The sequence below is a fragment of the Nelumbo lutea genome, chromosome 2 (assembly GCF_056320005.1).
Source record: "Nelumbo lutea isolate HS-2025 chromosome 2, American lotus-T2T, whole genome shotgun sequence".
NCBI lineage: Eukaryota > Viridiplantae > Streptophyta > Magnoliopsida > Proteales > Nelumbonaceae > Nelumbo > Nelumbo lutea.
The window spans coordinates 47,426,607-47,498,695 of NC_142685.1; the positions used below are offsets into that span (position 1 = coordinate 47,426,607).

The following is a 72,089-nucleotide window of genomic DNA, read 5'->3' on the forward strand; positions in this document are numbered from 1 at the left end:
TTTCTAGAACAAAAACAATCCATGTTGTCCAACACCCCCTGACACTACGGTCGTTTAGCGTTATAACATTTAAATTATTGGCGGTGGTGGGTTCTGGAATCAGAGATCCAACAAAGTCATTGCTTTATTAGATATTAGGATGAATTTCAAAATACGTACCTTTGTGGATCCCTACATTAAGAGCCAATACAAACCATCGTTGTGGTTGGAACATTAGTTATTTTGCTTGTTTGGTCATTATAGTATGTTTTTTTTTTTTTTAACTTTATATAAATATAATCGCTTTGAGGGAGAAACCGCAGCAAACATTTTTTTCTTTATTTTTTTGTGTAGAATTTCACTAAAACAAAATCAAGGATCGTTTCTTTGTATTCTGATTTGTCTTTTGTTTTGTTTTAATTTGTATTTTGGATTTTAATCTCATAAGAGATTAAATCCAATGGGTTTGATTGGTCAATTATATGAAAAATTGCATTTGCACACTTGATTGAAAAAATCAGTTTTTCTTTTAAAACCTAGTTTTGAACTTGTCCCACATTGGAAAATTATAGGTTTTGTTTTCAGTATTTCAATAAGAGCTGATTTACACTCTTTAGAATTAGTAGAGGAGAGTATGGGGATTCGATACCATGCAACACGCATGCATGTGTGTGCGTGCGTGTGTGCAGCTCAATGAGGCGCACTTTGCTCGCACATGCGTGCCTACATTGGAAAATTATAGGTTTTGTTTTCAGTATTTCAATAAGAACTGATTTACACTCTTTAGAATTAGTAGAGGAGAGTATGGGGATTCGATACCATGCAACACGCATGCATGTGTGTGCAGCTCAATGAGGCGCACTTTGCTCGCACATGCGTGGCTCGCGATAGGCAACTTTGGTTTTGGTGCGTTGCTGACTGTTGATCACCGTTGATGAGATCAACGGTCATGATTCGATCGGGTGTGGTCAAGAGACATAATTCAAAGTTAACAGTCACAATTTTCAAGGTGCCTTCTCTAAACTAGCACCTACCTTTTCCTCATACATCTTCACAAATTAATTAAGGAACATGAATCAGACTCCAAATCACACAATTTCAAAATTCTCTCTCTCTCTCTCTCTCTCTCTCTCTCTCTCTCGTCTCACAGAAGATTTCTTTGGAGACTCTTCAACTTTGCTAGTTGCAGATTCTTGCTCAAGGCTCTATTGTATACAGGGAACAAATTTGCCTATAACCCAACAGCAAACCCAGTAAAACTGGGTGGGGGCAAATAACGTTCTAAAGATAGTGTATTCAAACGCGCCTCAGAGCTTCTCCTCCAAAGTTATAGTGATCCCATCTTCCCCAACAATTTTAGAACGTTATTCTGCAATGGAGGTGAAAGCAATCATGACTTCGATCAAGATGATGAACCAAGATCTTGTTCGACTATACCAGTTTGATGGAGCAAATTTCGGCCTATGGCAAGACAAGATGATCTTCTTTCAGACCACACTGAAGCTATACTATCTGTTGGACTCGAATCAGCAATCACTTCCTGAACCCACTAACAAAGACTCAGATAAACTGAAGAAGGAAAGAGCGAAACGAGAAGATGACTCACTTCTGTGTCGAGGACACATACTGAATGCTTTATCAGACTGGCTCTACAACTTCTATAAGGAACTTACATCTCCAAAAGAAATCTGGAAGGCCCTGGAATTCAAATACAATGTGCAAGAAGCAAGTACGAATAAGTATCTTATTGCAAAATACTTTGACTTCACTATGAACGACCATAAACGACCATAAACCTATACTGGAGCAAGTTCACGAACTGTAGGTGATAGTCAACAAAATTCGATCCCTTAACATCATCCTTCCTGAATCTTTCCAAGTGGGAGCAATCATTGCCAAACTTCCACCCTCTTGGTAGGATTACAGGAAAAAGTTTCTGCACAAGGCCGAATAACTTACCTTGGAGCAAATTCAGCAACACCTTCGTATTGAAGAAGAGTCTCGAATTAGAGACAGTAGGGATAAGACCCTGACCGGTATGCTGAACTCTAAGGTCAATTTTGTGGAAAACAGATCGAGAAGACTAACATTGTATTACAAGTAAAGAAGAAGGATGAGAACTTCAAGAAGAGCAACAATAAGAAAGGATCTTGCTATGTTTGTGGAAAGAAGGGGCATTATGCCCGAGTCTGCTGACATCGGAAAGGCGAAACCAAGTCTGCAAACATGGTAGAAGACAATCTCGTGGCCATGATTACTGAAGTCAACATGGCAGAATCATCTTCTGGATGGTGGTTTGATTCAGGCGCCATAGTCCATATTTGCAAGGACAAGTCCTTGTTCAAGACATATGAAGAAGTGACTAATGGCCAGTAAGTACAAATGGGAAACCAAACATGTGCCGAAGTTGTGGGAAGAGGTAGCGTAGAGTTGAACTTCACCTCCAGAAAGACATTGTCTCTCTTGAATGTTCTCCATGTTCCTCACATTGGAAAGAACTTTTTCTCAGTAAATCTTATTTGTAAGAGGGGATTCAAAGTTGTCTTTGAATCCGACAAACTAATCCTATCCAAGAATGGAATATTTGTTGGAAAGGGATATGATTGTAATGGTATTTTCAAATTAAGTATTAATGAAGGAAAAATTTCTACTTATATTGTTGATTCTTTCTCTTTATGGTATGATAGATTAGTACATTTGAATTTTAAATCCATATAGAACACGAGCAAACTAGGTATAGTTGCTTACAGTAATGAATCAACTGAAAAATGTGAAATATGTGTAAAATCTAAAATGGCTAAAAAACATTTCCCTAGTGTTGAGAGAAATTCTCAACTTCTAGAACTAATCCATTCTGACATCTCTGAACTCAATGGTGTATTAACTAGAGGAAGTAAGATATACTTTATAACATTTATAGATGACTTTTCTAGGTACACTTATGTCTACCTTATGAGAATTAAGGACAAAGCCTTTGACATGTTTAGACTGTATAAGACTGAAGTTGAAAATCGACTAGAAAAGAAAATTAAAATCCTTAGAAATGATAGGGGTTTTGAATACTTTAAAAATGAGTTTAATTCTTTCTGTGAAGAATTTGGAATAACACATCAGTGCTATGCTCCCTATACCCCTCAACAGAATGGTCTGGCTGAAAGGAAAAATAGAACACTTATAGAAATAATAAACTGCATGTTGTTAAAAGTTGATGCACCCTTAAATTACAATCAAATTTGTTATTTGAAATTACTGTAATTATAGTAATTTTGAAATAAAGAAATTCCAATAATAATTATTAGTGTAATAATTACATTTTGTTTCAAAATAATTGTATTACACTAATAAACCTTATTGGAATTTTATTGTAATAATTCAATTACAATAATTATTGTAATGAAATTTTTATTTCTACTTACATACTTGTTTTTCATGTTAACTTTATTACAAAAATAATTATCTTTGAAATTTTAGTGTAAATTTTTATTTTACGGAAATTTATAACAATAATTATTATTGGAAATTTATTGCTGATAGTAATTACAGTAATAATAATCATTGGAATTTACATTTTCAGAAATATATTAATGTAATTTTATTAGTGTAATAATAATTATTAATTTACATTAATTATTATAGTAAAAATTGTTATTTTCAAAATACTGTAATTACAGTAATTTTGAAATAACTGTAATTCCAACAATAATAATTATTAGTGTAGTTAAAATAATTATTAAACTAATAATTATTATTGGAGTTTTGGTGTAGTAATTAAATAGAGTAATCATTATAATAAACATTTTATTATAGTTACAATTTTTTAAAATTAATTTTATTACACTAACAATTAAATTGTGTTATTTTCCAGAAAAATTACTAGAAATCAATGAATTTACAAAGTTTTCTACCAATAATTTCTTTATAAATGTCATTTAAAATTAATTAAAATTTATAAAATTGAAAAATAAAGTCAACAATTATAGCTCCAGGAAAGGGTTGATGGAGTTTGCAAATTGGCAAACAAAATATCATAATTTTGGAAAATTTTGGAGATGAAAATAAAAAATATATTAATTTAATTTTGGAAAATTTTTTTATAATGTAGTAAATAATTATTGAAAATTATTGAAATATTTTGGAAATTTGGGAAATTTTATTACATTTGATAGATTTTGGAAAATTATTTAAAAATTCTGTGATTTTCATTTTAAATTATTAAAGAAAAATTAGTATTGGTAACCAATAATTGCACGAATTATTTCTGTTATTAATATAAATTAGTATGATATTGGAAAAATTTAGAAAAGGAAATTATTAATTAAGTGACATTGAAAAATAAAAGATTAATTAGTGTAATTTTGTAAATAATATATTTAAAAAGAAAATAAATTATTTAGTATATTTAAAAAATCAATAATTTAAGATATATACTTTTATAAATTTACCAGCGGCCGACATTCAATATATCCTTTTGATCATTTTTACCAGAAAATTAGAAATTGGGTTTTCCTGTACATCGTACGGGTCCCTACTAGTTTCAGTAAAAACTAGAAAATTGAATGTTGGTGTTAGTGTATTCCTATTTCCCAAATCCCAACCAAAACAAGAAATCAAGTGATTTTGCATATTGAATCGGTATTAAGAAGGTTTCAGCTAAAACCCTGTGGGGTGGGGATTCATATTTATGAATTTTTGGTTTATGCTGTATTGTAAGCGAGCAAATCCCTACTTTGCCGTACCAATCCGCCATAACCTGACAAATCCAGATATGTATTTGGTTGAGGGATATGAACGAACACCTTTTGGCTTGGGCTGAGTATGGCCCTCAAACTGCAGACAAATCCCCCCATGAGGTGCAAGGAAGTAATACAGAGTGGATTCTGGCCCAACCCATGTTATCCATCCATTTCACTTTGGGTTCGACTATGATGCCGAACAGACATGATTTTCCCACTTTGAAGTTGAAAGTGGGTTGAAGAGAATTATGGGAAGAGGTTGATGCATCGGAATGGTCGTTATCACAATATCAGTTAGGCTTCTGAGTTGAATATGTATGATCTCGTTGACGAGTTAATAAAATATAACATGTCATGTTTTGTCAGCTTTAGTGGGGCCCTGTGTGATGCACCAACATTATCAAGAAAAATTGAAGTAAAAGGAACTATATAACATATCAGATAGGTGTATCTTTACTTCATTGATATAAGTTATATAAATAGTTTGATAATTTTAAAGTTTTAGGTGAAATGGATGATGTGGTAGGTTCTTCTCAATTTTCAAAAAAAAAAAAAAAAAGAAAAAAAGTTTTGATCAAATAAAACTTTACTTATCAAGAGAATATATAGATACTGAGAAGTGAGAACCATGATTTGGTTTAGTTCATTGAATCTCAAATAAGTTGTAATGAGAGCACCAAATTTCCTATGTTGTATTGATTAATTATTAGATTCACCTAAGTTACCAAACTTATGAAATTGGTTTATCTAAAATTGCGCAAATTATTTCCCATATAACCAGAATACAACAATTAAATTACAAAATTACCAGCATTTATTTACCAAAAAATAAAATTTTTATGAAAATTAATATACCAAATTACCAAAGTTAATATAATAAAATGAATGGCAAGTTTAATTTTCCATATAACAAAATTAACCACCAAAATTAACAAAATAAATGTACAAAAATTACCAAAATTATTTCACTTTTGGAAATTAATAATTCACCAAAATTAAAAAAACTAAAATTAATAAATTAATAATTTCCCATAATTACCAAAATTATTCATTATTTTTGGTTAATTGTTAATTTACCAAAATAAATCAAAATTTGCAGTTAAATATTATGTCATTTTCTTGACCCAAAATATTGCTACAGTGTTCGCCCAACAATGAGACCACAAATAACGTCTCAGACCCTCAATATCAAGGGCTCGCATCTTGTTAAACCTCTTGTTCATGGGAAGCGTGGCAAACACACCATTTTATTGAATTAATGGGGATTTAATGGGATTGTTCCGTTAACAATAGTCCATCCAATTGAACCGGCCCGGCCACTATATCACAAAAAACAATAAAACCCAAACATTTGAAATCTCCTCCACACTCTCTCTGAGTATGCTGTGACCAGACCACGGATGATTACATGACATTTGGTGTTAAAAATCAACCGACGACCGGGAACCAAAGACCAGCGGTAAGTTCTCTTCTTCACTTTCTGTTCCCTTTTTCTTTAAATTTGGCTTGAAAATTAGATTGCAAGGCTCATAGAATGTTATTTTTCGAGTACAACATTAAAATTATTATTACTTTATTTATTAATAATATCTAATATTCTAATTAGGCGTATTCACTAGTCGGGTTGGATTGGTTTGAGTCATTTTTTTCAATTGACCTAACCTAATTGGTTTACTTATTGACTAAACTGAAACCGATGGACCCTGAAGCAAAACTGACCCAAACATAAAAGACTGGTTTTGGTCAATTAATTTTTTTATGCAAAACTGATTTTTTTATGCAAAACTGATTTTTTTATCAATATATATTTAAATTTATACAAAATTGAATTGAATATTATACCATTGTATTATATTTGTATTGGTTTTGTGTTTTTAATTTTTATCATAAATAACCTTTTTTTTTTCAAAATTCAAACAAAACACAAATAAAATATAATAATATTTAATATAAATAAAATAGGAATTAATTAATAAATCGGTTTGATTCTTGATCGATTTGACAATTTAAACACCCTTAATCTGTACGGTTAACGTCGCCATCTGGTCTGGTGAGCGAACGAGGCGCCAGGTGTGAGGAGCAGATCCGGTCATAGCGGCCGAGTGGCCGAGTGAGTGGGGACTGGGGACTTATCAGACATGTTTCGGCAACCCAATAAACAATTCAAGGTGACCCTCAGTTTCACTTAACAGTTAACACCTTTTTCTTTGAAGTTTAAACCTTGGAGCATTAATACATGAACAAACCGCAATCACCTATTTTCTGACTTTGCCAGGTACTACTATAAAGGAAGCGCAGCTGCTACCAGCCAGAACATTCATGGATTATATTGGGATATGGTTGGTATCCTTTGGAGAGCACTCTCATCATATCAGCCCGTGGGCTGTGGCCGGCCCCACATTTATTTGGAGCTTTCCTCGGCGACGTTAACCGTACAGACTAAGGGTGTTCCCCACGTCAGCTGGGGCCCGCCCCAACCATGTTGCCATGTCGAAGATCCCCGGATTATTTAGAATTTTACTGGTCTACATATATGTCCTATACATTACTTGTTGCGATAAATGAGTAGGCTGTACGTGGACCATGGCATGCGCATGCGCCACACGGCCTACACCCCACACCCCAAACCTAGTGAAGATTAAGGAAGGGTGTGCCGTTCGGGTATGAGATCGATCCACCCAACCGGAGCCCATTTCTTCCTTGGCCGGACTCAGCCAACGATCCTCTGATGATGATTGATGATGCGTCCTCCCTCCGACCCACCCCCACCACCACCCCCAGTTCAAATAGCTAGAAAGTTAGCATTAACAGTGAGTGGGATTAGGATGAGATCAGCTGTGATCTGGGTTGGTGAGCAGATGGTGACAGCCCCATTTGCCAATGTTGGTAGTACGTACTAGTAACTAGTTGTGTATGACTCACTCTGTATGTGGTGGGGGAGAGAACTTTCAGCTTTTCTATTTTGTGTTGTGCTGTTATCACGAGAAACAGATATTGAATGACCCCCAAACTGAAAGCTTGATAGTTTTTGTGATGGCTCTACAAATTTACTCTCAATACTATATACGCTCTACAATGGCAGTACGCAATGTGGATGGCAAATTAAAAGAAAACACACCTGTCTCACTCAACAGCAGTCGACTTAATTTACTTCATCCTAGAGAGAGAGAGAGAGAGAAAGGATCATTGAAAATCATCTCCCTTTTCATTCTGCTGCTGGTGTTCTTGAGTACACAAAGAACTGTGGCCTTGAAGAAGGGTCTGAGACCTCATTGCATCTGAAATAGGAAAACCGGGGAGAGCTGCAGCTGGGAGGAGGGGTACAGGTACAGCACGACTGGTGGCGGCGATGTAGCGAGCCAGACGTGCTCTAACAATGGCGAGGTCATGTTGGAGCTGAAGCATTTGGGCTTGTAGGAGAGCGATGGCACCTATGCAACCGTAGACAGGGTCCCTGAGCCTCACCTCTGCCTCGTAAGCCAACGAATTGACGGTGTCCTCTCGATGCTCCTCCGGGACCTCTGCAAGTATCTTGCTGACGTTGCTTGCTCCGAAAACCTTGTGGACTCTTGCAAACTTGCGCGCTTCGTGAGCCCGGAAATAAGGCGCAAATATACAATTAGGGCTGCATCTCCTCTTCAGCGATTTGCAGGCTGCACAGGATGAGCTTGAACGGCATTCCTGACCTCCCTTCATCATCATTTCCTTCCTTACAGTTAAACTCTTCCTCCCATTCACACTGCTTTGCTTTTCCTTTGCCATTTCACTTGAAATACCTCACTAGTAAGGTCGAATAATCACCTCCTATCAATCTGGCCTATTAGCTCAGTTGGTTAAAGCGTCGTGCTAATAACGCGAAGGTCGCAGGTTCGAAACCTGCATGCGCCATGTTTAAATTTTGTCTTTTTCCACCGATTACAACACTGAAATTAAAATTGCATAAAATTAAGCAATTTTGAAAAAAAGGAAAACAAATGAACAATCCAATGCACGAGAAGAGCTAAAAAGAGTTATAAATTTGGAGAATAGAAATTCCGTATCCGCTGAAAGAAAACATTTGCAGGGAAGCAGGGACATTTGATGGAGAAAAAGACAAGAAGCTGCAGAATAAGTCAATAATGGAAGGTCCACAGTTAAATTCTGTATAAGCATAACACAACAACAACAACAGTTGTAAAGACGACATGATCGTGGGCGTGGCTAACTTGTATTTTAATGCTTGCCGGCTTTCGAGCCTGCAGGGTAAGGGTTTCCTGCCGCGTGAGTGAGGGTTGAGGTTTGAGACCTTGAGGCCTTGAGGCCTTGAGGGAGGGCTGCCATGCCAATTTCTTAAAGGCATCCCAACTGAATGACATTGATATGACCTTCCCCTCTCCCCCTCTCCCCCTCTCCCCTTCCCTTTCTCCCCGATTAACTCTAGCTACCTATATTTGTAATTGTTGTCGCCTTATCGGTTCTCCAGCTTTAGTATCTTTCCCTTGGAACAAGTGCCCTTTTTGTTTTTCTGCTAATAAAAATTAATCATGTGGACGATGCCTGTTGACCTGGACCAGGTGTCAAAAATTGAAGCAACAAAATTCTTTCCTATTTTTCTTTTAACATTTATTTAATAAAAAATAAAACACCACAAAAAAAATTGTCATTTCAACCATCACTGGGAAAAGAAATGGAAGATAAAGTTGCAAGATATGCAGTTGGAGGAGAGAAAGGGGGGAGTCAATGGGTGTCGTTTACTAAAATCCAAAGAATTCAAAATAAGATCTTGTGAAAAAAAAATATGATTTTGCAGTATAAATACTAATCATCAACAGTTTTTTTTTTTTTTTTTTTTTCTGTTTTACACTGTTTGTCAGCACCGCTACCCGCGGGCACTTGCACAAAGAATAAAGTGATACAACGTTTCAACTCGATTCAAGGAGAATAGTGTTCGATACGTTTGGTTTGAATGCATTTCTCGGGACTTCATGGTGCTTAGGTGCACTATTCATAACCAGAATCTTCAAAACCACATGCATTGCTTATGAGGATTTTGGCATAAATATAAATATTCCATACAAAATTTAACCAATAGCTTGATTACCAAGGAGATAGAATTAGCCACGTTTCAGGAATGACCACCTCTGAGGTTAGATGCAAGTTTCTTCTTCTTTTCTTTGTTTCACAATAAGTATTAAGAATAAGTAAACCAGTGTTTTCAACATGCAGTTGAACTGGTCGATTGAACCATTAAAGCTATCATTCAATCAAGATTCTGAAGCCAGTTTTAGTACATCTAGAAAATTGGACAAATTTTGTTTACTTCGTCAAAAATCATTTGACTTAGGCAAGTGACCATTCATCCATTCGACCCACCATTGATTGTATGTAAATTTTGAGAGGCCATAATTTTACATTCTAAATGTTTAATTGGGGTGATTTTTTTTTCTTTATTTTAGGTAATTTTTTCTAAATCTTTGTACCCTTGTAAACTTCAAAAAAACTTTTTTTTTTTTACTTCAAATCTTAATTTTTAATATTTTTTATAAAAAAAATAATTATTAAATTAAAAAACATAAATTAGATATATAATATTTAATTTTTAAGATGTTGTAGTAAATTAGGAGAAGTTGTTCATTACTCTCCTCAAGACTTAGGAAAAGCAGCGTAGTTACACTCTAGCCCATAGGGAGGGAGAACATTTTATGCGATTGTGTGCATGCGGGCCCAATGAAATATGAATGAGATACCTTGAATTTATTACAAATTTTGGCATGCACATGAGAGATTTCTAGATTGTGATAAAGGCAAGGTTGCACGGCAACACAAGGCTTGTCGCAACATAACAACTAAGGCCATGTTTGGTTCAAATTCTCATTCTTTCACATTTTTACATAAGATGAAATTCTAAAATGGAAAATAATGGATAAAAATAGGCAGATTGAGAAAATATTACTATGAACCAAACACTTTTTTTTTTTTTTTTCTAAAAATGAATTCTTTTCAGACTAGCAAGTGTTCTACATTACTTATTTTCATTCTTTAAAAAAAATAAGAAGTGTCAATATACACAAACCACCAACCTAGGTTTCCAATAACAATATTTATCAATTGGCATAGATGTTTTGTAAATGTACTTTCATGAAAGTGCTTTTATCATAAACATGTTTTTATAAAAGTACTTCCGTAAAAGTTCTTCCATAAAAGTGTTTTTATAAAAGTACTTTCGTAAAGGTGATTTTATAAAAGTGCTTTCGTAAAAGTACTTCCATAAAAGTATTTTCGTAAAAGTACTTCCATAAAAGTATTTTCGTAAAAGTACTTCCAAAGTAAAAGTACTTTTGTAAAAATACTTTTATAAAAGACTTGTAAAAATGCTTTCATAAAAGTACTTTCATAAAAGGGATTTTATAAAAGTACTTCTATAAAAGTGCTTTTGTAAAAGTACTTCCATAAAAGTTTTTTTATAAAAGTATTTTCATAAAATGCTTTTGTAAAAATACTTCCATAAAAGTGCTTTCATAAAAGTGCTTTCATGTAAAAATAGTTTTATAAAATTGCTTTCATAAAAGTAATTTTGTAAAAGTGCTTTCGAAAAGTAAATATCTATGACAACCATTTTATAGGAAGAGTTTCTTCAAATAATAAAATGATCAAGATGGGACATGATTATTTTTCATATTGCAGGCTATTTAATTTTTGTGTTATGAAACTGATTTTTCATTCTAAAAAGAATGTAGTCCTTGGCAAGAACTTTATAACCTAACACTCAAAGGCTATTCATTCTTTCCCATTCTTGCCTAGAATGAGAAATGTTATCAAACGCCATTAAAATTATCATCTACCTTTCCATCTGATGATCCGACCAACCATTTCTTGAGCAGTTGAGCCCCAACTGGATCAAATGCGGAAAAAGTATCTAACTATATGATCCCAATATATGTTTTTGTTGCAAACAGAGATGCAAATCAGATTGGCCCGAGTCAGTATTTTACTCTGCTTCAACCTCATCAACCTTGGCTTCATGTTGCATCCATTCAAATTTTGACAACAGCACAATCAAGTACACTCAAATTGCGCCCTTAATGGATAAATTCCTTTTACAATTTATATTGTAAACATTTTCCTCGGTGGGAACTACCCAATGGGTCCTGGTCGACTGAATATCCAATATATAACAAGTTATGAATTCCGCAGACCGCAATTACAATTTACAAGTCCTGTGGTCCCAGACTAAGACTACCCCGCTACAAAGTATCACTTGGTTGCTTTCTGGAAAAGTAATTTCTTTATTACAACTTGGGCCGGCTTGAGCTTTTCTGAGTAGGGTTATGTTTGGTAAGGGTTTAACAAGTGAATGCATATTTCCTCAAATGGAAGGATGGAAACATTGTTTGAATGCAAAGATAGTTGAAGAAGACAAATTTACTTTCATGTCAGAACAAAGAGGTATTCCTAATTTCCTATCAAACACCTGCAAAACCGAACCAATTTACACTTTTACCAAATACATCAAGAATTGCAAAAATTCAGTGATTCAGCGTTAAAGAACATCTAGGTCAAAATTCATAATGGACAAAGCCATTGCAGCAGATTAATTTGATGTATTTATTTGGACAGAAGAGTATTAATCTATTACGACTCCAAAATTCAAATTGTCAAAAGCATTAGAATCGAGGTTTTAAAAACCAACCTGGAACCGGAACCATTTTATCAACTGGTTTCTAGATTGATGGTTCAACCGTTCAGTTTGAATGAATGACCTGTTATAATTTAAAAAATTAAATAAAAAATGACAAAAAACCATTGAACAAGTCAAATGAGTCAATGGTTCAACCACCTGTGTCAACAGGTCGCTGATCAAATCAATGATTTTTTACCAAATACTAGGTTAAGGGTGAAACAGAACCAATTGCCTGGATGATTCTTGAGCTGAACATTGTGACAGTCTGAGTCAACAGTGGTTCGAAAACACAGTACGGAACTATGCAAAGTTTCATATGGATGTCAAGAAGCAAGTTCTTTGAAAGCTCCCAGTTGCCATCTTTCCATGTGATGGTTACTTCTAAGTTTTAACGTGTAAAACCCTCTCCGCGGTTACTTAATGCAAAACCCTCTCCCCCCAGATTCCTGGTCTGCTCATCACAAAGCATGCCTCACGACCTCACAGCATATCCTGGCCGCATATCAAGACATTTTCTGTACTTATCAGCGTGAGGCATGATCTGTGAGGAGTAGATCCCAATTCCTTCCCCCCCCCCCCCCCCCCCCCCAACACTGGTGGAAATGGGATCTATTCTTCACACATGGGCACCTCACACGCACATCCACTGTGCATTGGAAACATCTTCCGTGAATAATAACTTATAAGTACAGGAGATATTCCTTGATAGAATGTGCATGTGAGGTTGGTGTGAAACCCCTGAATGAGGAGCAGATCTGGTCTCACCCTGGTGGCAATGGGATTCAGATATTTTCTACCGTGAAAAGAACTTGTACCTGAACCACAACCTTGGTTAAAAAGAGATAAAAAAGGTTACTAACAAATATTCTCAATTATAAATATATTATGGTGCAGATTTTAAGTCATTAAATTTATGATAGTTTTAATTTGATTCATTTTCAAATGAATTAATTATTCATTATTTGTAAAAGCCATAACTAATGTTGGTCCATATTATCTGGTCCTTGCGAGGGGTGGACTGGATATGGTCCTAATCTTGGGCCTTTTTTTTGGCATAAAGTGGCTCCTCTTAAATTCAAACCCTTGTGCTCACGCTTGACGGTCCAAGATTTTACATTACACCAAATAATTATTTAATATATGTGTTCAGCTTAATAAGATTAGCTACATGTCAAGACCAAGAAATTTTTTTTTTCCTTTTCGGTATTAGTACACAATACAGGGCGAACTCTAGATGGGGACAGAGAAGGGTGCAGGTGAGTTCCGCTCAGGCTGGGGACTTACCAATTTCATTCCATTTTACCTACAAAAGATTGCATTGTTCTTGGTGTCTTCCCTGCTTATATGTGGAAATTTCAAAATTCACTTAATAAAAAGGAAAAAAAAAAGAAAGAAACCAATAGGGTCTTCGTTTAGAAACATGTTTGGAGTGTTCGACAACATCATCAGTTTTGTTTTTGAAAGCAAAAACAACTTTCATATCAGCAAGAACAATACGATTTTGCTGATAATGACACTTATTTTTATTTTCAAAAACAAAATCAACCATATTGCCGAATACCTCGGAATTGTATCCTACAGAGATTAATCTTCAATTAGGTATTTATCTACAAAGATAAGATAATTGAAGTCACGATTCATGAGTTTTTCCATTCAAAGGAGAATGATGTAACCACTTCATGAAATTCCTTTTGTTTATTTATCAATGATAATTTTTAGGAGTATTTGGTTAATCTAGAATTTTACTCAAGAATTAAATGAATGGCTCAAATTAATCGTGTAGATATTAGTTAAGGTCTGCAGGGTCTTGATTTTAGGCATATAGATGTCATGAAGGCATTATAAACATTTTTCATGAGCATTACTTTTTTATTATCATTATTAAACATTTTCCTTATGTTTTTTTAGTTACTCTGACTCTATAAACTATTAAGAAAATTTTGATTAGTACCTCCAATTTAGACCATCCAACTAAGCATTAGTGATTGATGATGCATAAAACAGTCCAATACATTTCCATCCTACAGCTACCATGTATTAAACTTCTCCCTTGTTCAATAGACATAGTTTTTTCTTTCTTTCTAATTCCTTTATTCAATTGAACTTTTCCTAGGGCTGAGACTTCCATGTAGATTCCATTATTACTAAAATATCCTCACCAAGTTTCTAAACTTCAAATAGGATTCAACATATTTCTAAGTCTATCAAAGTATTTACCCCAGAAAGCTTTATTGAATTTGTTGGTCCTTAATTTATCAAGGTCCCTGCATGTGAAGTTTCTCAGAAGACGTATGGTATACATTAGAAAAAAAAAAATGCTTACAGTACAAAGGAGATGGGGAGGCAGTATACCTCCTTTACATCCAACTGTCTACCAGATAAGGAGTAGCTTATTGTTTCCTAAAAAGTATTCAGGGTTGTCAAGGCTACGCCTGATGAAACCATTGTTTTTGTCATTGTTCATGGACATGTAAATGGGCATTGGAATTCAATGTTTGTCTAAGAGTTTGATTCAGAAAGATGAAAAGAGATGGACTCACTAACCCACCAGTACAAAGGTATAAAAAGCCCACTACCCAATGTTGGTCCCGGCAATCTTGGATCATGGGAGGGGTGGACTGGATACAGACCTAACCTTTGTCCTTTTTACAGAAAGTGGCTGTTCCTAAACTCAAATTCTCATGGTTAACCACCCAAGATTTTACCATTACATCAAGCAATGGCCTCTGTCTATGGAACATATTCTTGAATTTCAACAGTCCAAAAGTTGCTCAAGACATGAAAAAAATTGCTCCATTTAACAATGTTAATCACTAATCAAAGAAGAGCCACAATTTGGACTTTTTGTTGATACACTACTTTGAACTACATTAGAAATAACCAGTTATTAAAATACAATAGTGCGACTGCCTTCTATAGAAGTTGGTATTAGCAACATAGGCATCAGAAAACAAGGCTTCCAACCAATAGAGAAGTCAAGGGAACCGTGAGGTTATCATCAAGCTCAGAACTAATTGGAAGTGACTCTACTATTGCAGTGAGTGAAGAGACAATAAGGAATCCAAAAGTCATTCCCCAACTTTCTTGAAGTAACCCAAACAGGGAAAAGTAGTGCATATAACTGTACAGAAGTTTATCAGAAACAAGCCACACATCACTCAACTACCAATTTGATAATGAATAGAAAGCAATCTGGAGAAAATGAGAAAAATTAGAAAGATGACAGAAAATTACCCGATAGAAGTTATGACACCAGCAGATGCCATTGCAATGCTCCCAGCAAATGATTTGTCCCTGTTATATGGAAGCTTCTGTCTTCCAAACTGCCTCCCTACTATGTCAGCTACACCTGCAAGCAATATAACTGTTGATGCTATGTTGTATCTAAACTAGAAGTTCATTAGCTTGAGAGACTTCAAATGAAGTCAACCTAGACTCAGCATTTTCAAATTTGTATCTTTTATGTTTAGTGTATATTGAATAGAAGATATGGCTAGGTGTTTTGGTTTTTGACTTACTACTAGCATGGTTAATGAGTACCAGAAATGTTTGTCAAGTTGTTTCTAAGATATAGAATACTTAATGGATTGAGGTGTAATGAACATTTTGACAAAGAACTAATAAACATTTTTCTCCTGGCATTAGTTTCCAATTTGTTTTGTGGTTCTGTTTGTGGGCATTCTAGCACCTATAGAGTAAGGGTGTCAATGGACCGGTTTTGGACTGGACCCCACCCAGTCCAAAATCAATTTGGACGGATTGGACGGACCAAAAAGACATAGTTGATTGGACCAATCCGGTCCAAAATATATATTAGATTCAATTGGACCTGGTCCATCCATAATAAATTTATATTGGATTTGATTGGATTAAGCCAATATCTGGTCCATTGATATTAGATAAGAATATAGGTGTCAATGGACCGGGTTTGGGTTGAAACCAGTTTAAATTAAAATGAATTTGAACAAATTAGACGGTCTGAACATTGAATTGGATTAGTCCAAAATGGTCCAAATTATTCATTGCACTGGATTGGACCTGGTCCATTTGTAATGGACTCACATTGGACTGGATTAGGTTGGACCAAATCCAGTCCAATTGACACCCTTGCTATAGAGCATTGGTCTTTTCTAAGCTTAAAAAGTACCCCTCCACCTATCAACACAGCAGGGTCTTAAATCTCTGCTTCATTAGTCTTTCTTGATTCTTTCATAGGTTATAGTGCGATTTGGAAGAAGGGTAAATTCAACCCTCGGGATTTTCTCAACAAAAATCAGTCAGATAAATTAGAAGATAAAGTGTGTGTTTACTCTACCCTCTCGGGAAGCCAGGCCTGATAAATCTGAAAACAGGTACAAAGCATAGAGGACTTTCCTTCAAAACAGAGATATCCTTGAAAGACCTCCTGTAGAGTCAAGTTTCGGCAAATCCATAAAAAATTGCGTTTTCTCCCCCTCTGCTGATAAGTTATCAACCATCCCAAGTGATTGAGATGAACTGGGCAATTGATTCGAATCGGGCAAGCGGTTTGAACCGAGAGCATGGTCTGAACCGGGAAAGTGGTCTAATCCGAACCGAAGGTCTAAACTGGGCATGTGGTTTAATCCGAGGGTGTGGCTTGAACCGGGTAGACTCCTTCTCTCAAGTCTAGAATCATTGGACAAGCTGGAGAGCTCTGATTGGTGGTCGAACTGGGAGAACTTACCAAATGTCGAGCAACAAATTGCGGCACTACCTACTCTAATTGTCCAGGTATCGAACTGGGAGAACTTACCAAATCTCTGCTTTTCCTTTATGGTCATCCCAATGTAGGGGATTGGGCAGCTTTCTGGGATTCTTTCGAGCATTCAAAACTACACCTACAACCCAGATCCTAGATTATGATTGGAGACCTGAAAGATACCATTTACCCCCAGGACTATTAGGGATCAAATAACACCCACGCTGCCTCTACACCCCTAAGAAGGGTAATTGACCTCTTCTCCCTTATTGAGGTGGGCAACTTAGGTCCCTACTTCACTTGGACAAACAAGGAAAATGGTCGACGCCTAGTCTAGGAGAGGCTTGACAGAGCTTTGTCAAACACAGAATGGCTTGACATCTTCCCAGAATCGAGGGTCTTAGTCCTCCCAGCCATAAACTCTTATCACAATCCCATCCTCCTGGACACTCTTCCCACACACCCGAAAGGAAAGAAAACCTTTCATTTTCTCCCAATGTGGGCCAATCACGAAGCTTGTGAAGAAATAATAGATAGAAATTGGAAACAACAACCACTAGGATCTACAACTTATAAAATTACAAAAAGACATAAACTCATCAAGAAAGAGCTAAAATCCTGCAACAAATCCACCTTTGGAGACATCACTCAGAAAGTAAAATACTTAAAAGAGTGAATTCTCCTCCTTCAGCAAGACCGAGCTAGTACCTCTCAAGATGAGCTCCGAAACCTAGAAAGCCAATACAATTGTTGGTTATCCTATGAAGAGGAGCCGTGGAGACTAAAATCCAAGGAACTTTGGCTCAAAGAAGGTGATAGGAACACTCATTTCTTCCATTTCCAAACAAAGCACAAAAGGAGGTGGAGCAACATTGAATGAATCAAGCTTGGTAGCCAATCCTGGGTGGGAAAGAACAGATAAGAAGGGCCTTCCAAGAGCATATCCTAAAAATAAGTGGACAAGCAGAAGGCTTCAGTGCAGAAGGCTTCAGTGCAGACTCCCTGGATGGACTGATTCTGCCTGTCATCACAGAGTCGGAAGGTGACCAATTGATCTCAACCCCAACTGAGGAAGAAGTAAAAACAACCCTTTTTCAAACAAATCCACACAAAGCCCCAAGCCTCGATGGTTTTACCCCTTTCTTCTTCCAGAAGTATTGACACATATTGGGGCAGGACCTGACACACCTTATTGCAAAATTTTTCCATAGTCAACACCTGCTCAGAGAATTAAACCAGACTCACCTAGTCTTCATCCCCAAAAAGGAAGGAGCCAAATTTGTGGACCAATACCGACCCTTCAGCCTATGCAATGTGATCTATAGGGTGCTAGCAAAAGTCATGGCAAACAGGCTATAAATCCCTGCTACCCAAAATTATTTCCCCAAATCAGGTAGCATTCATCCAAGGCAGAAACATTTCAGATAATGTAATCCTAGCTAAGGAGATAACCCACAAAATCAAACTCTAGAAGGGGAAGGCCAGATGGGCATTGATAAAAATTGACACGGCAAAATCCTTCGATAGAATGGGATGGGATTTCATCATCCAAACCTTGAGAAGGATGGGATTCTTAGAGAAATGGTGTAATCTAATTAAACAGTGCATCACTACAATCACCTTCTCAATAAAACTCAATGGGAGCCCACTTGAATTGTTTCATACTAACAGGGAACTTCGACAAGGAGACCCTCTATCACCCTATCTATTCATAATTGGTATGCAAGTGCTAAGAAAACTACTGGACAAAGATGAAGTGAAAGACAAACTGCATGGTATAAAATGGCTAGACATTCAAATCCCCTATCACATCTCCCGTTTGTTGACGACTGCCCCATTGTTAGTGAAGCCACTCCAGAATCCCTCCTTGTTGTCAAGTCAGCTCTCCTCCAATTTGAGCAACTAGCAGGCCAATAGATAAACTTCCAAAAGTTTGGCATAATCTTTAGTAGAAACACACATAGAACTCACCAGAAGCTCCTCAGTTGTCTAATGGGCATGAAACTAATGCAACCCAATATGAAGTACTTGGGTTCCTGGATGGATAAAGCAAGAGGAAATGCCAGGCCGTTTGAAGAAATCATCTCGAATCTAGACAATCAACTAGACACCTAGAAAGAAAAATTTCTCTCCCAGGCAAGTAGAACCACCATGTTAAAAGCAGTACTCGAAAGTATTCCTGTTTATTAGATGCTCACCTCCTTATTTCCAAAGAAGATTCTCTGAAGAGACTAGACCAACTCCAATGCTATTTTCGATGGTAAGGGGAACAACCCAACAAGGGGGTCACAATATCTCCTGGAACACGATTTGCAAACCAAAATCTGGGGGAGGTCTGGGTCTCAGACAGGCGGAACCAATGAACAAGGCACTTTTTGCTAAATAATTTTGGTGGCTTCTTATGAGTAAGGAAGAGCTTTGGAAGGAATAAATCCAAGCAAAATATTTGGGGAGCAAGTCTATCTTTGGTTTCAAACCCGGGAGGTCCCACTCTTATTGGTGGCATAACACATTAAGTGTTTGAAACAGTCTCACTTTCCACCTTTGTTGGAAAATTGGTGATGGATCATGAATAAACTCTCAAACGGATCCTTGGATTCTGGGACTCCCCTCCAACGAACTCCAACTCCGACAACATCAACTCTTTGCAACTAGAAGTTGGATGCTGAAAGACTTCATCACTTTCCATGGAGAATGGAACTCTCAACTCTTGTACTAGGTCTTTGAAGATTTATTAGCTGAAGCCATTCTAAACCTACCCTTGAACCCTCAAGGCCAAGAGGATAAATTGTTGTGGAAGAATTCAAAAGATGGGGAATATTCAATCCGGTCGGCCTATAGAAGTTTCTCAAGAATTGAAGTAGTGGGCCCCTCTAGTGAACAAATCAAGTGGTCAAGGTTGTGGACCACAAAAGCCCCCCTCCGATGCCAACAGTTTGGCTGGAAAGTCCTGATAAATGGAGTCAAAACGAAGCAATCGACTTGGTTCTTACGCTGCTCAGGGGACTATACTTGTGTTCTCTGTGGGAATGCACCTAAAACACATGCACATCTCTTCTTCAAATGTTCTCTAGCGAGAGCAGTTTGGATGTCGGCTCAAATTGGCTTTAATCCAAATGCCTTCATTGCATCAAGATCACTAGATTTCCTAGCCTTGTGGATAGAAAGGAATCCTGAGAAGAAAAATCTCTGAGATTTCTCTTTGGCTAGACTCCTAGCCACTCTAAGAGCATTATGGGATCATAGAAATGAAGTGATATTCAAGGGAAAGTCCCTAGACCCCCTTGAAGTCATAAGAAAAGCAAACTCTTATGTCCCAAACACAGAAGACTCAATTTGGTTTCAATCTCATCATCAACCCGAACACATCGCCCTTTCTACCTACCAACTGCCCCTTACTCCCCATTCGTTAGTTATAGTTGATGGGTCTTGGAGCACAACAATTAGCTTAGCCTCCACAGGTTTATATATATTGTCTTACACGCATAGTGTTTGCTTTGAAGAAGGACAACAACGTACCGAACTAATCAAAGATACCGAGAAAAAAGGTATGTTATAAGGCCTTTAACGCCTCAGAAGCTGAGCTCTGGGCAATCATTAGAGGCCTGAGAAGACTCATTTTGTAGTGTATTAGTCAAGCAATCATTCTATCTGATGCAAAGGAGATCCTGCTAAAGCTCAGAGGAACCATGGGAAACATTAGGTGGAACGAACAAGCACTGATCGAGCACATAAAATTCCTTCTCTCTTTTTTCGTGGAACTTAAAATGTTGTATTTAAACAGAAATGATGTGGGCCTTGCTCATGACATTGCCAAAAGGGCCAATGTAAATAGAATTTATATTTTGTTACCTAGACCCCTCCCCCCGAGGCATAACTCGTATCTCTGTATGAGGGGTCTCCTTTTGTATCCTTAACCTTTTGATGTTCCCAATGGATCCCTTTGCTTACATGAAAAAAAAAACTCTCCTGAATTGAATTGGAAGAAGAGTGAGCTCTTAACCAATTCGGAGGCAAGGGTGTAAATGGATAGGATCCTATTATTTGTATTGTGTGTGTGTGTGTGTGTGTGTGTGTGTGTGTGTGTTATTTATTTATAAACATATTATTTGTATTGTACTTTTATAAATTTGTTATATTATTTATTTATTTATAAAAAACATGTATATATGATAAAGTTAAATAAAAATACTTGTACTTTTTTGTTTCTTTTAATTTAAATTGGTATATTTTATTTTTTTAATAATTTATTAATTACAAAAACAAGTCGGATCAAATCAGATCCGATAGGATTCGGATTTAGATAGAGTCCTATTAGATCCAATCGGATCTTCAGATCAGATCGTATTGAATCCGACATAAAAAATATCGGATCGAATTCAAACATACCTTGATTTGAATCCAATCCGATCCATTTGCATCCCTATTCGAAGGGTCATTGTTGATTTAAACTGCTTCTAGTCCTATTAGCTACTTCATGTGTTGCACTATTTTTGTTTTTTGAAACATATAAAAATAAACAAACATCAAATTTATTGATAAGGTCTCTGCTTCTTCAAATACATCCTGTTCATCCCACTTCACATTTTCTTTCCTTCCACTAAGACAAATAATATATGCTGAGTATCTATACATATTTGAACTTTCTTCAAACCTGGTTTTGGAGCATGATCAAGAGCAAAATTTATGGCCCACCATTCTACATGAGTTGCCTCTCTAGCCACACATTTGCTCCATTGTTGTACCCATCTTGGCTCAATGTTTTCTCCTTTAAAAACATAGCTGTTTCTCTGCTTCCAAATCAACTTTTGCAAATATCATCGATTTCTTCAACAAGTCCATTTTTTCTTCTAATTTTTCTTGCCAGACATTCATGGGCATTTATTAAAAAAATGTTGTTACATTAGTGCCACATAGGTGTTGGTGTTTATTGCATATGAAACCACTATTTGGTTTCACTATTTATTAAACTAACACTAGAAAATTGAAACACTTTGATCTATGTGCATGGAGCATTTGGAGAAATGTCAAATTCTCGTTTTCCCAACGCTTGAGCATTTCCTAAACTGAAATGCTGATATGGTGCACTTTAAGTTGAGGTGGAAAGCAACTTTATGGGGTGTTACTTGAAACGTACATAAAACACCCAACCAAATAGAAAAAACAAAAAAACATTTAGGGTTAAATACAAAATCCTCCCTTGAAGTTTCTAACAATCATAAAAACCTCCCTTATAGTTTCATTTTAACATATATACTTCCCCTGAACTTTTTAGAAACTCGACAAAAACCTCCCTTCTGTCACTGCCCCAGACGGAAAAAGTTAGATTGATGCACCCATTTTTTCCAAATACCCATTCTACCATTTTATAAATTATTTTACATACAAAATCACTGAAATAATCCCATTTTAACTCAACAAAAAAATATATTTCAGTAATTTTTATATGTAAAATTACTGAAATAATCGTTAAAAGAGGTTTTTGTTAAGTTAAAATGGGGTTATTTCAATAATTTTGTATGTAAAATAATTTATAAAAGGGTAGAATGAGTATTTGGAAAAAATTGATGCATCGATCTAACATTTTCCGTCTGGGACAGTGATGGAAGGGAGGTTTTTTTTGAGTTTCTGTAAAGTTCAGGGAGATATTTGTTAAAATGAAACTATAGGGGAGGTTTTTGTGATTGTCAAAAATTTCAGGAGAGGTTTTTATATTTTACCCAAACATATAAAGCAACGTTTTTCATATAAACGTTTGTCTAATGAACACTCCCTCAATAAATGCCCATGGAATCAAACACATACTATATCTCTAAGGATTAAAGCTAAGGTTGGATTGCATCCACACTTTTCTCACACAATGACAATCAACTAGAAGGTAGCCCATCAACACAAGCTTTCCACATAAAACATTTTAGACTCGGATGTTCACCTTCAATTTCCATATTTTCCCTCCATAACACACTGTTGTTCCTTAGATCCTCTACACCAATCAGACTTTGGAAACCTGGTTTCACTCTAAGGTTCCCACTATGTTTCCATAATAAATTAATAATGTATCACTTCCCCCACCCTTTTTGGGCAAAACACTCAAAATTGCTTCTTTCTCTTCCCCATCAAACCACTTCCCTATTTCTACCAGATTTCACCTTCCATCTTCTTTTGATAAATCACACTACTTAGGTTTGGTTTGCAATTCTAAAAAAAGGAAAAAAAATCCCGATGCATGTATCAGTATGTTTGTCGTGTTATGACCCCGGATCCCATTTTAATGATCGTTTTTTTGTCAAAAGAAGCTGCCTTGAATTAGTTAAACGAGTCTTACATGGGGGGAGTTAGCTCCATTGTAATGCAGTGATATGTGGCCCTTACATGAGATGTAAGCAAAAAGATGGGCCACTTCATTGTTGTTTCTACTTATATGTACAAACTCAATATATTCAAAAGATGAAATCAGTATTTGCAGGTAGTTTCGGTGAAGATGACCAGACCATTGGATTGGTTTATCTATGGTTGCAAACTCCATTACGGCAGTACTGTTTGAGAAAACCAAAAGAGGGGTAATACCATGCGATTGTGCTACTTGCAGCCGTCGTAAGAGAGCTCTTGTTTCAGCATCATAGCTGCTGATGTCCCAACTAGGCTTCCCTTCTACAATACAAAGTTGACGTTGCACATGTTGGATGGTGAACCCTCATCCTGCATAGCCTCTATTAGGATCAAAGGAGCCATCGATGTGTAAAGTTGGCATGGACTATGATAGTGAGATGGTGCAATGACTTTGCCTATGCTGGTCGATGTGTGTTATGGGGAATTGAGAATATGTTGTCGTTCCTTGCTTTCCATATGAAATAACAAATGATACTAAATCTGCTGAGGTACAATAGTGCTTGTTGCTCACTGATTGGTGATGTTTGTAAACCATTCGGTGATAATGGTGTGGGGTTGATTTTCTGATATTGTGTCTAGGTTCAGCCCGATTTAGGCTTCACACCAAACTGCTTTTGTGAAGGCACATTGAAAGAACAGGTGGAAGGTTGTCCCCTCGCCGACTTTGCAGAAGCTACATATTCGGTCCTCTCCTTGCAGCCATGGTAAGCTTTTCTGCTTAGTAGGCACGCCGTCCCATATTAGTTTCCATAAGAAAACCTAGAACCTATGCAGTATTTCGAGCTTCCAAAATAGCTTCCAATTGAAGTGAGGACCAGAACTGGAGCTTTCAAATGAGGAGAAGTGTTGATAGGCTGACTTCACCGAATATGAACCCAACTTGTTCTTCTTCCAAATCACTTTATCTTCTTGCTGGCTTGTATCTAGAACTATTGATAGAATGTGAGAGACCACAGATTCTTGGAAGAGAATATTTAGTTTGGTAGTGTCCCAAGATCCTTCTGTAGTAAGGATTTCAGAGACTTTCATGTTCTTGACTTGTGATTTAGGTATCAAGGGGTTCAGATTTGGAATGTGTCCCAGCAAGGTGGGTATCCATGGTCCGTGATGACTTGGGTGTCTCAGCCATCTTTGATCGACCATAGTAGGTTTGTCTTCAAATGTGATAGCATGGAGTGCGCTTGTTTCCACCAGAGTGAGCTATTCTTGGTTTTTGGAGAAGCAAATAGGGAGATATGTGGGAAATATTTGGCTTTTATTTGTTTACTCCAAATACCCTTGCTATCACTCAAAAGCCACCAGATTTGTTCCCGAACATGGCCTGTTCATAATCTCATGAGGTCTGAAGCCCAATCCTCCTTGTTGTTTGTGCCTACATATCTTGCCCCAAGAAATAGTGTGTGGTTCTCCCAATTGTGTCTCCCCACCAGAACTTTCTTGTAAATTTATTTAATTTTGAGTTTGTGGCTTTTGGGAAGGTTGTTGTGGACATGGAGTATGTGGGGATGGACTGCAAGTCTAAGGTGGTTTTGCCTGCTTGGGACAGCAACTTTGAGCTCCATGCATTTATTCTAGTTGTTACTTTACTAAGGACTTCCTTGTGGGTAGAGCAGAGCCTAGGGCTTGTACCAATTTGGTTTCCAAGATATTTGGTACCTTCTAGTGATGTCTTCACATGAAGAATATGCTTGATTTAGAATAATTTATCTTTTGGCCTGACATGGACTTGAAGGTATTGAGGACTTTTACCAAGGCCTTGACATGCTCTAAATCGGCTCTACAGAATAGGATACAATCGTCCGCAAAGAATAAATGTGTAACTGGAGTGTCTTCTTTGCTGAGATGGATTCTTTCAATTTGTCCAGATGATACAGCTTGATTGAGCAGCTGGGTTAATACTTCCATTCCAATGATGAAGAGATAAGGAGAAATTAGGTCTCCTTGTCTTATTCCCCTACTTAATTTGAAATGATCATGGGTTTCTCCTGCCAATTTTATGGAGAAGCTGGTTGTGGACATGCACTGATGTATTAGCTTGCACCACTTTTTAGGAAACTCCATCTTTTTTAACACTTGTAATAGATATGACCAACCCACTCTATCAAAAGCCTTGGACATGTCTATCTTTAGTTCTATGTACGTTTTTCCTCTTTTCTGGGTTTTCATCTTGTGCAGTAGTTCCTTCACTAGAGTGTATTATCTGTGATTTTCTTGCCTTCTAGAAAACCCGACTGACAAGGGGAGATTAGATCCTGCAATACTGGCTGCAATCTAGATACCAACCATTTGGATATTATTTTGTACAGTACATTATATAGGTTGATGGGTCGGTAACTTGCAGCATCAGTTAGGATACTGTTTTTGGGTACAAAAACTAGATTTGTGTTGTCGAGCTCTTTTGGTAAGTACTCAGTGTTAAAGAATGTTAAAGCCAAGGAGTGTATGTCTTGCGCAATTAGCCCCTAGAAATGTTGGTAAAAGAATGTTATGAATCCGTCTGGTCCTGGAGCTTTGTGAGGGTTGAGCTGTTTATCCATTAATGCTAGCTCTTCTTGAGTGGGTGGGGTGAGGAGTAGGTATTTTTGCTCCTCTGTGAGTGTAAGGAGAGATACATTATTGAGCTGGTTGGGATCAAAGTCTTTTGGTTGGCCACTTATGGCTAGGATGGCTTCCTTGAACATTTTGGCTATGATGTTTCTGTCTGATGTCCATGCCCCTTCTGAAATCTGAAGCCATTCTAGGCTGTTATTTTTTACGTTTTTGTGGCTTGCAATGTGGTGAAAGAACTTTGTGTTTTTATCACCATCTTTTAACGAGAGCTCCCTTGATTTCAGTCTCCACAACTATTCCTCTTTGAGAAGCCAGTACTGGTATTGTTTTATGAGGGATTGGAGTTTTTGCTGATGGTCATCCTCCGAGGTTTCCATTTGCAACATAGATATCTGTTGTACTAGTTTCTGGATGTGAGACTGGATCTGCCCGAATTGGTTTGTGTTCCATTCTTTTAATTCTGCTTTACAAACCTTCAATTTGGTGAGGACTTGGTGGGCAGGGGATCCATGAATTTGTTGTTGCCAAGAATCTTCAATGATTTACTTGCATTGAGGGTGTTCAGTCCAAAAATATAAGAAGTGAAAATGAGGTTTTCTTCTTAGTGAGGTTGGCATGGTGTTAATTGAGATAGGCCCGTGGTCTGAAGTTGTTATTGGATGGTGATGTAGTATAGCTTCGGGGTACAATTGACACCAGCCTGTCCAGTCTTTCTTGCACTTTTGATAGTCCATATTGTCCATTGGTTCATGTAAAAGGTGGTCCCACATAGTCAAAGTCCACTAAGTCAAATTTGTTTATGAAGTTTCTGGAGGTGTTTTGAGAGATGAGGCTGTTTTCTTTGGAGAGACTTGTGGTCTTCCTGCTTGTATATGTCATTCAGATCCTCCATTAGAATCCATGATACTGTGGTTGCAGATTGTGTTTGGGCTATTTTTTGCCACAACTCTTTCCTGTACTTTCGAATTGGGTGCCCATATAATAGCAGTGCTTGCCATTTTTTCCCTTGGAGGTGGTTTGTAATTTCTAAATGGATCAAGTGGGTGGATACTAAAAGTGGGATTACACTTATTGAGTCAGTCCAACAACAAAAAAGTCCTCCTGACTGGCCGGTGGCTTCATGGTAAACAAAGTTTTTTGTTTTCAGTTTATTGGCTAGTCTGGTACTGTTGTCTGCTGACAATTTGGTCTCAGACAAGAAGAGTATGTCTGGTCTTTCTTTCTTGGAGAGCTTGACTAGTTTAATGATTCTTTTCGGATCATTGCATCCGCGGGTGTTCCAGGCGAGTAATTTCATGATGGTGCATAAATGTAGTGAAAATGAAATTATAATAACAAAGGCATAATAAAAGAGGAGTAACAGTGATGGTACCTGGTTCCCAAAGTGTAGTGGAGGTGTTGGTAAGAGATGAGTATCTGGATTGGCAATGATGAAGTCCTCTGCATAGTGGCTCATTGGGATTGAAGCTACTACCATTTGCGGGGTGGTCATCTGCTCAATGAGGTAAGTCTCAGTTAATGGAGTTGGAAGCAGGTGCCATCACTGTGGTTATCGGATACGGGCGGGAAGGTGAACGGCCGGGGTTGTGGTTATCTGATGTGGGGAGAGAGATGAATAGCCAGGGTGAGAGGATAACGTGGGCTGGGAGAGTGGGCGGGTTGGTGAACAGCCGTGTGTGGGCGCGAAGATGATAGTCAGGTGACGGGGGCTGGGAAAATGGATAACGTGTGCGGGCGGGAAGATGAACAGTCAGGGTGACGGAGGCTGGGGCGAGTGTAGGTAGATGGACGGTCACCTTTGTCTTCGAAAGGCAACCGTAGTAGTGATCTTCTGCTTGTGTTTCTCGCTTTACATCCTTGTTACCATGATGTAAGATGCTGAGCTGTTTGTATGACACCTAGGATGAACAGTGATGCAAGTATAACTCTTTTTGCTTATTTTTTTAACACTATCATCTGGATTTGTTAGAATTTAATTCTATTTATAAACTCTTTACAAAAAAAAAAAAAATTAAAAAGTCTTACTAGCCTCTGAAATGAACAGTCTCTCATGTATGTGAGGACCTGATTCCAAAATTGGCATCTATTTATACATACCAGATCATTTCCCTGATGGCATGACGTACGTGTCGAATTTTACATACCAGTGCCAAAGTGACAAATTGTCTGATAACAGTTAAAGATATTGAACTGAAAAGCTCATTGCTTTGTCTTTTGGCAAATAAGTTTTTGACTTTGTGGGCTCCTTAATGACTGAAATTGAAGTTGGATAGATGACTTATACCTTTGAAAATTTTTATTACTTAATTGTTGGTAAATAGGAAATCCTGACTGATGTATGGCCAGGTTTTGGTCGTGTTGAGGATCATTTCAAGCCCAATCCTTGAATGAAAACTTTAGATTTGGGTTTGGTTCAGCTTAAGGTCAAGTCCTAATTTACCAATCCAGGCCCAACTCAAGTTTAACTGAATAGAATGTGGGCTATATTTGGGCTCAAGTTAAGCTTGTTCAAGTTGTTACCCTAGTGGTTCAAATGTTTTAGGTTTCAATGTGGTGCGCCTGAAATATTATGACTGAACCACACCATACTTTTTTCAGAATTAAAACAAAAAAAAAAAAAAAACACACCACACGTGTGTTTGTGGATTAATGCGTCCTTAAACCATCTCTCTCTCCTAACTTTTTTATGCTTCTTATCTTAAACTAAAACTAAAATGAATAAAAGGTATAAAATTTTATGACAAGGAAACGGTATGATATTCAAAAAACTTTGACCAGACTCCACCCAAATTTTGATGAATACCACCTGATTGGTTACAACTTTTGTGTTATCAATTGATTGGTTATTAATTATTTTAGGTATCACGCCTTTATGGTATCACGGTTGGGCTAAAAAACTATAGTTTTTTATTCAATTCAATATTTTTTAATTTACAATACAAAGTATAAAAATAAATAAAAAGAGATGGGAGTGAAAGTCTTAAATGGACAGTCAGTCTGCAGATCGGCTTTAGTCGGTGCAAGGCCTGTTCGAACACCGTTTGAGCAGACTTTACAGCATTGCATTAGGAACTTCTCTTTACTTCTGTTCTTTATTTCATAAGGAGATATTCCCAGTGCAAAATTATAATGGTTGTTGGAATGGGCTTTGCACTGACTGAATCCAATTTTGTCAGTCTGCTCTCACATTTAAGAGTTGAAATTAAGCAAGCATACATGCCTTTCTTTTCATTGGTTAGTATATGCTTTAGTGAACGATAAGTATAGGAGATCCAAACTTGAATGAAAGTTTTTTCTCTCTTTTTATATTGAATAAATCAAATACAAAAGTTCAAAAGATAATTTTTTTTTCTTCTCTTGAAGAATTAAAAAAGAAATAAAAGATGGAGGATGCAGGGCAGATAGTTGGTGGAGGGTAGGGGTGTTCACGGTCCAGTTTGACATGGCTTAGAGAAGCTCTCACACCAAACCAACCTGTTGACTCTGATGGTTAAACCGGTAATCTCCATCTACCGAGAAGAAAAATCGGTTCAGCCTCTGAACCTGTTTTTAAAACAGCTTGACTTTGCACAACATGGTCCGAATTAATCACCTAAATATTCACTGATTACAAAGTAAAGGTAAGACCCTCCAGTTGATTAATCTTAATTTTAATGAATTTCATATTTTCTATTACTACACTCCTAGAAATCTTAGTTCCACCGTACAGTCCACCAACATCCGGCATTAGAAATGCTTGTGGTGAAGACAGGATAAGAAGGCCTGCCACTTCTAAATCGAATGCACTTTCTTTCCTTTTTATCGCCACCTCATCCTCATGTATGTCCGTCAGCAAGCTTGCCCTTGTAAACTCTGGCGAGGTCATTGGTGGCACTGGCAGCATCAATTCCTTAATCTTGTCCATGTGCTTCGATGAGATCCCACTCCCTCTCCTTTGCCTTTGGCACCTCATTTCTGGGGAGCTCTAGCTAGCTTTAGGGTGGGCTGAATTTATGGACTTTCTTCTGCATATTCCAGCCCACAAACAGTAGACGAGGGTACAAACAAACACCTCAAAAGATCCCAATTGATCAATAACAACAAAAGCCAATAAGCCCTTGCCTGTCTATTTTGGTGGAAGAGCAGTTTGTGGCAGCAACAGTGGTGATTGTGGTCTTGCGGAGGCAATTGCGATGACATTGCACGGTAATTTACATAAATTACCAAACTCGGAACAAAGAGATGTGAATCAAGATACATACAAGAGCAGTTACATGAATCTTGAACACAAGGCCTCAGAAATATCTTAAGCAACGGGAGATTCATAGATGAGCTATATCCATAAGTTCTCGTTATCAACCCACAACACAATTAAACTCTGCCACCGACAATCAACTCGAAGGAAACACCCTCCGACTGCACCAGACTGAATGGCAAAATTATTACTGACCGGGGGGGGGGGGGGGTGTCTTGTTATTGTTGGTTGCCTATTAATCGGTTGTTGTTGTTGCTTGTGCTCTGATCACTAGATGCTAGGTCGGATTGGACCATAATTAACACAGTAGTCCGGTTAAATCTCCGTTAAAATATAAAAATCTCCCCTTAAATTTCTGACAATCATGAAGATCGTTCATTTATTTTTATTTTAATAAATATTTCTTCTGAACTTTTAAAAAATTCAACAAAAACCTCCCTTTCGTCACTGACCCAGACGCAAAACATTAGATTGATGCATCAATTTTTTTTCAAATACCCATTATACCTTTTTATAAATTATTTTATATATAATTTTATAAAAATAACCGTCTCAACAAAGACCTCTCTTCTATTTCTTTATCCTCTTAACAAATATATCCCCTGAACTTTTAAGAAACTCAAAAGAACCTCCATTCCGTCACTGACCCATATAGAAAACATTAGATTGACTCATAAAATTTTCTCAAATACCCGTTATACCCTTCTATCAATTATTTTATATACAATTTTACAAAAAAATAACCTTCTCGACAAAGACCTCTTTTCGATCTCTTTATCCTCCTAATTGGCAAGTAATTAGTTGGTTTCTAACATGAGAGCGCCAAAAATTAACAAGAAACAGGGTAAAATGGATACAAGCCAGAAATTGCAAGGTAAAAAAATGGTGACCACTAACATTTTGCGTTACTTGGAACAACTTGGCTAACAATTGAAAACCATGTCGTCATCTACTACCCCAAAGACGTTTTCTGAACACCCCATCAATGCACCAGTGCTCTTCCCAAAGCTCGAGTTCGCCGGTGACGATGCCCAGAACGAACACCACTCGGTGCTTTACTGTCAAACCCTCTTCTAGCAATTTGACGCCAGGTGGATCAGGCAATGGCCCATTAATGGCTTCAATCACATACTGAGGGAAAGACACCAGCATAGAATTATAGAGAAAGAGTAGAAACTACCCAGTTGAGTATTTGCAACCAATCAACCAGCAACAACTGTCGATGCAAAACCATTTCTTCTTTTTCTACTCTACCTTGCTCTATGCAACCTTATCCTTATCCTTCTTCTCATCTTCGATGCCTTTATATTTTGTATGAGTATCCTTGTTAGAAAATTTTTCCATTTCAGAGGCTTTTCTACACCCAGTGTCAACATATTTATCTATTCTTCCTTCCTTGTTTCTACTTGTAAGTTTCTGATACCCTACTATCGATGCTAAACCATAAGAAAGCTCTGTGCCTTTGACGATTTATGGTAATAGGTGGGACAAATGGTTAATATAACCTAAACTGTCCTCCTGAACAAAACTTCACCAGGTTCACATGATTCTCTCAAACCCAGACCCTAGATTTAGCTGGTAGTTTTGGTTCTTCGAAGATAAAAAAACAATGCAAGGAAGAGAAATATTGGCCGACTTAATTGATTTGTTTGAATTACATATATAGATACAAGTAGTTGAGTCCTAACAAAACACTTCATTGATGAATGGATGAGGATAAGCATGAGTTGGGTTAACATGAGCTGGATGAATGTGTTACGTGTCTAATATCCCCCTCAAGTGATATGGGGACCGACCACGTTTAACTTGAAGCGGAGTAACACAAAACGAGGATGGCTCAATGCCTTGGTAAGTCCATCTACTAGTAGATCAATGGAAGCAACAAACTAAACTCCAAGATGTCGCTTGTTGATGTGATCTCTCACAAAATGAATATTGATTTCTATGTGCTTCGATCAAGAATGGAGCTAGATTAGCCATAAGAAAGGTGGCACTAAGGTTGTCACAAAATAGGGTAGGAGGAGAACGCAATGGAAGGCCTAGTTTGATCATGAGAGAGAGAATCCACAATGTTTTAGAGGCAGTAGCTGCAAGGGACCTGTATTCAGATTCTATGCTTGAACGGGCAACTATTTGTTACTTCTTCGAGCACCAAGACTCTAGATTGTTTCCAAGGAAAACACAAAAGCCGCTTTGTGATTTTCGATCTTCAGGGTTCCCTAATCAGTCAGCATCAGAGAAGGTGGAAAGCAGATTAGTAGAAGATGGAGTTATGCATAGGCCATAGTGCATATAGTTTCCTTAAGATAGCATAATATGCACTTGACAACAGCCCAATGGAGAGTGGTGGGTGGAAGCATGCATATATTGGCACACCTTGCTGATTGAGAACGCCTCATCAGGATGAGTGAAAGACAAATACTAAAGGGCCCCAACTATTTGTCTATATAAATGAGCATTAGCAAAAGGATCATCAGTAGTGCAAAGAGTAGAATCGGAAGAAAGAGGTGTCTTAGCAGGTTTGCATCGAGCATACCCACTTTAGTAAGAAAGTCATAAATATATTTGTGTTGTAATAGAAACATGTCATTGTTGAGGAAAGTGACCTCAATTCCCAAAATATAATAGAGTGGACCAAGGTCTTTTAAAGCAAACTTGGAACTCAAGAGAGCTATGGCGGAAGAGGTCAACTAAGAGTATGATCTAGTGATGATGATGTCATCAACATACACCAAGATAAATAAAGAGCTAGTAGTACAATGCTTATAGAAAAGTGAGTGATCAACTTATGAAAATTTAAAGCCAAGACCAATCAAGAAATTAGCAAGTTTGTTGTACCATGCACAAGGTGCTTGGTGTAGGCCATATAAGGAGCGTTTTAATGAGAATACATGGTTTGGAAGTTGAGGATCTTTAAAGCCTAGTGGTTGATACAAATATATAGTTTCTATGAGATCTCATGCAAAAATGCATTTTGCATGTCAACTTGATAAGCATGCCAACCCTTAGAAATAGAAAGAGAGTGTAGAAGCCGAATAGTAGTTGGCTTAATCACTGGACTGTGTATCATGAAAGTCCACCCCTGGTTGTTGAGAGAAGCCATAGGCTATGAGTCGAGCCTTATAATGAGGCACATGCCCACTAGGACCTCATTTAATACGAAACACCCTCTTGCAAGTAATAATGTTTTGACACTTGGGTTTGAGTACAAGAGCCCAAGTCTGATTGCATTGAAGAGCATCAAATTCATCTTGCATGGAAGAGCGCCAATGAAGGGCTGATAGGGCCTGGGTTATAGAAGAGGGTTTAGATTTAGATGAGAGAAGAGGGTACTTGGTTGCAAGAAAGGATTTTGGTTTAAAAACACCACTCTTAGCTCTAGTGGTCATGGGTGTGTGTTAGAAGGTGGTGGAGGTTGATGAATAATAGAAGTGTTGGACGATGCTAGTATAGGTAACGAAGGCAGGTTAGGCGAAGAAGGAGATGAAGTGGCATGGTCATCATTAATTAGGAGATGGTAGGGGTGAAGAGGGAGGGGAAAGTTCAGTATTGGGTGGAAAAAGAGAGCTATTGGAGATAACTGATGGTGTATTTATGGTGGAACATGGCTTGGGTAGAGTAATAGAGGTGATACGTAGTGGGGCAGGTTGAGATGATTATTGTATTGGTTCAGGGGAGGAGGGTAGCTCCTTGAAAGGGAAATGTGTCTCGTTAAATAATACATGGCGAGATATATACCAATGTCCAGTTGCAAGTTGAAGGCACCTGTAGCCATGATTTTCTAGGCTATAACCCATGAAAATGCAAAGAGTGGATCTGAAATCTATCTTATATTGATTGTAAGGTCTTAAGTAGGGAAAACATTCACAACCAAATACCTTGGTGCAAAAATAATTTGGTTTAGTGTGAAAAAGTTTTTCCCATGGTGAGACATGTCCAATGACTTTTCTAGGCATTCTATTATATAAATAAGCAACAATATAAAAGGATTCCCACCAGAAACACATGAGTATGAATGCATGTGCAAATAGAGTTAGACTAGTTTCAGTTATATGTTTGTGTTGGCTTTCAATACAATTATTTTGTTCAAAGGTATGAGGGCAGCTCAACTGATGTGTGATACCACATTGCTCAAGAATGGGACGGAAAGAAGAGAATTCCTTCCCACCTTTAGTTTGCAACATCATGATAGAACATCCAAGTATATTTTCAAAATTGGCCTTGAACTTGATGAAAACGTTTAAGGCTTAAGACTTTAATTTAAGAGGAAAAATCCACAAATACTTACTAAAGGCATCAATAAAGCTTATATAGTATTTAAAACCACCATGAGAAGCAACTAGGGCAGGTCCCCTAGTAGTAGATGAACTAATTGAAAATGATAACTTGTGACTCTTACCCATGGGACAAGAGGAATAGAAACTTAATGATTTACCAAAGCTAATTGGCAATTTATTATTGAATACTACTTGTCTAATAATGCTAGGTGTTGGATGTCCAAAGTGTTGATGCCAGAGATCTATTGAAGTTCTTTCTCCTATGAGAGCAAGATTTTTTGCACTTGTAATTTGATCATTATGCAGTTTATAGAGATCATTGCTAATTGGTCCTTCTAGTAAGATATTCATTTGCCGATCCTTCACAACAAATAAACGAGGATGAAACTCAAAAAATACATAATTGTCTACAGAAAAATGAGCAACTGATAATAGATTTTTGGTAATTTTTGGAACATGCATCATGTTTCTAAGAATGAGAGGTTGAGAAGAAGATTGTATACAAGAAGAACCAATATTCTTAATTTTCAAACGTGCTCCATTTGCAGTTCAAATCTGATATGTCCCACTATAAGATGAATGAAGTTTCAAATTACCAAGTTCTGTAGTTAGGTGGTTTGTGGCTCTAGAGTTTGGATGCCAACTCCCATCATTATCTATGGAGGCAAAGTTGATTGAGTTCGTTGCTCGATCTGAATCACCATCTCTGTGATACCTGAAATAACAATTCTTCAAAGTGTGGTTTTTCTTTTTACAGATCTGGCATGGTCCGAGATTGGTATTCATCATTTTAATTTCACCAGTGGTCTGCTGATTTTGTTTGGGCCGATTATCTTGACCTTTGTTTTTGTTGTTATTGGATCTAGGCCCTCCTTGTTGATGTCCACATTGAGTAACATGAACACTTGGTACAATATGATCTGTGCTAGCCGTCAAGGCTTCCATTATGAGTTCATGATTATAAGGCATGTTTTGAATGTCATCAAAAGTAAGTGAATCAGTTAGAGTACTCATAGATGTGATGAATGCTTCATAATCTGATCCAAGACCAGCTAAGGTTTTAATCACCAAGTCTTGAACAGTGATGGGTTGTTTAACCATGGATAGACTATCAGAAATATTTTTGGCATTTTTCAGATATTCATTCATTTGCATCGTGCATTTTCTTAGGTTCATCAACTCTGTGTGAAGTTGCATGACTTTAACCCTAGACTGAGAAGCAAATAATCTTTCCAGAGTGCTACAAACGGCTCTAGTTGTGGAGCAACCAACTTGGTCCTGTGGTACAACATCCAACTAAGTAACTATTGGTCTTGTTTCCACCACTGGGTGTATTTTGGGTTGGGAAAATTTTGCCCATCCACTTCAATATTTTGAGATGGGCACGAGAGTGATCCATCTGCATATCCAATCAGATATGAACCATCTAATGCTGGACAAATTTGTGACCTCCAAAGCATATAGTTATATCGATCTAGCTTCATGTGACAAGCTGACCAAGATTTGTAGTGGACATGCTTCCAATCTAAAATTGCCTGGTTTGAGTTTAAGAGATTGAAACAGGGGAGGTCGAAGTAGAGCTGGTGTTACTAGCCATGGTAACCTATGGCTGTGATACCATAAAAGACAATGCAAGGAAGAAAAGTATTGGATGACTTTATTGATTTGATTGAATTACATATATAGATACAAGTAGTTGAGTCCTAACAAAACACTTCATTGATGAATGGATGAGGATAAGCACAAGCTGGGTTAACATGAGCCGTATGGATGCATTACTTGTCTAATAGAAGAACAAAACACTGTTTGTTGTTGTAGCAGCAACAAAACCTACAGTTAAATCTAGGATTGATCGATCCATCGGAGCCCATGAAACAGATGAAAGGCTAGGCCTAGGCAGGTTTTTATGCAGCAAGCACTCTGCAATCTATATGGTCATTGTGAGTCCCTGTGTGAGAAGCTATACGATGAAGTTTTAGGGTTCCTCTCCTTTCCAGATAGTGGATTTTCCAACAGAGTTCTTGTTGAATCATGGAGTTCCGGATGAGAGATTGAAAGACGACAAAGAGATCGAAGGGAGGTTTTTTTGTCAAGTTTTAAATAAAGTTATTTTTATAAAGTTGTATGTAAAATAATTTGTAAATGGGTACAATGAGCATTTGGAAAAAATTGATGCAAATGGAAAGGAGGTTTTTGTCAAGTTTTTTAAAAGTTTAGGGGAAATATTTGTTAAAATAAAACTAAAGGGGAGGTTTTATGATTATCAAAAACTTTAGAGAAGGTTTTTATATTTTACCCTCAATTTTATTTGTATGTACAAGCTTCCCATGAACCAAAAGGTTCACCGGATGCGAGCTCGCAGTGTTGTACTATTATGTCAATTGAGCCCAAGGTAAATGGTAAGTTGGTAACAAGTAGACCTAGCTCATATCAATGGCACGAGGCTCCCCTAGTCCACTTTGCAAGTTTAGAGTCCATTAATTCCCACTTTTACTTTTGGGGATCTCCTCTAGTCCGCCAGTTGCTTTTCTTTGGTCTGGATCTGTCCTATATGTTGATCACTGAGCCTAGGGCTAGGGCTAGGGCAATCTTCTTCGCCTTTTACCAGCAGGGAGTCCTTGTAAATGATTTTATCTCCATATAACTGGGGCCACGGATCCTAATCCGTGCTGGTTAAGGGCACCCTAGGCTGTGGGGAAGGCCCATCTCTCTTTCTCTCTCTTACTCTATATTGCAGAATTAAGTGGCCACACCCCACACGACTCGAAAATCCCCCATTAGCCAAAGAACATCACAACCAGAACCCTAATCAACTAGAGTGATTAATTGACTCTTACGACATTTCTCGTGTACATTTTGATCACATGGAGCTAGAGTAAAATGGCTGGCATCCAATTGTGGAAATGACAATTTTGGGGCCTCTTTAAATGCAGTCATTTATGAATTTGTCCTGTTATTACCACTTAATTATTCAATTAAGGTAATGTATGTGTCCAAATTCATTCACCCCAGGAGTGAGAAGCCTCATCTCCCTTATGATGCAGTACTCTTACTTTGAATTTACACAAACATTATTAATTTATTTTGCCCAGGAACAACCTGCTGGATTTGGAAACAACTAATGTCAAAGATATATATATATATATATATATATATATATATATATAAGCAGTGAATTCACATACATAATATAAATATATGAGATTTAGAAGCTAGGTTGAAATCCATCACTAGCACACCCCACAATAAGAAGAATATATTGAGATTGGTATTATTAGTTTCGATTGGGGAACATTATAAAAGAAGCCAGATGAACGGATGATTGATGAGACGTAGGGGAGAGTAATTGACACAGTCGCAGGAAATGTTTTCTAGTACTTGAGAGATCAGTAGTATATATAGCTGTACTTAACTTAAAATTTCAGAAGGTGAGTGTGAGGAGTGGTGCACGTGTGTGCAGAAAGTAGAAACTAGAAAACCAAGATGGATGGATAGGAGTTCTGGATAGAACTCGAGAGATAGATGCGCACTGATGCAGTGGTGGTGCGTGCGTTCTGAGTCTTCTGACACGAAATTAAAGTATATACCATACGAGGGTCAGGCAAACAACAGTAACGCTCCATTTCTGCTGACTTGTAAAGTATGTTTTCTGATTCTTTTCCCTTCTCCCTCTTATTAATTTCCTGCTTCATTTTTATTCTTTCATGGTGAGAAAACAGTACACCAATCTACTTTGGACTCTGAAGTATTGGAGTCTAGACTTCCATCATAGAGTGTAGAATGTAGATATCGCCCGCCTTATTAGCTAGCTTTCTTCTATTTTATTTTCCTTAGTTTACTTGTTTTGACGATTTTTATGAGGTGTCCATGCATCATCTCTGTCATATATGGGTTCATAAATAAGAAAAGTAGATATCTTTTTGTGTTCTTTTCTCTGAGCTATTTTTGATACTCGATAAAATGAACCCTTTGTATTAATTTGTTTAATTTGCAGGCAAAGTAGTATATTTTTAACGATGGCGGACGTGAACAATTTGGTGACTTCGGGGTTGCCTCCGAGGAGTCCTGGGAGCTTGATGTCGAACGGAAAGCGCAGCGACAGCAATAATACCGCCACCACCATCTTTCCATCTTGGCTCAGCAGCGTGCAATGTCCCTCATCCCACAGTACATCGGCCAGCAATTCATTTGCATTGATCAAGAGACCAGAAACCTTGGATACTGATGACAAAGTTACTGATCCGACCCTGGAGAATGACAAGAACAAGAAGATCGAGAATTCATTGCCGCAACCAAGTAAAACTCCGAGTTCCGAGAGCATAGTGGCAGTCAAGACGGAGCCCAGTTTAGATACTGACGCCAAAAGGAACAACATGGACCAAAAGATGAAACGGTGGGTCGTACGTTTTCATAATCTCTTCATTTTTTTGTTTTTTACTTTGTCAATATATGGAATGGAACAAAATTTTAACCTGCTGAAATATTCCCCATCGAAGCTCAAAGAATTAAAAGCAGACATATAAAGAATGTATTTAGCTTTTCATGACAGAATCCTAGCAAATCGGCAATCTGCACATAGATCAAGGATGAAGAAGCTACAGCACGTAACTAACCTTGAGAAGAGAAGAGATTCACTGGAGGTATTACTTGTATTTCATTCCAAGTTTCCAACAATGGAGAGAATGTTTAATTTCATCATTAACCTTAATTTTCCTTAATTTTCTGTTTCATTGTCTTGATCTAATTTTGTAGGCGGAAGTAGCACGGCTATCTCCTCAACTTTTGCGCTACCAACATCAACGCCTACAGCTGAAGGTAGAGAGCACCATATTGAAGCAGAAGATGTCTAGTTTTATGGGAGAGCAACTATTAAAAGAAGGTAGGCACATACCAGCGCCATATGTGTATTGAATTGTTTATACATGATACATACATAATATAATTAGGTGGTTCTTCTATTATATTGACTATTCTAATTGGGTGTAGTTCCTTTAGTAAGTTCCCGTCCCTAAACCTATACAAGATCAATGTATCTTACATTTGACAAATTAATTTAAAAGCTAAAAATCTCAAATTCTCATTTTGTATTCATTGCAAAAATTTTTAGCTACTTTGTACATGGAAATAATTAAGCCCATTTTTATGATTAAGCTTTATATATTCAGGTTAAAATTAATTAATTTCCTAGTTAGTGGATATATATATATATATATATAGGGAGACAGCAAGGTCCGCTAGCTAGGCAGGCTACCTCATATTGAAGAGTTGCAGACTTGCAGCTTAGGGGCTGTTGGGTAACAGCTGAAGTACCTTGTCTTTTTCAATAAATAAGCTTTTAAGAGGTCGTGGGATCCTTAATGGCTGAAGATGAAGTTTGATATATCACTCTACCGTTGAAAATTTTATTATTTAATTATTTTATCAACTAAAAGACAAAGCAATAAGTCTAGCCATTATCAAATGTCCCCTTAGTCAAGTATTGACATTATATAGAAGAGGTGATGGCAATTAAAAGGTACGTTGAAAAATAATAACATGGGTTACATGTAAATGAGAGTAATGTTTTAAGGGATCTTATCATTTATAGGAGAGTAATGTTTTAAGAAGCTATGAGGTTAGGCTGAAAGTCCTACGAGGCAAGGTAGATCTAGCCAAACTTCCCTTGCTTTCATAGGTTTCATAGGCTGCATTTGGGAGGGCTTCTATTAAGCACTTTTGCAGCTTAGTTATTGCGTTTTGGAAGCCAAAAGCACCCTTGAAAAGGCACAAAAAGATTTTGATGAAGTGCTTTTTAACCCCCCCAAATCCACAAAACAACATTTAGAAGAAGCCAAAAAATTGGCTTCCAAAGCCCTTTTTATTAAGACGTAACCTATTTATGAAATGTCAAACCAAATGCTTAAAAAGTGCTTATCTGATAATCATTTTTTCAAAAAGCCCTTCAAACACAGCCATAAACATTATACCAGGCTTAGATTTTATTTTGAAAGAAGCTTAGCATATTTGCCTCGGGCCTCAATCTTTAGCTCTAAAAAAGTAGAAAAGGAAGTATTAAAACACAGATTATATATTTTTGTAGCTACATAGGCTACACAATTGGATTTCCTCCTCACAAAATTGATCCTCACACCCACCTCAAACCTTTTGCAGCTGTGCATTGGAACATACTTCCACTAATAAAAACATACAAGTATAGAGATTTTCTGAATTTGTGGCTGTAAGGGTCATGAGGTAAGTGTGAGGGAGTTCGCCTTTGGTCAATGCAAGCCCATGATCACACCGTTCGAACAACCTTTTGCAACCTTCATTGGGACTATCTCCCCATGAAATAAAACACATAAGTATAGATATATTCCCAATGCAAGGCTGTAAATTAAAAGTTGTTCAAACGGGCATTGCACTAACCAAAGCTGAACTCGGTGTGAGGTGTGAGGACCAATTCTGTGAGGAAATCCGAACTCATAGGCTACTGCTTATTGGTAAGGTTTCTTTTTAACTACAGATCTCTATTTTGCCATCCTTGGATTTTGAATAAGGAGGGAAAAGAAAATAAAAGAGAATAAATGCTAGTCACTTGCTCTCTTCAACAGTGCAATGCTTAGACCAAGTAACTTATATAATTCAATCACAAGCTATTTTATAATTGGGATATATAAAAGCTAATCTGTATACTTAGATATGTAATCATTCAAAAACGATGAATATTTATATGCACTTATTGTTCTTTTCCTCTATATTTTATTAATTGATTATTAAGCTTCTTGTCCTTGTATACTAATTTATACTATTATAAAGTGGATACTTGCCTTTTTATTTATCTTGCGCACATGCATAGCACGTGCCTCACACTAGTTATATTAAAAAGGAAAGGTATTGTGTTTTCCTATTCACATTCTGCATCATATTATCATCTCTCTTTCTCTCTAAACAAGGTTCAAAATACTGCAACATATCAGTGCATATCATATGATATTATCATCTTTTTTGGGCCAATGATATGTGAAATACCTAGAGTTGGGCAGCAAGATGGAAGAATTAGAACCTTGAATATGACCGCTTGCCTGGTGTTACTAAACAAGAAATGTATGTAAATATTACAAACTAGAACTTGGAGGACAATTGGATCTCTCAATGTTATAGTTTTAAACAAGAAATGTAAGAGGGTGTGAAACTTTCTTCTTAACTGAAATGCCATTGTTTTTAATTTTGTCATTCTCTAATTGTGAGGGTAAAAAATATAATTTGAACTACCACTACTTTTCAGCTCATTCAATTTTCTCTCATTAAATCTTATATTTAAGATATTAGCTGTCATTATCTATCATTAAATTCTATATTTGAGGTATTTTCTCATTTATAAATTTTATTAATTAGATCTACATCCAATTCTTTTAACAATTAAAATTCATACTTTTTAAAATCGACTCAAAAAAGAAAGCCACTAATCTATCTAGGTCATCATAGTTAAATGCTAAAATTTTCAAAATAGAAATAAATACAAAAAAATATAAAAATTATAGAAAATTGTGGGAACATCTCTAATATTATATTAATGATATTAAAGAAAAAATAAGTATGATAAACAATAATCAATAGAAATGAAATACATAATTTAAAACTGACTCAAAATGAAATTGTTTTCTTATTTGGTGATGGGTCAATAGTTCAACCTTTTAGGTCAAATGTATCAACACCTGATGTAATAATTAAATGATAAACACACAAACAAAATACAAAAAATTGTAAAAAAACATATGGGCACATTTCTGATATTATATATTCATCATATTAAAAGAAAGTAAGCATGATAAATAAGAATTATTTTTTAAAAACATAAAAATATAAATGACTTTAGAAAAAAATAATTTCGACATGTTATTATACACATTTGCTAGTTTTGACAAATCAAGGAAAGTTAACAATCGTATTTGATAGATTTAACCTTTTTGGTAGCAGCAATTTTTAGTAATAAATCTTTCATAAGTTACTTTCCATCTCTTCATAAGTTCCTCTTATTTTTAGAGTATTAAGTTCTGCTATTTAAGGGGTCCTAACTAGGAAATGGTTTTGCCGAATTTGGGTCCAGTTTATCTTTTAACATGAATAGAAACTTTTTTCACCCCTAACGAAATACAACAAACATAAAGGACTACCTTACATCCTTAAATTTTGGTCCACCTTATATATCTTTTATGTAGGAGCCATCTAACAATGGGTCCCGATTCTACAAGGGTGGGACAGGTGGCAAGTTATAGGCAACTTAAACCCATAAATGGTCCTATGTCTCACAACCGAGAGGGTTTTCTGCTTGTAGCTCAATTTGAAGCTCTGAAGGAAGAACGTGAGAGGCTGAGGCAACTGTTGGTGTGGCAACAGGAGCAGCAGCACCAGCAACAGAGTCAGAGACAACAGCAGTTGAAATTTCAAGAAAAAGAACAAAAGCGTTTGCAGCAGTTGCAACAACAACAACAACTACAAGAAGATATGTTTGGGTTGAATCCCGTGCAAAACACTCTCCAAACCAACACTGTGCTTTCGGATGCTTCTAACAGTGAATGCATTCTGAGTCTGGAGTCTTCTAATATTGGGATCACTTCGTTGCTAGATCCGCTCCACAACTTCAAATCCATGAGCCTAGCTAGGTTCTTCTAATACTAGTGAATTAACTCTTGGATCCACTCAGATTCAATCCCTTGAGCATGGTTTCTTTTAAATCTTAACCATATTATTATTATTATGATAAAGGAACATGATATTATGGTAAAGTTTCAACTGAATCTTCATCTTTCTCTAGGTGGGTTGCATTTATCATTGACGGAGGACCACCAGCTCTATAACACAGCCTGAGTCTGACGGGGGGCTTGAAAGGAGTAGATGGTTAAATTATTTTATGTTATCTATGAATTGTTGGTAACTGGTATTTGTTTTGCTTTATTGTTTGTTATTATTGTTTTAGTGTCATTCTCTATTATTGCGTACAGCTGATTTATTGTTGGTCTCATTCTGTATTACGTTGGTCTAAAGATGGTAACAGCTTTCATGAATTACGAATAGTAGTATGATTAGTCCAGATGCAACGTCCGACGAGAAACTTTTCTTTATTTCTAGAAAATACGAAGAGAAGCATCTTCTCAAAAATCCACGAGAGTGGTTGAATTGTAGGAGAAATGACATTGTCTTTTACAAATTGTTCTAGATCCATAGTTGATTTTATTTTGGTAAAGCATGCTTAGTTCTGAACAACTTATGGCTTTTAAGAAAATTACTAGCATGCGCAGCCAAAAACGAGTAATTCTGGCTATGGGATATCAAATATATATCATCGCCAATCAGCAATGACTTTTGTTTGCAGCAAAAAAATATGTTAATTAAGATTATGTTTGGTTCAATTCATTTTTTTCATTTTTATTTAAAATAAAACTCTAAAATGAATAAGAATGAATAAAAATGGGCAAAATGAAAAAATATTACTATTAATCAAATGAATTCTTTTCAGACTAGAAATGCTTTATGTTGCTCATTCTTAATTATTCCACAAAAAATCGGTGTTGGTGGTCATAAACCACCAGCCCAAGTTTTCAAAACCATTGACATGGATGATTATTGAGGGATGGCCGACTGTCAATGTCCGTTGGCACAAGTTTCCACATCCTTGGCCGTGATTTAGACTAAATAGCCCATTGTTCAGCTCATTGAGACTCACTCAACAATGAGGTCTGATTCAGTCCTTACAAGACTATGTTCCCACTGAATGCACAGCCACTTTCAATCTTGTATTGAGAATATTTCCTTACTTATATATTTTTTACTCATGAATAGATATTTTGATACGCAGATGCAAATGGCTGAGTAAAAGCACGGTTTTGGACTGTATCCAAATTCTTCAACAATGCCAGAAATTTATTCATTCTGGATATGATAGTAACAAAACTAACAAACATAATCACATCATTGTTTCATGACACCTTTCCTCAATGCAGGTTATTTTAAGGGAAAATCCTCGATTAGTATCCTATACCAAAGTTTAAAGTATAAAAAATACAAGGTGTTTCTCAAAGGTAATTTTATGAGATGTATCTTGATACACTTTGGAAATGTATAGATATGGGTGAAAAATTAAAATACACATGGATACGCCAAAAAAAATCATTAAAAAATATGAACAACAATAAAAATGAATTTTATGTGATTATAAATAATTTATTTAAACATAAAAACCATTCTTTAATGATTTATATATAAAGTATCGGAATATAATTAGTAACTGTTGAAAAATAACAGAACTAAAAAGTATGTTGTGTATATATACTAATATTTATTAGTTAATATTTTTTTGAAGTCATTTATTAGTTAACATTTATTATACAGATTTAGATAATATTTATTATGTATACAAGTTAATATATACTTTAATTTTTAATAAATAAATATAATTTGTATTCATCTTATTATTATATAAATTTTAATAATCAAATTTTAGCATTTGTTAGGAAACACCCACCAAGGCAAGAAAAGATTACTTTAAGCATAAAAAAGCATATTGTTACCATAAGCAATTAAGGTTGGCATAGCGTTTAATTAATTATTATTGTAAACAAATGAATAAGGTTTGAAATATGTTATCTAATTTTCTTTATCAACCATCAAAATACCCAAAATACCCAAACAAGTGGCATGCAAAAGGACACAAATGCCCTTTAAGTGTCATCTAATTTTCTTTATCAACCATCAAAATACCCAAATTTGGCAATGGACAACGATCTTCTCTTGAATGCCAAACACCATTTTACCAACTTCAAGAGGAAGTTGGGAAGAGTTTGAAAGAGAGACAAAGTCCAATCAGTCTATATGCTACTTTAATTATAAATATGACTTTTTATCTTTTTTTACTGTAATGTGCACCCAACTTCTTCACCACCCGAAGAACCATGGCATGCATAGCAACTTGTGAGCTCGTGAGAAGGCAGCAGCCAAGCCCAAACCAAGCATTGGCGACTACCTATGCTCTAATTCTTTGTTTCATCTTCTTAAGGAAGAAGATGATGAATAGTGTTTTATTTTGGCACATTTTTTTACGTTTGGATACTAAATTGTCACATTTTAAAGTTTGGGGACCAAAGTGGCACTAAACCTAAAGTATAGGATACTAATCGTGAATTTTCCTTTATTTTAAACTTCTACTTCACTGATAATGTCTAAAATTTCCGCTTGATACCTCCAAGTAGGCCCCTATCAGACGGTCTTTTGTAAATCATATATTTTTCTTATGTAAAATTTTCATATGGCTGCCTAATTTTCAAATGAAAAAATAATCATAATACACTTGATGCCATCTAATCTTTTTTTCTAACTAGTAAAAGTGTACACACGTTGCACGTGGCCATATCAAATGATGATGATAATAGCTAGTTAGCAACCAAATGATCTTACTGGTTGAACCATTAACCTATTTAACCAGGAAAATGGACTATGATTAAGACATTAATTCTCTTTGTATTTTAGACATTTCTATCTTTACTAACAATAATTCTTATTTTTCAAACATATTTTTGTTTAATATGAAAAATATATAATATTAATGCATGTTAGAATTTTTCTACAAAATTTATAAAAAAATTCTATATTTTTATTTTTATTATTTACTTTATGAGATAATAAAAATTACTTATTTATCAAAGAGATAATGCAATTCCAATATATTGTTTGAACATTGGTTTTTAATATTGTGGTCAAATTAATTATTTATACATATAGTATATATATTATTTGTATATAATATATATGCTATTTATATTGCATTTTTGTAAACTTTTTATATGATGGAAATAGTTGAAAAAATTTTGTTTTTTATTTCAATTGTTATATTTTTATTTTTCTTTTAATATTTATTACTTTTTTAAAACATTAAATCAAATCATATCAGATTTGAATATCTAACATCTTGATCGGATTCGAATTCAAATCAATATTTATGAGATCTGGTCGATTGTTTGGATCATATCATATTTGAATATACCCTAGTTCAAATATGATTTGATCTGTTAGCATCCCTACCAAACCACTTGCTTATGATGACCTAACTAATTAAATTATTGAACCATTTGACATGATTAGTCGGGTCATGTGTTAGACATTAATGCTCTTTATTTTTTATCCTAATTTTTATCCCATTTTTGTCATTAATAAAAATAATTATCATTATTCACACTTTTTTATATGATGAATATATAATATTATAGAATGTACCCAAAATTATAGACAATTTTTTTTACATTTTCTAGAATTTTATGTATTTTATTATTTAATAATAACATCCATTTGACATGGATAAATTAAATCATGTATTCCATTTTTATTTTCATCATCGATAAAAGTAACTCTTATTTTCACATTTATTTTTGTTTAATATGGTGAACATATAACAATAGAAGGGTATCAAAATGCTTTATACAAAGCTTATATTTTTCTTTGAGTTTATGTATGTATGTATGTATTTAATATCTGTTACTTAATTATGACATCATAGATTGATCCATTTAATCCGGAATATTAGATCATTGACCTACCTACCATCTAGATATGAAAATTGTTTCATTTTCAAACTGGTTTTAAATTTTGTATTTCATTTATATCATTGATGAAACAATTATATTTATCATACAAATTTTTGTTTATATTATTAGTATATAATATTATAGGTGTGCCCAAAATTATTTCATATTATTTTTGTACTATTCTATTTTAAAAAAATTATTTTTAATTATACATCATGAGTTAACCTATTTGACTTGAAAGGTTGAACCACTAACCCATCACCTAGACATGAAAATGGTTTAATTTACCGTTAGTTTTAACTTGTATATTTGATGTCCTTCATTAATAAAATTATGTCTATTTTATCATAGTTATTTTTTAATATGATAAATATAAAATAATAGAAGTGTGTCCATTTTTTCAAAATTTCTTTTTTTATATATTTTTTGTATTTTTTATATTTCTAAATGTATATTATTTATTTATGACATCATGAAATTATCCACTTGACCAAAATGGTTGAAGTACTTATCCACGACTTAGATGAAAAATATAATTTCATTTGTAGGTTTATTTTAAAAATATAAAATTCCATTCTATTAATAATTATTGTGTATGGATTTATTAGTGGAATTTAATGATGACAAATAAAATTATTTTTTATATTTCTAAATTTATATTATTTATTTATGACATCATGAAATTACCCATTTGACCCAAATGGTTGAACTACTTACCCACCACCTAGACGAAAAATATGATTTCATTTTTATGTTTATTTTAAAAATATAAACTTTTATTTTATTAATAATTATTGTGTATGGGTTTATTAGTGGAATTTAATGATGACAAATAAAAGTATAAATGTTGGATTCAATGAGGGAATGTGATTTATCCAATGACTTAAATGTGAGAATTAATGAGAGGTAATTGAATGTACTTAATGATATTCTTTTAATTACATTTTATGTCATTTTAATGGAGATGAAATAAATTCAAGATGAGGGATATTTCAGTAAAGAAAATTTCCAAAAGCTAATACCTCCTCATTCGCACTTTTATAACTAGTATAGATATAAATAGATATAGATATAGATAGATACATGTAACAAAAAAGTATCCCCTAAAAAGAATCCCCTATCACATATTAACTATCCCTTCTCTTCCTCTATCCCAAATTAAAAAAAAAAAAAATGTTATACACCATGTTCTAAGAATCGAACTGGATTAGGAACCAAAATGCTACATAGGTCCTGGTTTTGCCGGTTAATCGGATGGTTAATCCATTCATCCTGTAAAAACCTGTGAAAACCATCATTTAACAGGAACCTAGAAAGGTCACCAGTTCCGGGTTTTCACAGTCCTACTGTCCGGTCTGGGCTGAGTTTTACAACAGTGGTTTTACAACCGATTTCGTTTGGTCTACTTTTGTTGACCTGTTTATTCGATTCAACTCATATATCATAAAAACAATAATGAAGCAATGAGGCACATTGGTTTGGTTGTCCATTGGTATTGTCCAAATTAAAATGTTAAACTAAGAATATAGTTGCAGATATCCAAGTGCTGATCATGGCCGTCCATTTAATTCACCAACACGATCTCATGCTTAACTATTTGTAACTATAGTGGACTCTTCATTTGTAGAGCAATGACATTTTTATTCATTTGTAGAATCACCACTATTTAAGGGATTTTGGATATATAAAATACACGTTCGAACAATAGCTACGTGTGATGGATAGGGTAGTGAATGAAATTGTTCGGGTAAGGAGTATGAAATCGTGTGATGGTTGAGCTGGTCAAGCATGTCACGTGGCAACCTCTTTGGCCATCCTTCTCTCAAGCCACGTTGATATTACGTATGACTAAGAAGGAGTATCTTGCACGGACAAAGAAGTGGACTCCACTGGGGAAGAGGAAACCTCCCGAAGATCTCGGCATACGCCCTCATTTCAACAACCCCGAAAGTCCTATCCATCTGGAAAACAAACACCCAACTATAAATGGGTATTCCCCACTCGAGGTAAGAGACTTTTGGAATAATTCTTTGAATATCTTTCTACACTATCTCTTCAGCTCGAACCACCATTATTTCAACATGCTCGACCCGACCATCTCTTTCTCTACCTAATTTGATCGTCGAAATACCTACTCATGGAACAACTCTTCGGGCCTCCAACCTTTTCTCCTAATTGTAGATCTCAGTGCACGGCATCATCCTTCCACCTCGGCCTCGTCTAGTTGGCAAGATTATCTAATTGTGTCCTTCGTTCGGAACAACTCCAATGGGACAGCATCAGAAATATCTCTTATTGAAAGACATGGGAAGTTTTTGACTATCAATATGATGAGGGGAGATTTTAGATAATTTCCCAGAATAAAAAACAAAAAGTGCAAAAGTGCATTTTCACATAAAATGAGAATGTGCTTAGGGTTGTTTGTTACTAATACATCTAGACTCAAATTTATTACAACAATGATTTCAAATTTGTTACAACAATGACTATCATTTTCTCTTTCTATCCTTAGGCCATGTTTGGAAGTGCTTAAGTTAAAAATAAGTGCTTATTCAAATAAGCACTTATTTGCATTTGGCACCCAACTTTTTCAAGTGCTTAAGTATAAAATAAGCACTTATTTTATATTTTGTAGTCTTTTTCTCTAATAAGCTCTTAAATAAGCATTTATGACTATTTTGTTCTTTATTTTCTTTTAAATTTTCAAAATATATCCTTTGAAAGCACTTCTATGAAAGTACTTTTATGAAAGCATTTTTACAAAAGTACTTTTACAAAAGCACTTTTAAGAAAATACTTTTATGAAAGCATTTTTACAAAAGAACTTTACAAAAATACTTTTACGAAAGCACTTTTATAAAATATGTTCATAAAAGTGCTTTTGTAAAAATGCTTTCACAAAAGTTCTTTCATAAAAACACTTTTATAAAAGTGCTTTTGTAAAAGTGCTTTCACAAAAGTGATTTTATAAAAGTGCTTTCACAAAAGTGTTTTTGTAAAAATACTTTCGTAAAAGTACTTTTATAAATTTCAACTATGGATAATTTTATAAGTGGTATTTTAAAATTCAACTAGTGACAATTTTGAAAGAAAAAAATTGAATAAGTGCTTATTGTATAAGCACTTAAAAAAAGCTAGAAATTTGGGCTTAAAAAATAAGCCCTTATTTTTAAAATAAGCACTTATTTCGGGTTTATTCCCAAACACCAATATGTGCTTAATGACCCAAATAAGCACATATTTTTAAGTACTCCCAAACATGGCCTTAATAACAGAGATGCAAAAGAGATCAAACAACTTGTTCAAAGGAACAGCACAACAATGACATTTGAACATTTGAACATCAATGGTTCTTAAATAAGCCTTATGGATTGAAAAGGAACTTTATTATGTTTACAGCATCCGGTATGTACACGTTTATAAACCCAAGCATGTTATGGTCAATACTCTGCAATGCCTTCATCTGTCTCTCTTGATACTACCACACTTGTTGTCCAATATTGATTGGAAGTTGGAACTTAAAACTATACAAGGAAAAATCCAGGAGAAAATCCACCGGAATATGAGATCTAGATCAATCTAGCCAGGCAGCTTGACAAAATATATGACTTGCAAGATACCCATAGCTCTCCTCCATCAGATTTCTTCATAGCAATTTTATGATCCAAAGCTTATAGCTGTGTATATACAGATATACAAGAAAAGGCCCAATCAAATTAGCATCAGAGAGGTGCTTGCAAAGCTTGAGATAAGGCTCAACATTTCCGGACTGTTGGATCCCTTTTCTTAATCCCCGCAGCACAGCTACCCTGTCCAAATACTAAGGATACAAATTCAAGTCAAGCATTTTTATGATTGTTTCAGAAGCCTCCTCAAAATGGCCACCTTTAATATATCCTCTCAAATAGCCATGACAAAGTTCGTTTCCTACTCCATGAGTTTATGGCATCAATCCTTGTAAGTAAACGTCCAACAGAACCAGCTTCTTTTTGGGAAGCACATATGGCTAAGACAATGCCATAAAGCTCTTGGCTTACCTCCTTACCCACAAGCTTCATTTCCCACAAGTGTCTTTCAGCCTCAAGTCCTCTTCCAGCACATACATACATTGCAAGAAGCCTCTCATGGACAAGTGCAATATGTGTGGAGCTTCCTTCTTGAAATACCCAATCAGACAATTGCACTCCGTCCCTCACAAGATCTGACTTACACTCCTCAACAAGTCTTTAATTTTCTAAATCGAGTTCAGCAACCAAACCGGCCTTTATGAAACCTTTTAACTTGCGTAAAACTTTGGATAACTCATTCAACTCTTTATCCACAGCTGTCATTGCTATAAGGTAGCTGTAGATCTCAGGTTTCAATCCACGTTCCCTGAAGTCAATAACCAATTTAACTGCACCGCGGTAATTTCCATCCACCTAAGAGAGCATAGAGAAAATAATAAAAATACTATTCAACACAAAACCTGAACAACTAAACTACCATAATGCGTTTGCTGAAATAACCAAAGCTTTAAGGCTACAAAGCATGTAGGATCTTAACCTACCACGTGGGTATTCAATGTATCCCTATACTGAATGACATTGCTCCACAGTATTGCAGAATCAAAAGCATTTTCTGCCACATGGAGGCTAATGTGATACATTGCAATAGACTCAGCTAAATGAATGAAGTGTCCATGTTAGACATGTGATGGATTATGATACTCCATTGATTCTTGAGAGACACTTCTACATAATATTTTATTCTCCTTGTTTAATTCACATAGATGAACTGCTAATTTACAGACGAGCCATTTTTCCTACAAACATTAAGAACAAAGATAAAATTTTAAACCTCTTTCTTTAAGCATGTAATGTTGGAGTTCAACAAAAATAGGGCAGCCCAGTGCACGTGGCTCCCACCAATGTAGGGTCTGGGGATGGACAGATGTATACGACCTTACCCCTGCTGCACATACAAAGAGGCTGTTTCCAAGATTTGAACCCTGGTCACCCAGGTTGCAATGGAGCAACCCAACCATTGCGCCAAGGCCCACCTTCTTGGAGTTCAACAAAAAAATTGATTAATAGTTTATACTTTTCTAAAGAAATGTCCATGAGTCTGTTCTTTCATCTTGCTGATTCAGACTCCTGGGCAATTGCAGGGTTCTGATTCCCATGTCAATCTCTGTGCAGCACTGGACATATCCAGACTACCCATTTGATGGATGATCCTCATGATTGGGTTCCTTTTTCGTAAGACTGCATATCCCACCATACAATGCACTTTTCCCCTTACAAGAAGTATTAGCCCTTGATTTATTTTTTTAATTTTTTGAATCAGGTAGAAAGAAAAGCCATGTAGGAAGATTATATATAGTAATATGTCATTTGAACTAATACCTGTCAGAATCATGTCTTAGAGGACTTTGAACCTGCTTTCCATACATCATCTCTTTCATACCCCCCCCCCCACATACACACATACAAATGCATACAACTTAACCCGCTTCTTTTAAACAGAAGATCTTAACCCCACCTCTCTCCACAGATCTATCTGAAACAAGTTAGACTGCCTTCTCCCACATCAACGGATGCACCATGCCTTCATGTCTTAATGCTTAACAAAGGCATGTGTTCCCTCCTACACCTATGTTCATCCTGCTTTGCCTACAAAGTTAACTTGGCTTCTCTCATCCACATATTTCTATCTGCAGCTAATAAGACTGCATTCCTGCACATCAGCTGATGTACCTATTTTCAGCTAATAAGACTACACCTATGTTCAGCCTCCTACTCCTCATGCCTTAAGCCTGCAGAGAGCACACATGCCTTGATAAAATGTACACCATGGTGCATGACAGTATGCACCAAATAGTCTGTATTTTAAAGAACAAAGTAAACCTGGTTAAAAATTATAAAAAAAAAATGAAAAGCTATATTTTCCCAAGTTTTATTACCTGAAACCATGACCAACACTTCTGTTTGCAATATTACATTAAGTATAAAAAACAAAGTTGAACATGTACTTAAGTCTTAACAGATAATAGTAGTTAAAAGGATTGCCATTTCCCACAAATGTGGTCTCCCTACCCTGCAAAGAATCAGTACTTAGTTGTTATTCTTTAGAATGGTAGTTAAGTACTGGATTTTTGTTAAGTTACCTTAAGAAAGTTACTGATAGGCTTGCCCTTCATCCTTTAGGAAACAAGACAGATTGCCTCACTACATATTGCTTAAGACAGTGGTCCTCATTGCAACAGACAGAATCCAAAATTACCCAATGTTGGTCCCAGATATCTTAAGTCTTGGGAGGGGTATACTGGGCATGGTCCTGACCTTTGGCATTTTTTCACACATATTGTCTGCCCTTAGCATTCTCAAATTTGTCAGTCTGAGATTTTACCATTATACAAAGCAATGACCCCTAGACAGAAATACGGAATCCAGACATACGTATCCATAATGGCACATACTCAATAGCAGGGGCCAATAACAGACGTAATTACAATTATGGGATCAAGCCATGAAGTAGGGAGCACATATCTCAAGAATGGACTCCTTGAACGAAATTACAGTTATGGGATCAAACAGGCAGACATAGAATGACACATGGGATTTCTTTTTCTTCTCTCCAACACAATCAAAAGAATCATGGAATTTCTAATCGATATATCAAAGAAAAGAGAAAAGTGTTTAAAGAAATTTACCATCATCTTCCACGCAAGATACCCAGTTGGACCTCCTTTCTGACCCTCTCGGTCGTCCACTGCATAGGAGATTCTCCGCCTCAGAACTTCCTTAACGAATAAAACGGCTTCCTCCTTCTTCCCCGCCTCCCAGTACAAAGATATTATTTTCTCTATCATACTAAAAGTCGGCTTCAGCCCGACGCAGTCCATGTCCACAAGAAGGTCAACCACATCTCCAACAACACGTTCACCCTCAATCAAATTCTTAAACCAACCGCACATTATGGAAACCATGAGCTCCATAGTCTCCTTATCGACCTTGTTTTCCTTCAGAAGCCACTCAAACACCTCCAGCGCAAACCAAGAATCCCTGCCCTCTTGGGAAAAGTAAACCAAGACCAATTGCAATTCCCGAGCGGAGAGCCGGTCATTCATATCCTCAAGAACATCGGCAGATTCTCTTACCATCCGTTCTAATTCCTCAATCGCTTCAAAGAAACCCTCGCTCATTTCATCTGCGTCGTCTCTCGTCACAAACCGATTCAATTCAACTGACCCAAACAACCTAAATTCCTCGATTCTACTCTTAGCAGCGAGAAGGGTAGAAATTCTTCTGTTGCAGACACTAAATGAAACCCCAGAACAACCGGAATTCCAAAAAGAATCACCTGAACTGAAGCGAGGGACCATGAAATGACAACGAGAAAATGAGGATGAATAGTATCAAAGAAAGCTCAATTCCATCAGATAAGGCAATCTATGAGCAAAAATAGCCATTTCTTATCTTCAATTTGGGGATTTCCTATCTACAGCCAAGAACATACTACAGTCTCAATTGTAAAGCTGAAAGAAATCAAAATAAAATCAAGAAAGATAGAATAGCGAAAAGACGGCCGGACGGCCGCCCTTGACACTCACACCTCCAGGCAACAGGCCAACACCAGCAGAGAAACTCGAAATAAAGAATGTTTTTGTTGATTTTAGGTAGAAGGGAATAATAAATAGACAGAGACGTGAAGAGAAGGAGACACAACAAATCCATTACCATTATCCATTTTCTATTTTTCATATTTATTAATTAGTATATATTAAAATAAAATGCCACGTCAAATCGTCTCTCATTTTTCCCCTTTGCACGTTTTTGCACCTCCTCTTTTCTTAAATTTTCTTTCTTTTCCCATCACTTAAATTATTTATTTTCCTAAAATTCCTCCTAAATTATCTCTCCACCTAAAAACATTTATTCGAAAACATTTTTCATCTTGTCTCTTCCCTCCCCCTAAATCTCACCTCTTCAAAGCACACTGACTTTTGTTGTAAGACATTGAGCTATAAGGAGTTTTATGCTATTTCTTCTTGGGTTAAGTCAGACTAAATCCAATGCAAGTATTATTTTTAATGTATTTAAGTCATTTAAAATTTATAAAAGGTAATTCAATTTTGCTAATAAAACAATAATAATAATATTTTTTATTAATTGAAAGTCTAATTAAATTATTAATATTGTAAACAAAATTAGTTTTATAAACAGAATTAATAAAAATTAGTAATCTTATAAAATTAATTTTACTATAAGAAATTTATTAATTTTAAAACTAATTTTTGTTAATTCAAATTCTTTTTAAAATAATAACATTTATAAAGTTTTATAGTAGGCTTATAGCCTAACCTAGCATACGATCACACCTAATTAAGAATGTCATAGGGCTAGCTTTCTACTTCATTTTTTTCTCAAAAAAATCCATACATAATAAAAATATAGCATAGAAGAATAATGATGTCAACCCAATAACCCATAATCCAATTTCCAAATTAAATTAATAACTCTTGAGTTTTGAAAATATGTCATAAAAATGCAGTTGAAAGACTATGACATGGGTTGGGTTGGTATAGGTTTAACCCTACAGGGTTGGGTGGGTTGGCATAAATTTGACTCAACCCAACCTGATTCAATACTATGCAATTTTTGAACCTGCCCCCACCTATAGGGTTCAACTTGGTACCGACCCAACCCCATCTTGTAGTCTCTCTATTGTATTTTTTGCAATACTTTTGAAAGCTCAAGAGTCACGCATTAATTTAAGTTGGAAATTAATTGGTTTATGGGTTCCAAGATCATTTCCCTAAAGCAAAAGAAAAAATTAAAACAAAAACAGAAACAAGCATTGGAATAAATCATATATATTTAAGTTAAGGGATTGATGTCAAACCAAATTACAAGAATACCCTTTATATGTGTAGGGATATTATGACTTGATATGCGCCGGTTAGTCACACCTAAACCCGGTTTGGGTTAAATAATAAAAACTCTAACCTATCCTTACACTTGATTTGGATTAAAACACATGTTGAAAGAAATCATAAATTTTAATATTAGGGATTAGAAGTCAGACCAAATTATAAGGATACCCTTTATATGTTTAAGGGTATTATGACTCGATGGGCCAGGTCAGCCAAACTTGCACCTGATTTGGGTTAAATAATCAAAACCTTACACCCCAATAAGCCTGATCCTCTGACCATGTAGGGGCGAGTCAAATCGAATTTACCATTTAACTTGACCAATTGACATCCCTTATACGAGATTAGCCACTCTCACTAGGGGTTTAATTTGGATTGTGCTGAGAACAATTAAATATAACTCAAAAGTATAATACTTGAGTTGGTTTGATAGACTTCGCTCGATCAAAAATGTCAGAAAGCTCTTTCTACTTCAGTTCTGCGTAATAAGGCCTATGAATTGCATGGGTCCTGACTAGTTTTTAATAAATTATACAAGCAGACCCTTTCCTTGGTTTGATGTTTAGATATTGAAGAATTTTTTAATTTTATCTCGGGCTAAGAATAATGAAATATCTATTGACTAGAAGAGTCCAAAATATCAATGGAAATCTCTTTCAACAAAACTTTTTTCTCCTCTCCCTCCTCCCTCATTAAATCTGTTGCTTTTTTATTTTTTCCTTGATATTATTATTATTATTATTATTATTATTATTAACACTTGTCCATTTACTCGAAGTTCTAATAAAAGGGATTTTGAAGAAGTCAAGTTCAAGAGAAAATCAGATTTAGTACTCACAAAACCGTCCTCACAGGCCTTTGTAGTCGTGCATTGTGAATATCTCCTTTTGAATAAAAAAAATATATATATACGAAGATGAACGGTGTGAAAACAGTTTTATGAGGCAAGTTGAAGCAGTTATGATAAACGACAAAGGAGGTCTAAGTAATTTACACCTTTTTTTTAATTAATTTCTGATATTTTGTTGAAAGGTTCAACTATGATATCAAAAAGCTTATTAACCAATGAACTTAAAAGTGGAAACTAATAAGGTAATATTCATCAAAAGTCACCGGTGGATTTGATTGATCAAACCTCTTCCTGTATCATACTTTTGTGGAATCATAAACTCAGAAAATCTGTGATGCCAGAAAGACATGGTACTGAAAGAGCTTTGAGCAATCAAATCCCACCCATGAATTTTGATCTAGAAATCTCAATGCATTCTTTGGCAGTGTTTGTAACCAATGCCGTTTCTTGAGAGGCATTTTCTTAGAAAAGTTTGGGTTTTCTATTAATACCATTGCTATTGCTACCACATAGGCATTTTTCAATACCATGTCAGCATACTGTTACTAGGAACAGTACAAAAAACAAGAAACACCAAAAAAAGACATTTTCTCTGTCTACACCTTATTCAATTTTCAAAATGTGGTCTGAGAAAACATTATCCAGAAAAAAGGCTGACCAAACATGAAGTGTTTTATGAGAAAACAGATTTCAGATGTAGTGTTAATGTGAGACCATTTTTTGAAGAAACAACATTAATGCTAAACACCTACTTTATTTACTTGAGAAGGTTCCAATTGGTTTACCACCGACCTAGGTAGGATTGAATTGTTTAGGCTGTGTTTGGTTTGAAGGAAAAGTAGGGAAAAGAAGGGAAAGGTAGAAAAATCTTTACAAACCTTGTATAAGTTTCCTTATCTTTCCCTTCCTTTCCCCACCTTTTCCTTCAAACCAAACATTGCCTTAATATAGCGGCTGTGATTGGGGTTCTTCCAAAGTTTGGAGAGAGATGGCTGAATTTGGTTGGCGAGTAAAGAAAGTGACTAGACCCCTATAGGGCTCCACTATGTTATTGGACCTATCCAAATTTTTTTGGTAAGCATTTTCTTTTAATCTCTCCAACTTCAAGAACGAAAATTATTTATTAATTTTTTATTTTCTTTAGAGTTGTATCTGATTTGAGGGAAAAGGTAGGGAAAGGTAGAGAATTTTGTATAAGGTCAAGACGGATTGAAACGGGTATGTGTTGGGGTTCATCTATCTATGCTCTTACATCTAAAAAAAGAATTAAATAAAAGAAAAAAAAAAAAGAGAAACTTGACTCTTTAATTTTGATGCTATAGTGGTTTCACCAAATTAATTTGGTGAAATTTTAGAATTTGAATCGATATTAAGTTAGAATATGGTAATTTCGATTTTGTTGTTCTAATGTAAAATAATAATGAAATCTTGGCGAAATTAAAAACCATTTGTCAAACTAGAGTGTCTTGATTCGGTCTACAATTTGCTATATTAAATATCATAACTACCGGAGGGTCTCTATTTCGTAGGGGTTGGAATTGCAATTGCTATTTTCTACATTAGAAAAGACAATGGTTTTTTAATAAAAAAACATGTAATTATAAGTACACAAGTCTTGAAACTCATATAAAGACTTAAAAAATATCATCCTGTGCTCATTTTTTAAAATATTGTTTCAGCAAAGCATCTAATATAAAAGAATACGGTCATACAGTAATAGTTCCGAGTTCTACTTCATACCTGACCTTTGTTTCACATCGAGAATTCCTAGTTGACCCAGATAGTAGGACCATTCGGCCCGAGAACCGTCCAGGCAACCGGTTCTGTTTTACCCCAAACATAGTTGTGAGCTCCAGGAAGCTCATGGCCAGCTCAAAAAGTGGGAATCGCCATCCATTTTTTAGAGGAAATGGGCTTTCATTTTCAAATTTGAAAATGTCGATTTAAGTCTTTGATAGTGACTCCATTTTCCGTGGTAAAGGCACACAACCAAGTTGCTTTAGTAGTCCAATATAGAAGTTGTTCAGACTCATTTTCTTTTAGAGAAAAACAGAAATGGTTGTAAGAATTTCTCAAATTCGAAGGAACATGCTTTCAATTTCTCCTAAGACCGACTTTGAGGTGATGTTGTCGGGTCTTAGGTACTGATTTCCCTAAGACCCTCGCCTCTCTGCCTCTATTCTCAATCAAGAAGAAATTGCAAACAATGGTTCTCCAACCTTTCAGAACCTCAAGCAACCCAGAAAAACTAAAAAAATGACTTATCTTTCGTGTGTACATTGTCAATAGATTTCCAATAGCTAAAAGGACTCCAAATGAAACTTGAGTAAGGCAAGAGCTAGGTTAAGCATTTCTGGTGTTAAGTTTGGAAGATAGGAGATGAGGCTTGAACTTGACTTCAAGGATTTTGGGATTATAAGCAGAATGGGTAAACCATAAAGTTGGGAAACTCTTTCTTTATTTTTCTAGAGACCTTTCACGGGTTTCTTCCCTCCCCCTAGTCTTCCTTTTTCTCTCAAGTTGTCTCTCTTCCCCTTTGAGCTAGAATTAGATTGGTATTTATAGAGAAAGGGACAGGGGTCTAGTCTGAATTCGCTCAGCTACAGTGTGCCTGGGAGTCAATAGAGTTTTTTCACAAAAAAAGGTAAAGAATCTTCAAAGAAAGGGATGCCCAGTCAAGCTTACCTATTTAGTGAAATGTTTTCTTTGATTTGGGGGTGGTTTGCATGGGTTTTGTGTGTCCAATGGGCTTTGGGTCTGCCAAACGTTGCAGCCCCGTATTTGGGGCTGACAATGGCAAAAAACCTAAATTTAATGAACTTTAAAATGTGGTTTTGTTTTTTCTTGGTCTTAAGTAGGGGGTCTGTTTGATATTTTGAGATTTTTAAGCCTATTAGGCTTTGTTTCACTGGTCCATGTGTTCTAATGGGTCAAAACTGGGTTTGACATTAGCCATCACCCTTTTAAGGTTTCAGGTTGGGCCAGATGACGTATCAATGTAATCTAGTGCGTCAAAATGGTGTCTTTCTAATTTAATGTTCAAACGGATGAATTACGATGTGAAATTTGGCGTGTTAGGGTTTTTTGGATCTCTAAACTCAATGGTGATGTCTGATTGGTCAAATGGGCTGAGGATGAAGGAGATCTATGGTTGACAATTTTGGATTGATGAGAATTATCAAAATATGTCTTTGTTTTATAAAAGGTCAAATGTGGGGAATTTGGGATTGAAATTTGGTGGGTTTACATTTTTTAACGTCCTAAATCTAATGGAAGTGATGGATCTTTGATCAAGAGTCTAGATTGACTGATTTGGTTTGGATATAGGTTTTAGCTAATTGTTTATCAATTAACAAGAAGACTTAAAATGGAATCTCACTTTTTTAGCGATCAAATGGAATAGTTTGGTCATAAAATTTGATGTGTTAGGGTTTTTTGGGTTTTTGAACATAGTGGTGAAGTTTGATTGGTTAGATAAACTTGGAATAATAGGTGATAAACTCTATTTTGATGAGATTTGCTAAAATAGAACCTTTGTTTGATGAAGGTCAAATGAGGGAATTTTAAGCTACAATTTAGTAGGCAGGTATGGATAAGGTGATGAGTCAAGTACATGGTTCTGACCTGAGAAAGATATGGTCGATCTTGGTAATCATTCAAGACCATCAAAATGGATCTTGATGTTTTTGCAGTTAATTGTCGTAAATTTGTGTTAGGATTCACTAGTTGATTGTTTCCTAATGATCTTGAGGTGATAGATATGTTGGATTTGACTTTGGGAAGTTGGAGTTTGAATATCGCATGGATCAGGGTCGTTAGAAAGGGAATTGGCGTGATGAACGATAAGTCTTTGGAGTTTAGTCATGAAAATTGATATGTAAGTAAGTTGTAATTTTCCAAATCCAGAGGTGATGTTCGATCAAGGTTCTTGTTTTGTCTTGTAAGTTGTGTCAAAGGAGGGTATTTTTGGTTTTAGAAAGTCTCAAGTTGATCTGGTTGTGGTTTCGAGTTTTTGGGGTCTAAGAGGATGGTACAAAGAGGTGGGTGAAAGGACCGAATCTTTGGAGTTTAGTCATGAAAATTTGTGTAACTAAGTTGTAATTTTCCAAGTCCGGGGATGATGTTTGATCAAGGTTCTTATTTGTCCTGTGGATTGTGTCAAAGGAAAGTATTTTAAGTTCTAGAAAGTCTCAAGTTGATCTGGTTGTGTTTCCAAGTTTTTAGGGTCTAAGAGGATGGTACAAAGAGGTGGGTGAAAGGACCGAGCAAAAATTAGGTGCTAACACTAGTCCCTGGCAAAAAATTGTTGAATCAGTCAACAACCCGCTAACCTGGGTGGTTGACCCATTCAACGGTTTCTGGCCTTTTTTATTTTTTATTTTTAATTTTTGTTGTCAGAACAAGCCATCCGTTCGAACCGAACGGTTGAATCATCAACCTGGAAATCGATGGCCATAACGGTTCCGTTTTCGAGTCATTTTTTCTAAATGCCAATAATTAGATGAAATAACTTTGTTGTTAGAACGAGACATCCGTTCAAATCGAATGGTCGAACCATCAACTTGGAAATCGGTGGCTGCAACGGTTCCATTTCTGGGTCATTTTTTTTAAATGTCAATAATTGGACGGAATAAATTTGTAGTCATAGTCATAGGAAGGGTGGACATTTCAAGGGATTCCAAAACCTTGAAAGATAAATCCAAAGTGACCTTAAACATACAAAAAAGTTGGCGGTAAATCCACAAAATTGGAAAAACCAAGGAAAAAAATCAAAAAATTGAGTAAAAAATTCCACTTTGAGACAGAGCTAAACATACATGCAATTAAAGCAAGAAACAAAGCAGATCACCTTATAAGAAAAAAAAAAAAGACATTGCACAAGAAAACCCAAAGAAAAAACAAAGGGGAAGAAATAAATTATGGTAAACCCTAGACCGTTTTGAAGGATCTTGAAGAAGAAGACCACACACACACACACAAACACACAAAGCAGAAAATGAAAAAAACGGAACATACCGCACACGCTCGAAAAAAGCCAACAGTATAAGAAACATTTGAATAGTAAAAATCCAAAAGCACAAATTCCATGGTTTTTGAACCACCGTTGACCCGGATAGACAGACATTTTGGCCTAGGAACCGTCCAGGCAACCAATTTTGTTTTACCTCAATCCCGATCTCTGGCAAAAAACCATTGAATCAATCAACGACCCATTGACCCGGGCGGTCGAACTCCCGACCCATTGACCCATTCACTGGTTTTTTACCATTTTTTTATTTTTATAATTGGGAACTATCTAGGCAACAGGTTCCATTTTATCCCAACTCCAATCCCTGGCCAAAATCCATTGAATCGATCAATGACCCATTAACCTAGGCAGTCAAAACATCGACCCATTGACCCATTTAATGGTTTTTGGCCATTCTTTTTATTTTTATTTTTTAATTTTTGTTCTCAAAATGGGTCATCCATTCGAACTGGGCAGTCGATCCATCGACCCAAAAACCTGTGGCCAGAACGGTTTTGTTTTTGGGTCGTATAACTCACATGCTTGAATGACATAACACGTATGATACTACTTAATGGACCTCACACACTCGCTTTTTTGCTTGTAATTTTTACTATCAAAACGGGCCGTTCATTCGAACTGGACGATTAAATCGCCATTTTTTCTTTATTTTTTAATTTGGAACCGTCCAAGCAACCAGTTCCGTTTTACCCCAATCTCGGTCCTTAGTAAAAACCGTGGAATTAGGCAACGACCCATTTGACTCAAGCAGTTGAACCGTTGACCCATTTAATAGTTTTTTACCATTTTTTATTTTTGTTGTCAGAACATGCCATTTGCCCATTCAAAACAGACGGTCGAACCGTTGACCCCAAAATCAATGGCCAAAATGGTTTCGTTTTTAGGTCGTATGAGTCACGCACTCGAATGACATAACACGTGTGATATTGCTTAATGGACCTCACACTCAATTTTTTCCCTAAAATTTTTGTTGTTAGAACATATCGTTCGTTCGAACCGAAAGGTCGAACCATTAACCCAAAAACCGGTGGCTATAATGATTTATAATTTTTTACTTGTAATTTTTGCTGTCATAACGAACCATTCATTTGAACCAAACTATTGAACCGTCAACCCAAAACCAATGGCATAATATATATATATATATATTATATATTAAAGGGTTGTCATTTGGCAAAAGGGGATGCCACCCCTATCCCTTTAATAGATATATATAAGATGCATCCTTTATGTTGAACTTTCATCATACTTGCATATCGATGACTACAGCTCAATGAGAAATGTTAGTAACAACAAGTGTATGCATGCAGCAAAGAAACAAAAAAGTGCATGCAAGTCTCATTCTTTGCCCTAAAGACATACAAACATGATATCATTTTCTGAGATAACGATACCATGTAAGCACCACATCAGAGAAAGTGGTGCTTCAAATAAAGCTCTCTTGTTTGGCACCATTTTTCTAGAAAAAACGTTATTCGAAACCATGTCTTAGAAATCGGAAAAATATGATATGGAGTAAATACCAAATTCAAAAACAGTGCATTACTGCCAGCAGTGCAATGGTGTGACATCAATGTGCCATCATCTAGGATACTAGATAATATAGACCATGTTGAAAACATTGCTGTCAGCATTGATACCAAATAAAACCAGTGTTGTTTTCTCAGAAAACGGCCTATATGACAGCACCGGTTCCAAGTGCTTACAACTCCACTGTCTAGTACCATTTTTCTCAAAAAATGGTGCAACGTTTCCAGCACCGATGCCAAACACCCACTTAATTCATTGGTTATTATTGCTGTAAGCCTTTTGTTTTAGATTGTTGACAAGTTGACTTTCATGGAACTGCAAATTTTGGTCCTAAAAAGCCGAATATTTAAAGCTGGGCTTTATGGGAATTGAGCTTGATAAAACCTAATTTGCGCCCATTACTTGGGCTCATCTCAAACCTAGGTCCATAGTCACAAGTTCCTGAGTCAAACTCTTTTTATAAACTTGGTCCAAGGCAATCTTACTTGCCACGCACCCTGTTCTCATACCAGGGCTTGAATTTTCCATGGTCCAATTTTATTTTTGATTTTAAAAAGATGAAAAAAAGAACATAAAACTGGGTGTTAGCTGCAGGACCTAAATGCTAAATCAAATCCAACTTGGAATCTATTCCCACTACAAAAACAACATCAAAGGTGTTCAGTCCTCGCAAAACTGTGCTCACACCGTTCTCACAGCCCTTTTCAGCCTTGCATTGGGAACATCTCCATATTTGTATCCTTTTATTTATGGGGAGATATTTCTAATTCACAAATGAAAATGGCTGTAAGAACGAGTGTGAGCACACTTTTGTGAGCACCAAATCCAATTTCACATCAAAGATGGACCCAAAGCATTTGGGTCACTGGACTAGCTTCTTATGACCCTTAGTTTTGTTTAGTTGTGGCATGAAGTAGGTGGTTGGCCACCTGGAGTTAAAATGAGTGTTTTGAGAATAGGATTACCTGTAAATGCAAAATCCAGATTTGGTCAGCACCCACTAGGCCCACCGTAAGACACACCCATATGGCTCCAAACATGTTAACCATAAAACACTCTTTATTCCTTTCTATCAAACTTTCAGTTAAAGATCAACCTGGATGTAGGAAGCTTAAACATTGAGACTCAAAAAGAGTTCATTTGATACATGAAAAGTGTTCAAAGCAACATGAGATTTCGCATAGAATCAGAGCATGAGAAACAAGAGGAATACAGTATATGAAAGCATGGTAGATAAGACCAATTGATCTAGAATATTAATAAACAGGTTAGTCCAAGTATCACCTGCTGGATAGGTTTGCTGCAAGAGGAATACAAAATATTAATAAACAAAAGGAATACAAAATATTTGAACCATTCACCTTCTCTAGGTTTACATCAACCATCTCACTTCCACAATATGGAGTTGTAAATGTATAATCATAATCAAGTATCACCTGCTGGATAGGTTTGCTGCAAATTCAAGAATGACATGTGAGATTGGATAGCCATATATTAATACTTGGTGGAGTTTCACCTTCTCTAAGTTAATACCAACCATCTAGCTTCCACAATATGGAGTTTTACGGTTTTACTATTGTTGTTATTTAACACATCTGAAGTAATTTAGATGTCTAAAGGGTTCAATGAACCACTAAAATACAGAGCCAACCACACGAGGCAGATAGTGCTACTGATTCTTTTGCTGATTTGAAGGGCAAATAATGCATATATATTGTCAGTTTGTCATAAAGGTAAATGAGATGGAATCACCTGTGTTGACCTAATAGGAATACCATATTTCATATATTTTTTATATATCCCACTTTTTAATCTCTGTTCTAAATATAAAATATGCTATTAAATTCTCATTCACAATATTAAGGCCCTTTAAATTCAAAATCACTGTTGTACTATAAAAAATGTATTCAATTGGTAAGAGTGAAATCCAGGTTGCCCACATGATCAGACTAAATTTTTGTTCATTATTCTGTACTACAACCTATTAGAATGATATGTGGACCTTTATGGACCTTCTCTTGTAAATACTTTATCAACCCGCTATGTTCTTTCTCTTCTCTCTTCTACTCTATTCTTTTTTTCTTTATTATCTATGTACCATATACAAATTTTGCACAGTTAGAGAGCCTAAGTCATTGAGCATAGCTTCTCATTGATCTTTGCACAGTTACAGGTTCATAACACAACATTGAATAAAATGACACCTGTATGATCTTTCATCTAAAAAATCTATTGGAATTGATATTTTCATTTAATTTACTGTAAAGTTATAAAAATGAATGAGAATTACATAGAAAGTTAGGAGGCAAAACCTGCGAGTCACATCTTTGGCACCATGCCCAGCAAAAGCAATTACATATCTCAGAGACCTTATGCAGGCAGTTACTGCAGCTTCTACTTTGTGCTAACCATCAAGTAGTGCATTGGCAGCACCAATATGCACCCACTTCCCTGTCAGCCGAATGCAGTGGAGGTCCTACTTTTCTTGACCCAAGTGTAGTAGAGACTCCTTGGGAAGAAACTATGGAATCTTCAGTTTTAATTTTTTTCGTCCTTCTCAATGAAGGAAAAACTGATGTAGTATGCAGCTCTTTTAAATCTGGGCCTGCATCACTCTCACAAATACCTGCTGCAGTGGCAGAAAGAGCCATTTCCAATTCAATATTATCATTGCTTGCCCTTGAATCTAAAAATCCAGTTATGTCATTCAACTAATCATGAAGGGCAATATCACTAGATCCATTGGTCTTGCATGTTTAGTTTCTTTCTGTGATTTCACATTTACCTTTATGAGAAGATTCATGGGCAATGTCTCCTTTGGACGTTGTTTTGTCTAATGATAACTGAATGGGAGAGGGAGACACTGCAGCCTGATTCGTCCTGGAAAACATCAATGTGGAAGAATTAAAAATCCCATCTCCTTCCTAGTTGCATCTTGGTTTGAACAGCAAGGCATGTCAACTTCTGGTTTGAGAGAGGCCACATCCAGCACAGACACGAACCTGAAATATATTCACAATTGCAATTGTTGTACTTTTTTTGCTAAATTACAATATGTACTTCAGATTACCTTTATTTATTTATAAGTTAAAAAAAAAGTCGGCAGACAATATTCTAGATTCCCAAGTTCTTATTACTATTAAGCATAGTATTCAGGTATCATACACATATTGACATTTTTTAACAAAGCAAACCAAATTTTGAACTTTTCTAAAAACACAAAAAGAATACATGGATTATTCAGGAAACTATAATAATACAGATTTGCAGAGTTGGGGAGATTCTTTGGTATCACTTCAGATTTTCAGGTTGAATCATTGCTTCCCAAAAAATTACATCTTCTCTTTTTGGTCTAGCATTAAAGGGGCTCATTAAATGCAGTAGCATCTTATGGTCTATGCTGCCTTTTGTGATTATATGCACAATATGGTTGGGGGGGAACTGACATATTTTTGAACACAACATTTCCTTTGAAGATCTGATCCTTGGAAAAGTAGTAGGTACTCTTGTGTTTGTTTATAAGCAGTACTTATATCATGGCTTTCAACGTAGCAGCTTTTCAAGGAATGTCCCAGTACTTGTTCCTTTTGTAAAGCCTGACCTCTTATACAAAACCTCTATGTACAGGAAAACCAAAAAGAGCTAAAACCAGTGTGTATATGTAGACAAACACACAGTTTACCTTCATAAAAAAGATTAAAAATCTGAAATTGGGTTGCCCATAGTTTAATTGTACAATTCCAGAACTTCACCACTTTCCTTGTTTCTCTATTTTTAGTAGTTTCAGTCTTTATTAACTTCCGCTTTATCTTTATGGTGAAAAATTTTATTTATAAGGTGTTAAAAACAAGTAAGATTCGTTTTAAACAAGTCTTCTGATTTTCTTTTTTTTTTTTTGGACTAAAGGTAAGGTAAATTTTTATTAAATCAGAGATAATAATACAAGAGGGTCCCCGCAAAATTATCTTTTGGGTCAAGACAGCATGGATTTCAAGCCCTTACAAATTCCAGAAATTCCCAGAACCCAACCTAGCCCTCAGTTGGGTGGTCTGAAACCCCTTGACAGCCAAGACCCAAGACAGGAGTTTTCCAAAGACAAAAGCAATAAGATCTTCTGAATCTTTGCATGTGTTACCGGAAATCCTTTTGTTTCTCTCTGTCCATATAGAGTTAATAACAGCAGCCAAAATGGTCTCCCAAATGTTTCTTGCAAGCTTTAATTAACAGTCCCTGCAGCTCCCATCTATTCAGCAGCTCCTTCACAGTGCTTGGCATGACCCAGCTATACCAAAGATAGAGACTTCATATCTTGTAATGCATCTAGATTTAGTCTAATTGTAGGAGACTAAGAGTATCTTGCTACAGAGGAATATGTTTTCATTTTACTCAATTTTTTTGGTAATTTTTCATTTCACTCATCTAGATTTAGTCTAATTTTTCATTTCACTTCATTTCCCCATGAAGTCATAAATTTGTAATGGTGAAATATCTGAGATTATGAAACTGTCTTTTCATGTCTCCAGTGGTTGTAGTCTTGTAGATGAAAGCATCACACCTCATGTTTATGGTCTAAGTGCATGGACACTCATTCATGTGTACAGGGAAAAAACTAGTAGATCTTCTAGTTAACAAGCAATATTTTCTACTTAATGCACTGTGGAACTGTTAGTGATTAAGTACATGGAAACTGAACCATGTACCTTTTCTATGTATTTACTGTAAGTTTGAAATTATGTAGTTTTTTGAGTTGGTTTGTTTCCATCTCTTCTTTTTTGTTTTCAAGAATGTATTTGAGCTCACTATTGGACATAGTTGGGCAGAACCAAATGTTTTTGTTCTAGTTATCCTTCTCTGATTCAAAGGGCTAACAGTAACGCAATAAACAAAATAGCACTGATAAAAGAACGCAATAAAAAATAAATATGGATGTTGAATGCTTGACATGTGTGCATAAAAAAAAATGATTGACATGCGCACAAAAAATGGTTGACATGTGATTCATGACATCTATTACAGGTTTTGGAAGCACTAGATGTGCTTAGGAAGAAAACTGATGCTCAAGCTGAGGAAATTCTTCCAATTGAAAAGTTGACAGCTGAAGCTTACTCAGGCATTGATAAGGCAGTCAAGGTGGGAACACTGCACAGAAACACTGGAGCCCGCAGGAAATCTCGGCTTGCCAGAAGAAAGTCTAGTGATTGCTATACCAAAACTCAAGAATTAGGGTTCACGGGTATATTTAAATTCCTAGACAATACTCATATTTTAGAAACACCAATCACACATTAGAGCTTGTAATGTCGTATAACAATATGGACCAAATTATACGAACATGGAATGAATTGCTCCAAAAAGGAAAATTCTCGATAATGACAAAACAAAAAAAAAAAGGAAAAAAAACGAAATCTACCAAAAAAATAAAAAATTCAAGGGAGGAGATATGGAAGTGAAAAAGATCGAGCTCAGGGCAAACGAACTCTCCTCAATCAAATATTAAAAGCAATCCGATCCAGACATCAGAGATAACAAAGAAATGGTTGACTGGAAGCGTAGAAATCAATTAGAGAAACGCCTGCCGATGCTATGGTTTTTCATTAAACGAAAAACAACAAAGAAAAGGACGAACAATCCGCTTTAAGGAACATTAACAGGGAAGAGATGCAGAGAAACAGAAACTTACTGCAGACAATGGAAGGCGATAGAGAAAATTGCAAAGATTTTCAACCGAATCCTCGCTTGTCCAATAAACAGTTCAAGAGAGGAAGCTATTTATATGTGTCTCTTTCTATTATTCTACTGTATTGTCGTCTTTTATTCTGGTTGCCATCCGGTGGTGAGAAAGTCTTGATCAAAAGAGAGAGAGATTGGAGCTACCTTTCCCTTCTTTTCGATCAATCTCTTGCATTCTCTCGATGAAAAGGTTTGAAAGCCATCTTCTCAAACACAAGAAAGGAGAAGAACGAACGCGGGAAGTGTGAAAGCTTTTTTCAGAGTACAACGAACGCGGGATTTGAATGGGGTTTAGGCCGGCTCAAAATCCGGTTCAAATGTACAACCGCCGTGCCAGTTTGAAAGTCCGCCGCCGACCTTTGAGTAATCTTAATTTTATTTTGTCACTTTTCTCGCTGTGGCAGCGGTCCTTAAGACCGCCGTTTCTAAACCGCCATCTCAGGCGGTTTTTCTTGTAGTGTCCCTGACGACCTGATATAGTTAAAATTTACAAGGTACCATCCATATCTCAATTTTAATTCTCATTACAACATCAAATTATGCAAAAAAAAAAAAATTATAGACGAAGAATTTATAAAATAAAATTGAATTATGATTTTAGTCATGGTATTTAAAGTTATAATTGATTGTTTATATAAGATTACTTAGCCCCAGTTTTGGGATTCCTCAATTATTAATGCTTATTTAAGCTACCCCATACAGGACCTTATAGTATAAGTACATGGGTTTACAGGATGTTTTGACATTGGATGACCACGTAAAGCAGACATCTCAGGCAATAACCAGTTCACCAGCCCTTCAAAAAAAAAAAGAATCAGTTGACTAACTTTTCCCACCATCGATCTAAGGGGTGCTTGCTGATAATGTATGATTGTGTTTTTTTGCATTTTTTGTTTTTAAAAAACAAGAATCATTGGGTTGCAGCTTGGGTGGGCTTAAGTTAGATATATATTTTTTTTAATTTCACTGAACTCGGCCCGAGTCTAAAGCAGTGTAAAATGTTAAGTTGGGCCAAATTGACTTGCACCCCAAATTTGGACAACCATCTAGGCATGGGGATGGCAAGCTCTGAACAATACTCATGTAGATGTAGGGCTAAAACTTGTGTTGGCAATCTTGACCCCTATCCATTTGGCCCATCCATATTCATCCAATTTATTGGCGGTCTGCGGTCAATATGGGTTGAGTAACTCATTAGGATAAGTGGAAAAGAGTCAGGGTGGGTTGGGTCAAAGTCAACTTCATTTATACTCGCCAAATCTAAAAAAAAAAAAACAACAATTAAAGTGATTCAAACTTGGACATCCTAATGCACTTACATTTCACTACAATTCCAAACCACTATGCCACATTTCATTTTGAAAATAAAAATAAAATAAAACAAATTTTATTAACTTTCATGTTCACGTGCAATTTTACATAGAAGCATTTCTACAAAAATAATTTTATAAAGTAATTTTATGAAAAAGACTTTTACAAAGTACTTTTGCACAAAATCACTTTTGTGAAAAGCACTTTTATGAAAGTACTTTTACTAGAAAACACTTTATGAAAGTATTTTTTACGAAAATACTTTTATGAAAGAATAAAAGTACTTTTATGAAAATATTTTTATGAAAGCATAAAATCACTTTTACATGAAAGCACTTTATAAAAGATGCATTTTTTTTATTTTCCGGTATTTTTCTGCATTTTCTACATTTTTTGGTGCTTTTATGCATATTTTCTGATTTTTTCTACGAAAGTTATGAATTTTTTGTAATTTTTTGCATTTTTGTAATTTTCTAGTATTTTTTTGTATTTTTATGATTTTTTTGCAATTTTTGGTATTTTTTGCATTTTCTATATTTTTTCTGCATTTATCTACAATTTTTTGCATTTTCGGGTATATGGGTTGATTTGACTAATTTTTGTCATGTGGAGGTCTTAAGAGAGATTATTCTCTCAAAAGTTATTATTTCAGTTATACAGGTCGTCCGACTCATTTTTGTATTTATAGGTGAGGGTAGGTGGATTAGTATGGGTGAGGGTGATTAAGAGTCAATATGGGTGGGTTATGACTCTTTAACAAGGATTGATGATGGGTCATGATGGGTTGGTGGGTCAACCATTACCTAACCCACCCATTTGCCACCCGAGCTCGCGTTTTGTGCACCTGTGGGTGCACTGGACGAGTGCACCCATGAATGGGTGATTAACACATTGACCAAGCCAATGTTAACGCACGTTTGAGTGTTAACATGATTTGGTCCAGTTCACGTGGAAACGAACCAATTCGCATGAACACAAATTGGTTGAGTACCCTATCAAAAAGCCACTTTTTCCTGTTTCTTCGATCCTTCTTTCAGTTCTTTCTTCCATTTCTCTCCATGAAACCCTACCCATACAACAGAGTAACCCTTGTCCATTCGACGGCGATGTATCATTCTTCTCTTCTTCTTTGACACTCCATTTATTCTTCTTCCCTTCTTCTTCGACTCTTCTTCTTCGTCTTCTCCAATGGTAGGTCCTAATGAATCAATTTTTTGGGTGATGGACAATTTTTTGTACTAAGTACCTCATCATTTGGTCTACTTCCAAGTGGTCGATGAATCAGGCTGATGTGAACTTTGGCTGCCGAGTTGAGTGCCTTTATATAGGCATTGTTTGGCGTGGGCTTCACGCACCATATTCGAGATTTCTGCGAGGTCGTCTAAGTGGTTCGAGATTCCTGGAGGTAACCGCCATGCACGTTGACCACCCTCCACATCGTTCGACACGTGGGTCAACTTCCAAGGATCGTGAGAGTGTTTGGATATGCATGCCAAATTTGTCGGCGAGCACGTCTTGCAAGTCGCCAGGTCGGCGCATGTGCCATGTCGCCAGGTCACGCCTGTGCCAGGCTGCCAGGTCGATGCCTGTGCCGGGCCGCCAAGTCGTGCCTGTGCTAGGCTGCC

At 36.0% G+C, this 72,089-nt stretch overlaps 4 protein-coding genes, 1 long non-coding RNA gene, 1 other non-coding gene and 1 pseudogene across 7 annotated transcripts; 2 read left to right on the forward strand and 5 right to left on the reverse strand.

Annotated features, from left to right (window-relative positions):
* Window positions 1–7,706: 7,706 nt before the first annotated feature.
* Window positions 7,707–9,072, reverse strand: LOC148870426 (LOB domain-containing protein 21-like). Its single transcript, XM_088968320.1, has 2 exons — window positions 8,918–9,072; window positions 7,707–8,812 (listed from the first exon to the last, which is right to left on the reverse strand). Exon 2 carries the CDS (start codon window positions 8,472–8,474, stop codon window positions 7,896–7,898), a length of 579 nt encoding a protein of 192 aa, XP_088824446.1. The 5' UTR covers window positions 8,475–8,812; window positions 8,918–9,072; the 3' UTR covers window positions 7,707–7,895.
* On the forward strand, window positions 8,527–8,600 carry TRNAI-AAU (transfer RNA isoleucine (anticodon AAU)). The gene has a single exon. It is a non-coding gene; the product is annotated as a tRNA-Ile (tRNA).
* Window positions 9,073–15,315: 6,243 nt separating the features above from the next.
* On the reverse strand, window positions 15,316–31,610 carry LOC148870428 (putative phytol kinase 2, chloroplastic). Its single transcript, XM_088969972.1, has 4 exons — window positions 31,536–31,610; window positions 31,223–31,397; window positions 15,607–15,721; window positions 15,316–15,493 (listed from the first exon to the last, which is right to left on the reverse strand). Exons 1-4 carry the CDS (start codon window positions 31,608–31,610, stop codon window positions 15,316–15,318), a joined length of 543 nt encoding a protein of 180 aa, XP_088826098.1.
* A 3,482-nt stretch (window positions 31,611–35,092) lies between these two features.
* Window positions 35,093–35,740, reverse strand: LOC148870429 (uncharacterized). The gene has a single exon (XM_088969973.1). It carries the CDS (start codon window positions 35,738–35,740, stop codon window positions 35,093–35,095), a length of 648 nt encoding a protein of 215 aa, XP_088826099.1.
* A 2,300-nt stretch (window positions 35,741–38,040) lies between these two features.
* Window positions 38,041–43,613, forward strand: LOC148870430 (uncharacterized). The gene is made up of 5 exons (XM_088967187.1): window positions 38,041–38,183; window positions 38,538–38,936; window positions 39,093–39,183; window positions 39,296–39,422; window positions 42,858–43,613. Exons 2-5 carry the CDS (start codon window positions 38,560–38,562, stop codon window positions 43,193–43,195), a joined length of 933 nt encoding a protein of 310 aa, XP_088823313.1. The 5' UTR covers window positions 38,041–38,183; window positions 38,538–38,559; the 3' UTR covers window positions 43,196–43,613.
* Window positions 43,614–50,609: 6,996 nt separating this feature from the next.
* On the reverse strand, window positions 50,610–54,738 carry LOC148870431 (pentatricopeptide repeat-containing protein At2g30100, chloroplastic-like; annotated as a pseudogene). Its single transcript, XR_016106774.1, has 2 exons — window positions 53,792–54,738; window positions 50,610–51,518 (listed from the first exon to the last, which is right to left on the reverse strand). The product of XR_016106774.1 is annotated as a pentatricopeptide repeat-containing protein At2g30100, chloroplastic-like (transcript).
* A 9,726-nt stretch (window positions 54,739–64,464) lies between these two features.
* LOC148870432 (uncharacterized) lies at window positions 64,465–69,597 on the reverse strand. Its single transcript, XR_016108029.1, has 4 exons — window positions 69,104–69,597; window positions 66,209–66,425; window positions 65,736–66,052; window positions 64,465–64,875 (listed from the first exon to the last, which is right to left on the reverse strand). It is a non-coding gene; the product is annotated as an uncharacterized LOC148870432 (long non-coding RNA).
* Between the last annotated feature and the right edge of the window lie 2,492 nt (window positions 69,598–72,089).

Bases quoted from the DNA above. Each gene is read 5' to 3' on its own strand.
- LOC148870430 (XM_088967187.1), top strand. From the start codon at position 38,560: ATGGCGGACGTGAACAATTTGGTGACTTCGGGGTTGCCTCCGAGGAGT. The intron at 39,184-39,295 runs GTATTACTTGTA...CTAATTTTGTAG, and splicing joins AGAGAAGAGATTCACTGGAG to GCGGAAGTAGCACGGCTATC. The intron at 39,423-42,857 runs GTAGGCACATAC...TTCTGCTTGTAG, and splicing joins AGAGCAACTATTAAAAGAAG to CTCAATTTGAAGCTCTGAAG.
- LOC148870428 (XM_088969972.1), bottom strand. From the start codon at position 31,610: ATGGAAAAATTTTCTAACAAGGATACTCATACAAAATATAAAGGCATC. The intron at 15,722-31,222 runs GTAGTAGATGAC...TATTGCTTGCAG, and splicing joins GTTCAGAAAACGTCTTTGGG to GTGTAGCTGACATAGTAGGG. The intron at 15,494-15,606 runs GTAATTTTCTGT...ACTTCTGTACAG, and splicing joins GGTGTCATAACTTCTATCGG to TTATATGCACTACTTTTCCC.
- LOC148870429 (XM_088969973.1), bottom strand. From the start codon at position 35,740: ATGCAACTTCACACAGAGTTGATGAACCTAAGAAAATGCACGATGCAA.
- LOC148870426 (XM_088968320.1), bottom strand. From the start codon at position 8,474: ATGGCAAAGGAAAAGCAAAGCAGTGTGAATGGGAGGAAGAGTTTAACT.